The 72,089-nt window shown below is 39.2% G+C and overlaps 1 protein-coding gene and 1 long non-coding RNA gene across 3 annotated transcripts in view; one reads left to right on the top strand and one right to left on the bottom strand.

Annotated features, from left to right (window-relative positions):
* Positions 1 to 10,623, top strand: part of LOC125485478 — a 13,534-nt gene extending 2,911 nt beyond the window's left edge. The window contains exons 2-3 of one of the 2 annotated variants that reach the window (XR_007264200.1): positions 3,384 to 3,545; positions 9,670 to 10,623. This is a non-coding gene — a long non-coding RNA (uncharacterized LOC125485478). Of the gene's footprint in view, positions 1 to 2,444; positions 3,546 to 9,669 lie in introns of those variants that run through there. The other variant, XR_007264199.1, reaches the window with a different exon arrangement.
* A 42,754-nt stretch (positions 10,624 to 53,377) lies between these two features.
* LOC109927437 (peptidase inhibitor 15-like) lies at positions 53,378 to 62,351 on the bottom strand. Its single transcript, XM_020527454.2, has 5 exons — positions 62,079 to 62,351; positions 57,125 to 57,243; positions 55,323 to 55,455; positions 54,321 to 54,436; positions 53,378 to 53,513 (listed from the first exon to the last, which is right to left on the bottom strand). The coding sequence occupies exons 1-5, from the start codon at positions 62,349 to 62,351 to the stop codon at positions 53,378 to 53,380; spliced, it is 777 nt and encodes a 258-aa protein (XP_020383043.2).
* Between the last annotated feature and the right edge of the window lie 9,738 nt (positions 62,352 to 72,089).

Raw genomic sequence — 72,089 nt, 5'->3', positions numbered from 1 at the left:
TAGTTAAGAACAGGTGAATTGTCTTTGTATTTTGGCCAACGTTTATTCCATGAACTAACATTACCGAAAAAGTTTATCTGGATATTTATCCCATTGCAATAAGCTCTGTGCAATTCTGCCACATTTTACAACACTTCTGCAAAAAAATGGCAACACTTCAAAAGTATTGAATTGGCTGTTAAGCTTCATAGGATGTCCTGATGTTGTGAAAGGTTAAGTTATTTCTTTTTATGTTAAACAGGTTACTAACTGTATTCAGAGCAAAGAAGAAATTTATAGCAAATTACAAACTTTCTAGAAACAGCAAAATACTTCTACTTTACCACTGAACTCTGAGCCTTGGCTTGTCATGTTTGGAGGGGTGTGCTGCTATTGTCTTTTGTTGACCTCAAAATGACACACATGCGTCTTACAGGAAGAAAACAAATATCCAAATTTCCAAACACTACTTTAAAGTCACTGCTACTTGTTATGTAAGGTAATGGTTCTAAAGGATAATGCTGAAGTCCATTGAGTCCACCCAATCTAACAATGTCACATTGTCTTTGTGCAGAGAATCAGGCAGTCTAGCACGAGGCCCTGATGAAGACAGATGTGCTGTCACTGGCTTCTGATAGTCTTTGTACCTATGCTTAACTAGTCATGTAACATACTGTAATCACAAAATTAACCATCTCCTCTTATGTAAGACAAGTGCCACTCTTTGTTAAGACTCCTCAACCAGTGATAATTAGATAGGCCCTTTGACTCAACATAATATCTCTGAACAAGTTGATTAGAAAAATATCAATAATGCAGAACTGAGGGCTCTTGTGGCACAGTGGTAGTGACCCTACTCTAGGCCAGAAGATCTGGATTCAATTCCGAGCTGTTCCAGATGTGTGTCATAATGTGTCCAAATGTTGATTAACACAATTGGAAAGGAGGATTGATGGCAGTACTATATCTCAATCGCCCAGAGCTCAATATGATGCTATTCGTAATTAATTTAAACCATGCCCTTACAAACAGTCTTTTCTATTGAGGGAAGATGCTCTCTCCAAATACTGCATCCATAATTTGAAAATTGAAATCACTGAGGTGGACAGCAACATAGGGCGGAATTATACCATTCCCTAGATTATTCATTCTCTGTCTCTGGTTAAAAAATCAGGAGAGTTTGTCAAGGAGAAACTTTCTGATCTGTAGCTAGTTAACAGCTAATCAGAGGCGAGTTGCTCTTCAGCACTTTGAGACAGTGATGGGTCCTAGAAACATATAAACATAGAAAATAGGTGCAGGAGTAGGTTATTCGGCCCTTTGAGCCTATACCACCATTCAATACGATCATGCCGTTTCAATATCCCATTCCTGCCCCCTCCCCATACCCATTGATCCCTTTAACCGCAAGGGCCGCATCCAGCTCCCTCCTGAATATATCTAATGAACTGGCCCTAACAGCTTCCTGTGGAAGAGAATTTCACAGGTTCACACTCTCTGACTGAAGAAATTCTTCTTCATCTCAGTGCTGAATGGCTTACCCCTTACTCTTGGACTGTGACCCCTTGTTCTGGACTTCCCCAACACTGGAAACATTCTTCCCACATCTAGCCTGTCCAGCCCCATCAGGATTTTATATGTTTTTATGAGATCCCCCTCTGACATCGGTGGGTGACAATACATCGATGGAACATTAATGCTGGCAAACATTCTGATCTATCTCAAATCAATTTTCAATAATCTGTCTTGGCCTCTGACACTTTAGTATGATTTCTTTCAACGTGAGCACTTCTGAGTGGATTAAAAACAAATTAGCAAATCTCCTGTAGTACTGTTCACAGTCAGCCAGAAGACATGCAGCCTCCAAAACACAAGTGATTGTACCATGTCATGTACAACCTTTCCCTTTATGTCAGCCTTTCATAAGTTTAAAGGATCGCACACTGTTCAGAACCTGAGTATCTTATCTTATTCTCCATATACTCCAGAGCAGTAACACTGCAGTACTGTCTCATTTGTCAACCTGAGCCGAGGTTGTATCTACAATTACCTTTGTTAGAAAAATCTAGATGAAAGTTTCCCCTAACTTTTCAGCAAGAGAAGGCACTCTTGGTGTCAACAAAACTCTCAGTACTTAGGGATCTGGAAAGGGAGAGTAATAGATCGAAATTTGAAGCTGTATGTGGGATAAGGGAAATGAGCAGACCATAAGGCACCCAGGTTGAGGGAGCCCATGCATAGGCCAAACTGTTGCTATCATCCTGTCACACAACTTTATTGCCTGATGGGAATGTTATATTTCCAAATTTGGTCCATTCAACAAATTAAATTGCCATTCACCAAAGAATATGTGCTCAGCTGCAGGAACAGTTAGCATTAGTCATCTACAGAACTAGAAATCAGCTCGGAGGCATTGTGATTTTCAAGAACTTGTACAAGGTTTCTTGAAGTACTCTGGAGTGTTTTTGAAGATGTGCTGAGTTCCTGAATTTGTTATGAATAAAGCAGTTAACTACATATCTCACAAACCAATCAGATTGAAATACTATTAAAGAGCATCACAGAGTTTGAACCAGGAAGTGTCAGTCTTTATTTGGTACCTTCATGATTGTATCAATACTGTTTCCTGCTCTTACCCTGAATTGGAAAACCTTATTAGCTTTGCTTCCAATTTCTATCCTTCCCTACCTTCACATGACCCACTTCTAATTCTTCCATACACTTCATTGACTTCTCTGTCTCCATTTCTGGAGATATGTTAACAAATACTCTTTATAATCACACTGATACCCCCAGCTGCCTTGACTATACATGTTCGCACTCAACCTCCTTTAGGGACTACATTGCACCCCTCAATTTCTTCTTCTCTGAGGCATTTGTTTTCGTGATGCAAAATTCACAATGGTACTTTGAATATGTCTTCATCTTTCCTTAATTGAAGTTTTCCCAAACTATGGTTGACTAGGTCCTCGATCATGTTTGTTTCATTTCTGGCACTTCTTCTTTCATGCCTTTACTTTCCTCCAAACATAGGGTTCCCATGTCATCATCTTCCACCTGACTGGCTTCTGTATTCAATGGACCATCCTCTGTCATTTTTGCCAACATTGGCATGCGCCACAACTGAACTAATTTTCCCTTGTCTGCCTGTGTCAGCATTCTGAGGAAACCATTTAGTCTAATTACCGTAGTCTACTTCCCAATTACCTCCAGCATCCAAGCTCCTTCCCACAGAACCATTCCATATAAGCACAGGAGATATAATTTCTGCTCTTTTACCTCCACTCTCTTCACTAGCCAAGGCCTCAAACACTCCTTCTACGTGAAGTAGTAATTTATTTGTACTTCTTTTCAGTTTATTATACAGTACGTGCTGCTTCCATTGTGTTGTTATCTACATTAAGGAGATCAACATGGAAGACCACATTATGGAATGCCACCATTCAGACCACAAGCAAGACCAAGATTCTCTGTACCTGCCATTTGACTTCTCCACCTTATTCTCAGGTTGACCTCTCCATACTTAACTTGCTGTAGTGTTCCAGTGAAGCTCAACAGAGCTCAAGGTAAAACATATGAACTTGCAATTCAGCACTTTCAGCATTTTTCGACTCAATGTTGTGTTCAACAATTTTGGATCATAATCTGTACCCACAATTTGTTTCCTATCCTTTATTTATTTTGATCTACCTTTTTTTTGGATTTAGAACAGCAGCAGTTCAGCATCCTATAATTCACACATCCGCTCAACAGATTGTTTTGTTTCTTTGCTTATGTCATTATCACTCCTTTTGGCCCTGCACTATCAACTCTTTTGTCATTTAATCTCCCTTCCTTTTGATCCTCTTCCACCCACCACTATTTAACCTGCTTAAAACGTTTCTAATAGTTCCCCTTTTTTTTGAAAGTTCACATCATTCCTAGAGAATAAACTCTTCGTCTCTCTAGAGAGACGCTGCATGCCCTGCTGAGTATGTCCAGTCATTTCCTGTTTTTTATTTTATTTTAATTTAAATTAGAAAAATGTCACATCAGGTAAAGAATGTAAAATAAGGGGAGGGAGGAACAGATTAGATGGTAAAATAGAGATGAAAGAGAGAGAAAGAAAAGAAATCAACAATTAAGGTCCGAGCAAGTGAGACTTCACACTTACAAGTTCCTTTTCAATGCTAATGAGACTGCTTAACAGTAATTAAGATTTATCATGCTATTGAAAACTATTTGTCCTGGAGTGGACAAGATTTGTCTTTTTTATGACAAAGTGGGTCTAAGTATAGAATTTGTCATGCCAAATGCAATGTTTGAAAATTGAGTAAGGGTGCTAGCTAGTATTTTGCAAAATTAATGGAAGACTGCATCCTGGAAAGCAACCATTAGTTTTACCACTTTTCTATGTAACTATGTCTATCAGAAATTGTCATCTAATATAGACATAAATAATGGAAAGTATCATTAGCCTCACTGTGTTTCTTGGATAAATCCAGGTCCTGTTGCTTTAATAGATTATGTGGAGAGCAAGGCAGAGATTTAGAGTATATGTATATTGACTTAAATTGACATACATGTAATGTCTGTATGTATCTATATACGTGAAAACTATATTCAACTCAATCATGGGAGGGCAGGCATCCAAAGGCAGCTCCTAGTTATTTTCTAATTAAGTCAATTGCAAATGGCTAGTTTATTATTCTAATTCCGATTCTAAATGGTGAAGCAAGTAAAATCTCATGCTGGAGTTGCATCTTACAACAATTAAACAAAAAATTGTTTTTTTTCTTTTAAATTAGTAAAATATTTTGCTTTGTGTTAATCTTAACTTAATTATTGACCTATTTAACTTTTGGTTGTATATAGGAAGACTGATGGATTTAATGCAGTCTTTGTTTTAATAAAGATAAACTTCCCGCATGTGAAGGGAATTGAGAGACTGCTGTCTGCTCTGTTTCTTGAAAACATGGCTCACTCCTGCTACACCTTACTGTGTCTCACAGCCATAGGGTTTCATAGTTCATCGAATTGATTACTCAGCATCCTCAGGTAAGGCAAGGGGTGGTGGGGTCTGCCTCCTATCAACACCTCCTGGTGCTCACACATGGTGACCACGGTGAGTTACTGCTCTCCTGACCTAGAACGTCTAACAGTGAAGTGCTACCTTACTACCTGCCACGGGAACTTACTTCAGCTGTCCTGACAGGTGGAAGTGAAGAATGCACTAGATGAAGTATACAATGCCACAAACAGTCTTGAGACAGAATACCCCGAGGCCTTGCTCATTGTAGCTGGTGACTTCAACCATGCTAACCTCAAGAATGTGCTACCAAAATACCATCAACACATCTCCTGTCCCACCAGAGGTCCAAACATCCTTGACCATTGGTGCACAACCCTCATAGATGCCTACCCCTTCATCCCACCGTCAGACCACAGAACTGTGCTCCTCCTCCTGGCTTACAAGCAGAAATTGAAGCTTGAGGACCCAGTACAGAAAGTAATGCAGTGTTGGTCTGAGGCAACAGAAGGGCTTCTATGGGATTGCTTAGTCGGTAGACTGATTCATATTCAAGAACTCAGCGGCCAACCTAGATGAGTATGCCATTACTGTTACAGACTTCATTAGTAAGTGTGTAGAAGACTGCGTGCTAAAGAAGTAATCCAAATGATCCCCAACCAGAAATCAGGAGTGAACCAGGAAATCCACTCCCTGCTGAAGTCCAGCTCTGAGGCTTTCAAGTCAGGCAACCCTGACCTATACAGGAAATTCAGGTATGATCTTTACAAGGCCATCAGAGACACCAAGAGAAAATACTAAGTGCAGCTTGAGATCCAGATTAACCACATGGACACCCATCATTTGTGCAAGGCTTACATAACATAACATTCTACGCTTGCATTGAACAGAAGGTTAGCAGAATGATGTCACCAGTTCCAACAGCCTCTGGTGTACCTCTACCCATAGTCATTGCCTCAGACGTTAGATTGGCCTTCTTGAGAATGAACTCACTGAAAGTGATTGGCCTGGTTGGGATACCCAGCTGTGCACTCAGATCCAACTGTGCAGACCAGTTGGCGATAGTATTCGCTGACATCTTTAACCTTTCCTCGCTATGATCTGATCTGAAGCCCCCACCTGCTTCAAGAAGACCACTATCATTCCAGTGCCAATGAAAAAGCATACAGCCTGTCTCAATGACTACTGCTCAGTTGATCTGACCTCCATGATTTACGGAGAGTTTTGAGAGGTTAGTCGTGGCTCACATCGACTCCAGCCTACCAAATTGTCTTGATCTTTTGTAATTCGCCTACTGTCACAACAGATCCAGGGGAGGCGCTATCTCCCCTGGCCCTACACTCATCCCTGGAATATTTGGATAACAAGGATACCTATGTCAGGCAGAGATATCAAGGAGTAGAGCTGGATGAACACAGCAGGCCAAGCAGCATCAGAGGAGCAGGAAAGCTGACAGGCTCCTACTTAGGGACTACAGCTCCACCTTCAAGACCATAATTCCAAACAAACTCATTTCCAAACTCTGAGGTCTCGGCTCCCCCCGTAACTGGGTTCTCGACTTTCTGACCCATAGATCACAATTATTAACAATAGGCAACAACACCTTCTCCATGATAATTCTCAACACGAGTGCCCCACAAGGCTGAGTACTCAGCCCCCAATTATACTGCTTATTCACTCGCGCATGCGGCCACATTCTGCCCAACTCCATTTACAAGTTTGCTGATGACACCACTGTTGTAGGTTGGATCTCAAACAACAATGAAACAGAGTACAGAAAAGAGATTGAGTGCTTGGCAGCATAGTGCAAAGACAACAATCTCTCCATCAACATCAGCAAAACGAAGGAACTGGTCATTGACTTAGGGTCACAGAGATGTACAGCGTGGAAACAGAACTATGAATGGGAGTGGAGGGCACACCCTCTGTCTGCATCAATGGTGCTGAGGTTGAGATGGTCGAGATGGTCGAGACCATCAAAGTCCTGGGAGTGATGATCACCAACAATCTGACCTGGTCCACACACGTCAATGTGATGGACAAGAAAGCACAACAATGTCTGTACTTCCTCAGGAGCTAAGGAAATTCAACATGTCCACAAAGAGTCTTACCAATTTTTATGGATGTACCATAGAAAGCATCCTATCTGGGTGCATCACAGTGTGGTGTGGCAACTCCCTTTCCCAAGACTGCAAGAAACTACAGGGGGTTATGAATGCAGCCCAGTCCATCACTCAAAACAGCCTTCTATCCATTGACTCCATCTATACTTCCTGCTGCCTCGGGAAAGCAACCAACATAATCAAAGACCCCTCCCACCCTGGTTACACTCTCTTCCACCCTTTTCCTACGGACAGAAGATATAAAAGTTTGCATACACATGCAAACAGATGCAAGACAGCTTCTTCCCCACTGTTATTAGACTTTTGAACGGACCTCTCAAATGTTAATGTTGATCTCTCTCTCTCTCTATCTCTGTATCTTCTCTGTGGGTGTAACACTGTTCTGCTACCCTGATGCATTTTGTATGGCACGATCTGCCTGTATAGCATGCAAAACAACACTTTTCACTGTAAATCAGTACATGTGACAACAATAAATCAAACTCAAAGTAAAGTCGCACTGCTGTCTGTAAATTCATTATGATTATTATCAGTCTTACTGCTGTTACTCATACTGAGGGTGGTTCTTTCCATATGCTTATTTTTTTCAGTCTGTGTGTAATGTGTAAGTTGCGTAGGTGTAAAAGGTATACAATGAAATGTATTATACTTTTACTGTAGTTAACCACTCCTCCAAAAATAAATAAATATAAGACATGTAGAACTTAACTGTGGTTCACACTCAATCAAATTGAAGTCAAGCCAGAGTCCATATTTTTATGTTCTAAATTTGCACTTTGCCAGCCTGCCCTGCAGTATCTGTCAGGTTAATTCATTTAAAAAATGAGTACAGGATCCTCTAAATGTAAATACATTAAACATACCCTGCCCCTTATCCAGTCAAGTAAAACATGTTTCACAATTAATCTAAACAGCCTGTCTGTCTGTCTCTGACCCAAGTCAGGCAGAACCTCATTCTGAATTAAATCTAAGCATTGACCTCACTGCAGTCAGGCAAAACCCCACAACTTTTTGCAGTAAATCAGAATAATTGGTAACTTTACCTCGCTCAGGAAATATGCATTGGGCTAAACTTTCACTGCGAGTTTAATACGAGTTATGTACATTTATTTGTGTATTGGCTTGTTTTCCAGTCAGCAGGCACAAGCTGTGCCCAGTTTTACATCCTGTACTGTGCCCATAAGATTAAGCAGCATGAATTTGAATTCAGTGGGTTTAACCTCTGTTTCTTTTTAATAGCTATTGAGAACGTGAAGGCTCTGTTTAGAATAACAGGTCTAAGCAATGTCTGTCAGGTTGTTTAATTTAAGAATAACCATCTCTGCAATGTTGAACAAATAGCTTTATGAAGGAAGTAAAACTTGGACAACAACTCTTGATTAAATTTCACATTGATGACTGCAATCATGTCCATACTACAAATTAACTAGTTTACAGTTTTGAAAAGATAAACTTTTCTTAAGACCTTTTTCTAAAATTAAAGAAAGCAGCCAACCTAAATAGAGTCAGCTTTGGCAACCTGCTGATTTTACAGTTTAAACTGTCAAAAACAATCAGGGAGTTTCTACATTCAATATTGCTATAGTTTAAGGGCCAAAGGTAGCATTCATACCATTGAAACTAAATCACTAGGTTAATGATAGTATTGTTTAATGTTGATTGAGCCTTTCATTTTGTTAATCACTAAGTCCACCAAGTTAGTAACCCCAAGGGGACTAGCATCTGAAATAAATATTCAGAACATCCACTAAAATAGCCGAAAAACGAAGAAGTTGAATACATATTCAACTTAAAGATACATTCTCAATTTTATTTTAAAAGAACTAATAAAGTGAGATATCCACTTTAAACTGCATGTAGTTATAAATTAGAACCTCCTATGGATGAATTCTACCATGTGTTTGAAGTTACAAGGACCTACATTCTAAGGGAAACCAACCCTTTATGATTGAATTATTGGTCCCTTGTGATTGCTTCGATAAATCTTTAATGGAGTTTCTGGGGTCAGTGATTTTCTGTGTAAATCTCCACTTACTCTTTACACCTCAGTTGATTTTGCATAATAGTAATACTGGAAAATGGAATGCTTTTTTACATGGCTTATCCAGCTCAGCATCAAGTGTTGCCAGATAAAATGCAGAATAAGCATTCTGGGATGTCTCAAGGATCTAGATAGTTTTGTGCAAAGAACTGGACTGAGTCTGTGCAAATTAATTTGTGCACGTTCTTTACAACTGGAGAGGAAAATGAACTGTTATACTATCAACCCAGACTGTGATTAAGCCTGGAAACTCAGAGCTGAATAACTGCTGCATCATGGTTGCCAACCTACCAAGATTGAGCTGAAGGCTCCTGGACTTGAAACAAAACCTCTAGGGTACTGTTGGAAACCATAACAATCTGAACATTGAATAAGAACACATAATGTTAATTATTTCCTTGGAATACTTCTGCTTATTTGCTGTAAAAAAAAAAAAAAATTTTGAAGATGGGAAAACAGCTGCTGACGAGCAGTCAAGAATTATTCAATTAATTAATAATGTATCTTTTTGCTTTCAGGTTGGCGTAGGGAGGCAGTATGTGGTGCCATAAGAATGGGTATCTAGGATCACCAATGGAAATATTCTGGGTCAGGGTAAATAGAGCAGGAGACCAAGTGATGCACCTCCAAGAATACGATCAACTGGAGTTGGAAATCCTATTCCACCTATTGTTCCTCGGCTTTAAATGTGTGAGATAAATGGACTAGAATTTCTTTCTGATCATATCATAAAGGGACTGGAAATAGAATTGTCAATTTTGATGGAAGGAGATTTGGCATTTTATATAACCAAAATGGAAGGGATCTTGTCTGGATTCAATCACTTAGTGTTAAACAAAAGATTTAATACTGTAATAATATTGAAACTGTATTCTTTATGAACAAATATGGTTTTGTTCATACCAAGTCTCTCCTCCCACAAAAGACTGATGTTAATTATATCATAACAGATTGTCTAATATTGAAACCTCATCAACATACATTTATATCCAAAAGTAAAATTTTGTGTGTACAACTTTACTGCTTTTGCCTCTAATTTTTAAAATGGATTTAAGTAAGTTAATGTTCCCATTTCAACAACTGAAGTATGTTTATGGCTGTGTGCTAAACCGTTTTGATGTACATTTGTTTGCTTTTGTGTGTTGCTTCTGTTGACATTAGGCTACCATTAAGCACATATGGTTTGTATAGAATGGTTACATCCTTCCTAAAACTTCACCTTTCAAGGATATTGCTGAGAAATCCGCTGTGAATGAGCCCAAGGGTGTACTTTGTGGCCAAGGATAAATCTTCTTGTCAAGAAGCACTGACTCTACAAGATATATTAATTGATGTTTTCCATTGTTCTGCTTGTTTCCTCCTTTATTGTGGTAGTTTTGTCAGTAGCTTTTTTTTTCCAGAATGGAAGAAAATGATACCATATGGCTTTATTTGCTTTTCCAGTGCAATAAAGTAACTGATCTAATGGCTAACTGCAGTAAACAATATTGCTTGTGGTTCTGTTTCTGCATCTGCACCAAAATGAAGATCATTAAACCAGTTGCAGTTTTCCTTACCTATAATCAGTTTGCCACCCTGCTCATTTTCTACTTCTTACAGCTACTCAGGATTGTAATTAAGACATGTTGCATACTGTCCCACTCCAAATCAGCATCTAGAGTCATTGAATCATACATCATGGAAACAGACCCTTCGGTCCAACTCTTAAAAAACGTGCAGATCCTCTCTTTCCTCCTTTAATCTCTAGGCTTTAAACTCTTAACTTTCTGTATATACGTTACCTTATTTATACTTTTTTTTGGCCTTGGTGTTGTTCTCGCCTTGAATCTTCACCATAGTGTCAAAATAAAACTCTCGTTAGAGAAATAATTTTAACTAGCTGCATTTGCCTGAGCAGATTAATGTTCTACAATGTTTCTATTACTCAGGATTCTGACTGGCGTAATCATTGAAAAATTTAGCTACTTTCTGAACAGGTCAGGCTTATCTCTAACTGACAGCTATGAGGTCCTCAAATTTCATTGGTTGGGAAGGTCAGAGGAAATGGTGTGTAAGGACCTATAAGTGGGTGGCAAAGCCAGGGCACAAATGCTGACTTTTAAAAGAAAACTTATACGTTTCTACCCAAAATTTGGCCAGATTGACTCGCCTGCTGATGGGCAGGAGTGAAAACTTGGTGCCGGAGTCCATAGTCCAGCAGAATGGGAGGTAAGGATCAGCAGAAATGAGGGATCCAGAGAGATGAGAAGCCTATGAGAATGATCAAGAGGGTAGGGAAAGTAAGGTCACAGCCAGGACTCGTGTAGCCTGACACAAGGGCGATTTAGTTTCCTACCTGTGGGTGCCCTGAATACCCTCTACAAAGAACAAGTTAATATTGTGTTCATCAAGAAGGTATTGGAGTAGTTATGTGACTCCAGTTACTTTAAACACCCCTTTTGGCAGCAGGAGGCAGTTAAAATTAGGATGGTAAATGTCTGGCTTAGACCACTACTGGATATAGGTAAAAAAGAAAAAAGAAAAGCCTGGCTGTTAACATGGGTGAATTGCTTAGGTGGGCATGGGGTGGACAAACTTTCAGGTGGGAATTCCAAAAGTGTGAGTTTTAACTCCACAGCATTTGTCTTTTCAGAATTCCTTCTCTGAAATTAACCTGATCACCAGGCCCGGTTTTCAGTAATTGTGTGGGGAAGATTCTACAGCAAATTGCAGAACCAACTAAAACTGGGATTTACCAATTCATAATGATTTTTTAAAAATTCATTTGTGGGATGTGGGAGGGTAAGAGTGGGGGTTGTAATCCCAGAGTGGATGGGTGTCAGATCCTGAATCCCATAGTGGGGTGGTCTAATCCCCAAGCCAAGTGTAGCAAATTTCCCTAATGACATCAGGTCTATGACGCCAGGGACATTCATTTGCATGAGGGGTGTCTGATTCAGGGAATGTGGGAAGTGCTGCAGAGTGCAGGCCTGCTCTTCCTAGCCCAGAAGCAGTGTCGTGATGATATTTGCCTTCCTCTAGAAGTTGCCTTTACCTTTGTTCAGTTGCAAAATCTCCTGAAGTCTGGGAAAACTGACCAGTCACATAAACCCGACAAAGGAAGTTAAATCAGATGCTAAAAGTCTTACTAATATACTTCAAATTCCAACCAGATTCCTGGAAGCGTTATTACCCATTGCTATTTTTCTCACCTCTGTAAATCCTAAAGTCAATGTGTTTGCATCACAGCACCAGGAACCTGTGTTCAATTCCAGTCTTGGGTGACTATCCATGTGGTGTTTGGACATTCTCCCTCTGTCTGGGTTCCTGCTCAGTGCTCTGGTTTCCTTCCACAGTCCAAAGATGTGCAGGTAAGGTGGATTGACGATGCTAAAATTTCTGTCGTGTCCAGGGAAGTGTAGGCTAAGGGGAGTTAACCATGGTAAATGCGGGGTTACAGGGATATAGTAGGGGACTTGGTCAGGGTGGGATGCTATTCGGAGGGTTGGAGCAGACTCAATGGGCCAAATGACCTCATTCCACACTGTAGGGATTCTATGATTCTAAGAAAAGCTTCTTGTTGTGGAAACTTTCCTGAATGTGTTCTTCCAACATAACTTGCACTTATAACTTTTGAACTGATACATCCCCATCAAAGGTTTGAAACAAACATCATCTGAAATAATTCCTATGAAGAATCATGTCTTGCAAATCAAGCTAATGGCTTGCCTGAGCTTAGGAACTAAATAGCATAGATTTTGACTTCAGTAGAAATCAAAGATTTGAAAGATGTAAACAGGGAATCAATATTGCCCATTTTTAGTCCAATGCACAAGGACAAAATCTACTCCCTATCTTAACTATTATGTGCAGATTTTAATGCCATCTCCTGATTGCAGGAGGTATTTAATTGGGCAGGAGTGCAGCCGGTGAGCTGCCTTTGCCTCCGTTAGGTTTTAGGTGGTACTGCCTTCCTGTCTCATCACCAACTTAAATCCTTCAGTGGACAATTAATGCACAGCTAAGGGCCTCATGCTTTGTTCCTGGCATTCACTGTGACAGTTGGAGCAGCCAACTGCTTGCTGGCACCCAGGGAGTGTCCTTCATTTAAAGTATCACCGCTGCCAGTCAACTTCTCCTATTCCCCATCCTGTAATTCCTCTTCCGCCATTACTTGCCAGTGGCCTGGGTGTCTCAGCCATCTGTGGTCACGGTTGGTGGTTTTCCAGCATCAGCCACTGTCTCCCTGGTCGACTGACAAGTCAGTGCCTAATATTCACTTAATGTGCAGATCTTCCTCGAAAGAGGTTACATGAGGCTCTCGCCCCCTCTGCAGCTGTCATCCTTATTGCCGATATAGTCCTATATGTAGGTAATCACGCACAGGAACTACAAACCTGTTTATTATGAGCACTGAATCTTCACTATGCAACAATATCCAAGGTTCATAACATTATTATAATCTTGTTTTCTGACATCAACGTTGGTTCCTTCTCTACAATTTTTACTATTCTGTATCACTGATAAGGAGGATGCATTGCAGGTTTTGTTAAGTCTGCTGATTATTTCACTGCCTTTGACACTGAGTCAGTATCTATTTGAGTCAAACCTAAGAGTTGTTGCTTGACTAGCTGAATGAAAATCCAATTCAGTTGTTAAACCTAAAGGATCATGCCCCAAAGTGGACCTTTAATCCAGCCACAAGCAGTTTATATGCACGTAGTTAATTAGTGCATTACTAAAATTCAATGTTCTGAAGCTCAGAATCCTAAATACACATGTTACAATCCACTTATGAAAATATCATTTCAAACAAACTTCCTTTCTAATTTATGAATTTGTGACACGGCTTTCATTTAGTTGTTAAACTCATGACATTTTCCCTATAAAACTGTTCAATAAAGATTTGTCATGAGTTGAAAATGAATACATAAAGTACAGCTGAGATTTAAAGGACGACTTCAATTAAGCAATAAAAGGGCCAATAAAATCCATTTTTACAAGTTTTGAAAGCATTGATCATTTCTATTTTAATGAAGATTCAGTAATTGTGAGCTGAACATTTGCCATTGATATAGCTGCAGTTAATTGGGGCACGGCAGGGCAATGGTAGGACATGAGTTTGATCCCGATATTCATTTGGAGGAGAGTTGCATTTTTAGGGAGACAGGGTATTGAATACTTTCGCTCTATGCTGTTAAGATTTAACCCCAGTGCACAACTTGTCTCCTACACAGATTTCCTGCCCAGAAGGCAATGCTAATGGCAAGTCTGGCTTTTAATAAAGCTAGGAGAACTCTGAAGATGGCCGCATGTCTGATCTTGGGATCCATGTACATGATCGTGAAAGGTTGACGCTCTGGCAGATAGTACTCTTGCTCCTCCTGACCCACAACAGTGCTGGTGCAGTTATCTTCCTTTCAACTCTGTCCTTGCTCCCCATTCATCTATTATGTTCCCCTGCACCTCAAAACCACTGTTGGCCATTGGCCATTGTTAGTTCGGAGGCTGTGAGCCTCATTGAAATATTTAAATTGTCTCCATCTCCAGGGTTTGGGGCTAGATTTGGAACCTTTAAATTATGATGCCAATCCATTTATATCTAATTGGCACCTGTGGTCTGAATTTCCAACTTCTGTTAGTGAAGAATTGAACTGAGGCCAAAAGAGGAAACATTTGTGAAGGACTTATCACTTGATTGCATTTCCCAGTGACCAATGGAGAAGGGTACTGACAATGGCCTTGTGAAAACTAGGATGTGGCTTTAGAAGGATTGGATGTGGATTCCTATTGAAGTAGTATTTACATGGTTTTTGATTGTAGAAACAGATGAAGGAGTCTGCTAGGTGCTGATTATCTTCTAGAGGAATGTTTGCAATCTCATGGAGAAATACTCCACTGTGCACATGCTTTTTGAATCCCATACAAACTGAAATCCATCATTGCATCTTGCTAAAATGTATATCTGTTTTTCTCAATTCTTAAATGGTGGATTGAGCCCCCATGACCAGCAGCTTGCGTTCTTTCATGTTGAAATTGTAATGTCCAGGTCTAATGAATATTTTATTCAGTTAAATAGAAAGAATGACTTGCATTTGTATAGCCAATGAGCTAATTTTGCAGGGCAATCACTGTCATAATATAAGGAAAGGTAAGGTAAAGTCACCATAGTCTTATCAGACCGTAGGGCTTCTCTCTTATTAGAAAGAGATGACTAGTGGTGGTTTGACCTGGAGGTCACTATACCTCAGCTGAGAGGAGAGGTTAAGAAGCAAAATCTTTCATGGTACGCTCAGCCAGTGCAGGAATTGAATTTATGCTGTTGGCATTACTCTGCATTACAAACCTGCTGTCCAGACAACTGAACTAACCAACACTCAGGGACACAGCACACTGATATAAAACTCCCGTGAGCATCAGTAAGATAACCACATTTGTAATGTTGATTGAGGTATGAATATTGGCCAGGATACCATGGAGAACCCATCCTCCCACCCCCAGTTCTATCCCCTTGTTTGATATTGGTCCAAGGATCTTTTCCTACTACCTGAGAGGGCAGATAGCACCTCTGACAGTACAGTACTTTGTCAGTACTTCACATAAGTGTCAGCCTATATTATTTGTGTTCAGTTCTTTGGAATTGCCTGAACCCACAGCCTTCTGATTTTGAGGCAGGAGTGCTATCAATGAAATCAGGGCCGACATATACAAACCAAAATTTCTCAGTAATGCACCAGGTTTATTTTTCAAAAAATTTGCAGTACCAGTAAACATCATCGCAATTAATACTCCTGACTTAATATCATTAAGCATATTAATGTTGTTAATTATCAATGGCATAGTCGAGTTGTCGCATCTCTGACAGTTGCAACACTGCAGAAGCATGATAAAGCAAATAAAGTACCAACAAATGAAAACAGTTAATGTTAAACACAGGTATGGTCCTCATTTGAAAGTGTGCCTGTTTTGGGTGGGTGAACAGCTTGAATTAGAAACCATAGTTGATACAGTGTGGAGCTAGAGGAACACAGCAGGTCAGGCTGCATCAGAAGAGCAGGAAAGTCGATGTTTCGGGCCAGGACCCTTCATCAGGACTTAGAAACCCACCTGTTACCTAGAGGTAATGTCTGGGGTATTTTAGTCGATGGGTTTCATTTAATTCACACTGTCTAATTTCCAGTTTGTTCTGGGTGGAATGTTGGCAATAGCAGGAAAGCATGGGGTCTCTAGGCCACCTGCCAAGACCAGGTAAATGGCCTCACTGACTGCTGTGATCATCCTGAAGGGGTCACACAATCGTAAAGGCAGACTGAACATGGCACAAGGCGATGGGGTTGGATATGAAGTTGTGAGCGCAGGGCAAGGGTATTACTCCCCTGCTGTGCCCATAAGAAACATGGAAAAGAAATGCAAAACATTTTCTTTTTTTGTGCTTGTTCTGGCTCCAATCCCATCTTAGCAGGGTCGGTCTGGCAGGAAACATACTGCAATAATCCAGGCTACTGGATGCCAGTGAAATCAACAGGATCTGCCATAAAATGGTATCTTCTTGCTATGGACTTATGAACCTACTGCCTGGACAATTGATCAGGTTAAAATTTCAATTGGACAGTTCCTTGCAGCCCCTGGTAAACAAGTAACTTAAATGCTTCTAACTGCCCAAAAAGCCTAGTTTTCTTGCCTGGCTGGTGGGATTACATTCATCCCCATCATATCATTGTGTAGTTACACTACAGAGGGGGTTTATTTTTCTCATCGTCATTGTTCTGCTTCCCTGGAAAAGCACCTGAGCTAGTCCAATCATCCACCCTTTCCAGATAGCTCTGTAAATCTTTTCTCATAAGGTGTTTATTCAATTCTGTTAACTAGAATTGTATTTTAAATAATAAACAATACTATCAGGAAACAGTGCAAAGCACTTAATCAATCGAGGGGTTCACATGACCATCGGTATTGATTCAAATGAGATGATTTTGTACCTACCCGTTGAGAATCCCTTGTAAAAATATTGCATTATCTTTTCCTCACAACTTAGATGCTGCTGCTATTGACAGGCAGCATTGAACAACAGTGTGCTATTCTGTACATAACTTCCATGTTGTTAATTGTAGTTTAATGAATTTTCTATATATTAAAACAAATTTCAACAAAATATCGATTGATTTAAAAGTAATTTGATTTTGTGAAAGACGGATTTTTAAATGGCTAGTTATTTATTGCATCTACGAAGAGATGTCAATGGTAATGTTGTACCAACAAACTCTCATAATTTCATGCTGTTCCGATATATCCATTCATCAGTCATTCTTTCAAACTCAAATATAGTTCAAGTGTAAAAGAATTGTCTGATGGATGATACAAAGTATTGAAATAACTAAGAAAATGTTAATCTTACCTGACAGAAGTAGGTATGAGAAGAGTGTGTTTTACTTTGCAAAGTCACAGTAATGCACATATAATAAAACTCTGACTGAAATGAACACAAAGACTCCTGTTGCCATGGAAGACTTTGCCACATTAAATTTACAACAGGGCTAAAACACCAGCTGATCAAATGGCTCTTAACAATAAGCGACTATGTAACAGCTTCAATCATTGAAATCAATATTAGATAGCCCATGCTGAGAGGGGAGAAAAACAAAGACATGTTCCAGAGCTTACTGAAGATTTTTCATCCATGTTCTTCATTCATATCTAGCCAGAAGTAAAAGATAAAATTAAACTCACCGTATGGAATCTCCATATTTGTATTTGAGTGGGTGCTTACGTTAACCATCCTTTTCTTTGCTGGACTCTGAGTTTCAAAACTGTGGCCACAAGAAGTTTTGAGGAGTAAAAGGAAAGTTAACAAAGACTATTTCACGTGATTTTTGGTGTTACGAGTGATTGTGTGTGTATTATGTTATCATATTGATTCTTCTAATCAAGCCTAATGTGGGTGGGGATGTTAAACAGTAACCAGGCTGTTTTGGAAGAGAATCTATAAGGGAGCAGTTACTATGGCAATCATGAGGTAAGACAACCTAAAACAAAGCTTGTATTAAACCTTTTATTATTGTGGCTTATAAATTTCATCCTGGCATTCATTTTTCAGATCTTTTTCTGTATATCTTTTTAGTGTAGTTGTGCAGAGACAATCTTCTTAGTAATAAAGCCTTTCAACAGTGCAAAAGACCCACAGTTCACAATAACTTTTGGATTTTCTTAAAAGAAATTTGCTGTCATTAGTGAGGTATTCTGTTTATTTTATCAACAAGAGTAATCTCTGGATTCTTAGGCAACCTTTCAATTAATTTTAAACTGTTGCTGCAGCTGGGATCTGTCAAGTAATTCACATACCTGATTATTAACAATTAGTAAATAAAGCTTAAAATTGATCATTTTCTGATTGGCCAATAGATATGAAACGCTGATAGAACCTCACATTATATGAAAATAATTGGAAGGATACAACCAGGTGGTTGTATTTTAAGTGACTGATATAGGGATATCAAAATGAATTGACCAGTACGTTCCATTCAGGAATTTTTAAAAATCAGGAATTGATCAAAGTAATATGCAATCTCCTCTGGCAATGAACCTGTAGATCACCCAACTACTAGTTGTAATTATTAACAATTCAAATCTGCATGTTACATCTGTTTTCCTTCTATCATGCAAACTTATAAATTATACCATCCTCCACATCTTTGAGGTACTTCATGGCCAATTAAGTTTAGTCACTGTTATCACTGCAGGCAAACACAGCAGCCAATTTGTACACAGCAAGATTGACAAAGAAACGTAAGATAAATGGTCATTTAATTTTTTTTGGTGTTATTTGAACAATAAACAGTTGGCAGAACAGTGGCAGATCTTCAGTTTTTATGTCAAATAGCACCATGGGATAGTTTGCATTCATCTGAATAAGTACTCTGTGGTTTTGTTCAATGTCTCACTGAAATAATATAAAACTGTCTCTGTTCAGCACTAAAGTATCGATTGAGATTATGTGCTGAAGTCCCTGGAATGGAGTTGAACGCCCAACCTCCTGACTCAGGCATGAGTCCTACTGAGTCAACTGTAATTCAGTAGTGTGATAACCAGCTACTTATACAGAATAACACATTTCACTAGGGGACCAAATGGAGGAAGGAGCTGAAGAAAATGGTATCTGGAAGCCCTAGGTTTCTTTCTAAGATTGGCAATTTTCATGAGGGTGGGTGGGAGTAGACCCTGGATCCTATCTACTCCTATTCAGAAGGCAACAAACAGCAGTGTGGGCTGATTAAGGGCCCATCTTTGGTAAATATTTTTAATTTTGGAGCGTCAGCCAACATGTTGCTGTGCAATGGTTTTATATCAACAATATGGAGGCATGAATCACAGTTTGGAAGTTGGAAGAGTTTTAAAAGTAAGTAAAATGGTTTTGCCTCCTACAAAGTTCATTACATAACATATTGCCATAGCATAAGTTCATTAAGATGTCATGGCAATGTTGAGTTTGGAAGATGTAACATTCCATGAATCAATGTGTTTGCCAAATTGTTAATTCTGGCAACTGACAACTGTCAGTTAAAAGATCAACATTCTAAATGTAGAAAAATTTTCAGATCAATTTAAACATTTTGTGAAAATAATAAAACATAGAGTACATCTTACAGTATTGAAAGTATCGCATAGCATGATAACAATTGTTTAAGCTTTTCCTGTTATTTTTATGTATTGACTTATTGTCTCGACATTTGTTGCAAGAGCATTTCTGAAGTCAGTTTGTTTACTTGGTAAATTATGAGAGTTTTTGCAGGTAAATGGTCTAATCACTTTGTAAATGCTTGACTTTGTTCACAGCTGGTTTGAAGAGTCAATATGATTACTTGGGAGATTTATGGGCTATTCAATGGCTTCTAATTGTTACAATAGACTTTGGAATTCTGTTCATAAAATGGAAAATGGGTAACCATTTGAAGGGATGCATGTGAAGATGAGGGTATAATGTGTTGTTGGCTTTTGGGGGTGACAGTGAAAGGATCGTGTGAAAAGGTGGCTTGAGATGATCAGAAGTTTCACTGGCCACTCAACTGGTCATTAAGGGCCCATCTAGCCCAAAGGAAGACAGACAGCTTGATGTGTACTGTGGGTGATGACTGGCTCCACATCCACTGCCATCTTAACCCATTCTTGGTCAGAGGATGATTACGGACTGTGAAATTCTGACAAGGCATGTGTGTGAGAATACAAAAGATATCAATTCAAACATGGCTGAGTACACAAGTGAGAAAGCCACCCAATGAAACCCAAGATCAGTACAATGAAAGTAATTTTACCACTAGATACAACATTGAGCAAGCACATAAAATGTTTAAATGTGCTTTTGGTACCTGGACTGACCTGAACAAGACCTTCAGTATGTATCAGTTAGACTCTCCAGAATGATCATTATATGGCGCCCTCTGGAAAACATTGTTCAGCAGTCAGGTGCTGAAGGAGGAACAAGGCGCTGGGCACAATGAAGGGTCTAGGCCCGAAACGTCAGCCTCTCAGCTCCTATGATGCTGCTTGGCCTGCTGTGTTCATCCAGCCCTGCACCTTGTTGTCTCGGATTCTCCAGCATCTGCAGTTCCTATTATCTCTATTTCCATTAATACAGGTCTTCCCATTCATCAACAAATATTCAATCCCTCCCTCAAATTCTCCTTTCTTCCAGAAGGAAAGAACAAACAAGGGTGAAGAAGGGGTTATTTTTCACTAGATAAGTATAGTGTATTTGTTGAGGATGATTATCAGAGGTAGGAATCAAATTTCAATGGGATTAAGATGGTATTGATTGGATAGATGTGGATGTGAGGAAATGCTTAGAAAAAACATGGCCTCAAGACAAATGGATATGAAAAATGATGTGCTGGAGTAGATATGACAAGCCAGAGTGAGCATGGGTATTTTCGTAACTGGTTGTTGATGAACGTACAATTGCACCCAACTTTCTGAACCTGATTAGGTTATTAAAGTGTTTCATGTGTTCATGCAATGACTAAAGCAACAATAGGCTGACTCTTACTTTTTTTTTGCAAAGTTCCAGTTACGTCCATTTTTTTTGAAGGGTTTCTCACCATGAGGCTTAGTGTGATCACTCACTGTATCTTACAGAACTTGCCTCATTAATTATGTACCCCACCCCATGTCCAATTCCAGCCCCACCTTACTACACGTCATTCCCAAAACAACTCACCACCCAGCAAATATCCGCAGAAAGAGCTACATTCCTTGTGCCCACACCATCTTCCAAAGGCCACTGTGCAAGTGGACAAGTGTTGGCAATGCAGCATTGCCCCTCACTGGCTGTGTAAAGCACAGAAATCAAAAGGCCACAGTGCTCAAAGCACCTAGCCAACACAGCTGACACATCGTCATGCCTATAACCTCATTCTTTTGTCCTAATCACTGTTTAACCAATAGACCACACAGATTACCAGTCCATAATTACATTCTGTCTGGGCATCCTGTCCAAGTAACTACTACTCTAACCCAATGCTCCCTTGGATATCCACATCTTATCAATGTCCAGTAGGGAACATCGCAAACAGGGAAGCAATCAGACAATTCCAAAGATGAGATTTTATTGTAGGTGGCGAAGCAGAGACAAAAGAAAAAAAAATCAAATGAAGGCTGCAGTTTGCTCCCACAATGCAAATCAAATGCTGGCATCATGACCAATTACTATTTTGCCTTTCACAATGATCTGGCGCATCCAGCAATGAGGTCCTGTCTGGCTTATTTGGGTCAATACAGCTGAGCTTTGTCAAGCACAAGAAGATTGTCAGTGTCATTGACCTCCTCCTCTGAAGACTGTTCCTGTTCTGCCAGTTCCTCAGCATCTATCACATTGCCTTGTGTAGCTTGCAAAAGTTGTGCAGAGCAGAACTCATCAGGATGATGTAGCACATGCTGTCTGGACTGTACTGGATGTTGTCCACCAGACCAGTCCAAAAATTAGCTTATTGCACTATTAAGTATTTTGATAGAGTAACAGTTAAGCTAATTTTTAATTTTATTTTGTCTGTACTTTAACTACAGTGTAAGAATAAAGTATGTTTTGCTTCAAACCTGGTAGTTTGACCAATTGAATTGCGTCCTTACACTTGCCTTTAAAAGTGACTAAATGTTGAGGTCTAGGCTATCTTCTTAATTTATTTTGAGGGGGCTTGGTCTGGTCCATAACAATCTTGATGATGCATTTCCTTCACTTCCAATGCACAGTGGCAGCAGTGTGCCATCCACGTGCTGTATAATAGGAACTCAGCCAAGCTCCTTCAACAGCTCCTTCCAGATCTGCAACCTCTACCAGCTAGAAGGGCAAAAGCAGCAGATGCATGGGAATACCATCTCCTGAAAGATTCCCTCCAAACCCCATACCATCCTGACATGAAATTATGACACCGTTCCTATACTGTCTCTGGCTCAAATAGCAGAATTCCCTTCATAACTGCATGTGGACTGTGGTTAAAGAAGGTCACCCACCACCACCTTCTCCAGGTCAATAAGGGATGGGTAATAAAAGCTGTCCAGCTTTCAATGACCACATCCTAAGAAGGAATGTAAAAAAGATACTCACTGATGACTAATCAATGTCCATTCCATTCACAATTCCTCAGGTAATGAAGTAATTCATACTTGCACGTCTAGACGACAGCCTGCCTAATAAATGGCAACTATTATTTATGATACGTTAGTGCAAAGTAAGTTACATGTCCAATAAGAGAAGGTTTAACCAGCTCCCTTTGACATTTGGCAGCATTACCATTACTGAATCCCTCGCATTGATAGCCTATGGATCACCCATCGATCAAAAGCTCAATTGGACTATCCACATAAATTTTGTGACAACAAAAGCTGAGGAGAGATTGGATATTCTGTGTTGAATAACTTACCTGACTCCTCAAAGACTTTCCAACACATGATGTCACTGGCCTATATAAGTGTAGCTCCAACTGCACTTAAGAAGGTTTACACCATTCCTAGACAAAATAATTTTCTTTATTGGCACCTCAACGATCATTTTAAACTTCCACTTTCTCCACAAGTGGTACACCGTGGTTGCAGTGTATAATGTCTAAAAGATCCAGTGCAGCAACTCACCAAGGCATCTTCGACAAGACATCTCAAATCCTTGATCTCTAGAAGGCACACGAACACAAGGGGAGCAGGAGCATGGCAATCGGCAACTTCCCCTTCAAGATCACACACAGCGCTCACTTGGAAATATATAACTACTCCTACATCATTGCTGGATTCAAAAACTGTAATTCTCTCCCTAACTGCACTGGGTGAATACCTTCATTACATGATGTGTGACAGTTCAAGAAGGCACCTACCCGCCTCTCAAGGACAAATAGGAATGGGCAACTAAGTTTGGGGGCAGTAAGGGTCATATCCCAAGAATGAACAAGGAAAGCCTTTGACAATCCTGACTCCACAATGTGAATTCTCCTTTCTCCTTGACTTGGCTGCATAAATACTCAAGTTGACATTGTATTTTCTGGTCCACAATATGTCCATTGTGAATTATCAATGACAATACCTAAGGCAAAATATAATGGGGGGATTGCATTAAAATACTACAGACATATGTGCTGAAATTCAATGCAAAATCTATGCAACGTCAAACCAAGCATAAATGTCTTTATTTTAATAGTGGGACCAAATAGCTTGACAGCATGGTTGGAGGGAAAGTAAAATCAGATTTTAAGTGATTTGCACAATGACTATCAGCACAGAAGAGAATTGGCAAGGGTTCTGGATGAAGGCTGGTTGCTTGTCTTCTTGTCCAGAGAATGATGTGTAAGATCAAAAGGCTTTAAGAAACGAGAAGAAATCATTTGAAAATTCTTAGGCTGGGCCATAAGATGAAACACTTAACTGTTTTGTGTACTTAAGATTCAACCTACAAGTAAATAAAAAGAAAGAAAATATATTAATATGAAATAAAAGTTTCAGGAATTAGCTAATATTTAGTTATGTTGATTGGGATTAGCTTAAGAAATTGTTCAAAATATCTTTTGAAATAGGGAGATGCTTCGAAAAGTAAGTATACAAAAAATGTAGATTTAGTTTTTAAAAGAGCTTAAGTGAAGTCACTTACTATAGCCTGCTGAAAGGCGAAATGCATTTTCCATGTCTTTAAATCTGTCCAAACCACACCACATGTTGTTTAGGGAGCAACAGAAACAAACACCAGTCATGACTCATGTGATGCAAATTAAATTTCCTCCAGACAAAAAATAATTACCTGAAAATGATCAGTGTATTCAGACGTTGCTGCAAGTCATGAACGACAGCATTTTTCTTTAATGATTCAATCCCTTGTTGTGCATTTCTAGTTGATTTACAGTAAACTGCCATGTAAAGAATTAAGTGCTCTGCTTTGGTGCTAAACAACCTCCCCAACAGCTCTAGAATCACACAATATTTCATGCTATGTGTTATCAAATTCAAGGATTTCACATTAATATTTTTGGCTGATGTGTGGTCAGAATTTTAATTAGAAAGCTAGAAAATGGGTCAATACATCATATGCCTCATTTTGCAATTAGAAATGTTAACAGCTACTATACCTCTACTTGATGCATTCACAGACTGCAGTGCATAAGGAGCTTGTCACTGGTTTTAATTGCCAATTGCAAGTACCTCTCTGTTTTCCATCACAGAGGTAGGTCCAAGGAGTGCAGCACTCTGGTAATTTATTATGAACTGGACCAGAATCTCAGAATTGTTATGGTGCAGAAGGAGATCATTTGATCCATCATGTCTGCACCAGTTCTCAGAGTGTTTTGACTTAAATTTTGAATTTTAATTTTAAATTTTGTCTGGAGCATGAATTAAATCTTACACCGATCCAGATTATAGTATAACGTAGATATACATCTGACCACCAGCTTGAGATGCCTTAGAGATGACAATAGGCCTGAATTCCATTTAATGTGGGATGGAATCTTAGAGGGTTTGAAACAATGTGGGCTATGGCTGGATTGGTGAGAGAATCATACAAGAAATCCAATGAAGGCTGTCTTGATGTCAGGAGCAACTTGCTGCATTTCTTATGATTTGCTGAGCGGTGAGGCACAATCCTTCCTCTGCAATAAATTACTAGTTAAGGGGAATTATAGCTTATTAATTTTTTTATTAATGCCATGACTCACTTCATTGCTATTCAGCTTCCTATTTTACACCGAACAATCTTAATGTTAAGTATTCTCGTGATGGAAGTCAGGGCAGGTACCTGGCTCATTGCTGCCTGTGACTGCTCTCCACATTGCTCAGCATAAACTGTATCTCATCAGGGCATGATCCACTTCTTTGTCCACAGACGTTGGTATGTCTCACAATTATCATGATACCTCTCCAGTCCATTTGCAGGCTTCTTAGGAAGCACAGATTTGCATTTAAAGTGCACTGGCAAGTAGCATTGAAAGGCTGCTGCAAGAACGCTTTACATGCTGGGATGGGCAACCAGCTACCAGATTGGACCAGGCTGCATCTTAGGGCTGCTCACAGAATCCCTACAGTGTGAAAAGAGGCCATTCGGTTCATCGAGTCTGCCTTGACCTTCTGAACAGCATCTCACCCAGACTCCGCCCCCACCCCTACCCTATCCCCAATACCCTGCATTTGATTTATTATTGTCACATGTACCTAAGTACAGTGAAAATTTTTATTTTGCGTGCAGTACAGGCAAATCATACCATACAAAAATCATAGGGTGACTGAACAGAATGAGTAATACAAAGTTGCAGCTGCAAAGAAGGTAAACATTATCAGTAATTTTAATAGACTTAGAATTGACATTTAAAAGTACAGAACGATTGTAAGGATAAAATCTGTTATAGAAAGCTCACCAAGATTTGTCCTGTGTTAGTGCCATCTTGAATGCATTTACCATGGCTAACCCACCTAGCCTGTACATCCTTGGATATTACAAACAAATTAGAATGGCCAAACCACCTAATCTGCACATTTATGGATGTGAGAGGAAACTGGAGCAAACCCAGAAAGACACAGGGAGACAATGCAAACGACACACAGTTACCCTGACTGGAATCAAATCCAGTTCCCTGGCACTGTGAGGCAACAGTGCACGCTATTGAACCACTGAGCCACTGTGCCACCCACAGTGTCTATCTGGATGCTTTTAGGGAAGTCACACTACCAGGCAGATTGATTTAAGCAAGTAAGTTAGACCATTATTAAGATTGGAAAATTCTGACAGCAGCCAACCAGGAAGTTTAAATCACTAATTATCCGTCACTTTTAACATTTTCAGCAGGCAAAAAATAAATAAATATGATTAGATCAAGATAGAAGCTGAAATATGATAAACAAATGTAAAAACAAAATTATTGTTCTAAAAGTGCATATTTTTGTCAAACTGTTTTAAGTATAATCGGAGGGAACAAACATTTAAATGTCACCTGGAGATCTCAATCAGAGACTTCAAAACGCTATTAAGATTCATGCAATTACTCAGGTGCAGATGTGCACACACATTGCAATCTAGTTGCCATGAGAGTAAAACTTCAGTGGTAGAAAATCAAAAAGGAAAATCAATAACTAAGTGAGCTGGACAAAAGATGCAGTGCTCAAAGGGGATCAAGTTTTCTGAAGAGTTAGAGAAAAAGTTAGAAAAGTACAGCAGCTGAAAAAGGAATTGTTAATGCCAATGGGGTAGATTGAAAAATGCCATCTTAGAACATTCCAAAGAAAATATTGGTACAGTTAAAGGGCGGAAGCAAAGAGAAAACTATGGGTCTCAGAAGAAATACTGAAGAAAACTGATGACAGAAGAAAATGGAAGGACAAAAACAACTGATGAGTATGTTGTGGTTGGTTGGCTCATTGAGCTGGTTCATTGTTCCGCAGATGTTTCATTACCCTGCCGGATGACATCATCACTGCAGCCTCCGATGAAGCACTGTTGTGTCTTCCTGCCTGTTATTTAAACTCTAGTATCCATTGAGCTGATTACCTCACTTCCGGTTTTTCTTTTGCAATGAGTGTATGTGGGGTCTAGCTCTATGCGTTTATTGATGGCCTTCTTAGTGGAGTACCAGGCTTCTAGGAATTCCCGTGCTTGTCTCTGACTTGCCTGTCCCAGGATCCTGTGTTGTCCCAATTGAATTGATGGTTCTCCTTATCCATGTGGATGGAGATGTGTGAGTATTGGTCATATACATCTATGATGATGTTAAAGATTCCAATAAATAGAATGGAAGTCAAAGTAAGCCATTACATCAGCTGTGATCAAATTCCGGCATTAGAAATCACTACTTGGGAAATGCTTTCAATAAGGGAACTGGCTTAGGTTTTAACATGTTGCTTCTTTTCCTCCCTTGCCCCTTTTTATATAGTGTCCTCCCTCTTCTCCTGAGAGCTTTGACTGCATGCTTCAGTACACTTCTACAGGCGCTGATTATCCTCAGAATTTTGTCAACTGATTCAGACAGTGATTATTGATTAGGTATTCATCACAGGTAGAAATGCTCTTCCCTTGATCACATCTCACCTCTCGTCTGTGAGTGGCAAACTAGGCTTCTGATCAGGTGTAATGAGCAAAGCCAGTCTGCCTCTCCCTTCTCAGGAAAACAGAGAGCAAAGATAGTGACCCATAGCCACACCATCTGTTGTGAAATAACACAGCACAAATCAAACATGAAGCATTTTCTATCCTTATTACTCAATTACTAACAATCTTAACCAGATGTTGTGCACTCTGGATGTATAAATTATTTTCAGATTTATGAACAAAAGTGCAAAATAATGTAAACCTGCGGCATTAGATAAAATGTAACAACGATCATGATATTTTGTGTTTCATTTCTGCAAATATTTCCTCTAATTTGTTATATTTGATAAGTGAATTTATGATTGAATTGATTAAGTTTTATAATTTCTTAGGAAGTGGAAAACATGCATTGTCATTCATTAGGAAATTGTGCCCTTCTTCCACTCAGTTTATTCTGGGTCAAGTAGCAATTCACCACCATTTCAAAGTCAGTTAGAGTTTTACGTTTGCGTGTATTGCTCACAACATTCAATTACTTTGAAGTATTGTGAAGTTCTAAAAACATGAAAGGTTTGGTTCACAAACAACAGAAACTTTGAAAAATTTGGTTCTTGGACTTAGCTCCTCTAAGTTAGGAGTCATTATCAAGAACACATTTATTTCTCATTTGGAGAAGCATGAGTTAGTATGATACATGCAGCCCACTTTTGTTAAAAGCATCAAGTAGGAGGATAAAAGTGTGCCAATCCTCCAAGAGTTTGCTGCAGCTATCAGTGTCATGGACAATGCTCCCACTAGAGTCAGGGCCGAATGTCAGTTATTGAGTACAATGGCTTTGGGTGATACATTAGCCACGGCTGAATAGCCAGAATTATGCAGAAGCAGCACATGGTAGATGTGAGACTGGCATCATTGAAAAGTTTGTGCAGTTGAGGTAGTGCACGTCATGTTAGGTATGAGTGAGTGCATTGAGCAATATAAGAAACTGATAGCTTAGTGGGTATAAGCTATCATATGAAGATGAATTAATGGACTTTAATCATAAATGTGTGGTCACTGACCTTCTTCTGACACTGTCACCTGGCCCTGGTCTTCAGCAGTGACTCCCTTTGCTACCTATTCCTAATCTCTTTGAGGGTTTCCTGCACCCTGCCAGAGTCTTTCATTCTTGCTACCACTGTCATCATTGTTCCTAGTGCAGCAATGAATCAGGGAGCCTTCTGTTTGGTCTGTGTTGCATTTCCTTTGTTCAGATTTTCAGCAATAGGAATTGTGAAAGCCTCCTGTAATCCAGTGCAACATCCCGTTAAGAGAGATGTACTGATGTTAAGGGCTGGATTCTTGTTGAAATATGTGCAGGGCTTGCTTTCTGTATGCAGTCAGTCAACAGCATGACTCACACTAGGAAATGAGCTAAAATCATTCTATTAATTAAGCAGCACTAAATTTACAGGGAATAAGGACAGGCTGGTCAAGAAGTGCAACCTTTGCACCATAAACAGGTTTTCACCAATTCCTAGCTCAGTGCCTTTAGGAGCAGAAGCAGAAATTTGACTGAAAATTGAAGTTCAAACTTAAAAAAAATGATTTTTATATATTATTGGTTGAATATTTAATTTTGAGAGCCAATGCTCAGATTTGGGTCTTATCAAATAAAGAGGTAGCTGAGGAACAATGCCTGAATGTTGTTTGGTGAATTGTTAACTGATGTACAATGAAACTTAATAGATTTACAGTTGTGAGAGAGTTATAGGTCAATACCTCACCAATGATAAATGTCACCATTTTAAATGATTATACAGCAAACAAAGTTAAGTGTCTGACTTGTTTAAAGTGTCACTGCATGACTAGCAATTGATATCAGGCTTATGGACGCAACCACGAGTTAAAGAGTCGAATATGTATGGAATATTGTATGGGAAAAGTGGCCAAGAATAGTGTAAAGAGTTCAAAAAGTCTAAGGAGATTATTAATCTGAGGAAAATAACATTTGTTGCTTAATAGAGTGAATATGATTCATCTTGTCATTGGATCCGGGCTAACATTCATTTACAAATTCATTATGTAAAAATGACATTTGATATTTTCTTGTGAGCTCTTTGGAGGGAGAAATTCACATGCTTCCAAGATTATACATTGGACTGCATGCAATTATGTCCTTTTCATTAACAGGCTATTGAAAAGGCTCTTAATTCACAAACTCATGGAAGCTGGTGCAAACTTCCATTCTATTTGATTCTATGTACTTCTTAAAGAACGCTCACAGGATGTTCACACTTTAGAAAATGTTGAAATTCTGGTTCAGGGCTGCATTGACTGTGGAGAATTGTATTAGGTATCTACTACTACTACAAACATACATGAGTGTATATATTTGAATGTTTGCTTTCACGGCAATACTAAGTTGCTGAGTTTCCCGTTGTGCTTCCATGGGTATAGCAGAGCAACCTGAGTGGGCAGGTGTCCAAATACAGTAGAGAATATACTCCATGAGATTCAAGATCTTTTCAGGTTCTGCATGATAACCATGGCTAATCTACCCAGCCTACATGTTCTTGGATCCTATGGGACATTGTAGCATGGCCAATCCACCTAACCTGCACAAGTCTAGACTTTGGACATATCCAGGGATGGTGATGGCGGAGTCTGGGACATTACCTGTAAGGTATGGTTTCATGAGTATGACTATGTCAGGCTGTTGTTTGACTAGTCTGAGAGACAGCTCTCTTAATTTTGACACTAGCCCCCAGATGTTAGTAAGGAGGAATTTTCAGGGTCGACAGAGCTGTTTCTGCCATTGTCTTTCCCAATGCCTAGTTCAATGCCAGGTGATCTGTCCAGTTTCATTTCTTTATTGAGACTTCGTAGCAATTGATACAAGTGAGTGGCTTGCTAGGTCATTTCAGACTGCAGTTGCGAGTCAAGCACATTGTTATGAGTCTGGAGTCACATGTAAGCCAGACCAGGTGAGGATGGCAGATTTCCTTCCCTGAAGGGCATTCGTGAACCAGATGGATTTCTCCAACAATCAACAATGGTTTCATGATCATCAGCAGATTCTTAAATACATATATATTTTATTGAATTCAAATTCCACCATCTGCCATGGTTGGATTCAAACATGGGTTTCCAGAATAATAGCTGAGTTTCGGGATTAATAGTCTGAACACCACTAAGCCTTCATCTCCCCAATATTCTTTCAAATCAAGAAAATGCAAATACAAGTAACTTATCAATAATTAACCATGCAACAACATTCAACTTTGCCAATTTTTATCCTAGAAAAATGTAACTTGTCAAATCAGTTTCACAGATCAGCAAATTGTCAGATATGGAAAACACAAGAACGAAGATTTTACACACCGTCTGGATTGTTCAACAAAACATATGCAGAACAGATTAGCTCACCTTTTTATTACACAGGAAGAACATCAGACCATGTGTTAAATATGCACCAGATCAATAAGAATAAAATTATATTTGACAACTTCCTAAAATCTTTTGATCAATTTTTCATTCAAGTATAATAAGATACTGCACACTTCAATAGCAAACATCAACTCCCAAGAGAGTCTGTAGATAGCCCTTACAAGTCATTAATGAAATTATCTGAATCATGCAGCAATAGAAGTGTACAACAAAAGAGCTCATTTGCGACAGAATTGCCATTGGCATTAGAAAAATCAGTTACCGAACTTTTTCAATTAAACATGGATCTAATTCTAGAATGAGCATTCTAAAAAACAGTGGTCATAGAGTCTAGAAAATTGTTCACAAGTTACATTTAATACAGAACATTCTACAGTGTGTGTTACTACTTAAAGGACAATAAACCACCTTAGCAGGGGAGACAGACATTTTGTCTGAACAATGTACCATGTGCGACAGCATCAGCATAAAATCCTGAGAAATCTAATAAGCAGTATCTTATCACAACTATGGTTCCAAACTCCAACATCAGTGCAAATTCAACTGTCCAGCCTTTTGCCAACAACATACATAGTGCAGTAAAAGAGGTGACTTCCCAAAGATGTGTGATAACTTGAAGAACGTCCTAAGCCAAAAATCAAAATGTGCATTCATACCTTGGAACAGATCCTTTAAGAACAGATCAATATTGTAAAGGAATAATCTTCTTCATACGAAGAACAGCTACTTAGGAAAACACCTATCTTATCATTCTATAGGCCAAAGTAAACAGTCATCTGCTAGATTTGACAGAGATCATCAATGAAAATGATTATCCATCCCAATTTTAGTGTCAGTTATCTCAGATGATATTCCATAGTTAATGGAGATGAACATTTTACCAACTGATTTAAAGCTGTGTGCTGCTAGAGGTAACATGTCTGCACTGGTTATACTGGCATTTGAAGATTACAAATATGATAAGAAGGTATACATTGTCAATAACCAGCACTTTTCCCGATTGATGAAGAAGTCCTGCATCACCATCAATCATTGCTCTGAATAAAGGAACTCATGCACATTGCAAAAAGCATGTTACACCACTGGTTTTCCGAATTGCTTTTTGGACTGGGAAAGTTGACAGAAAAAGTAAAGAAACAATGGTCAATGTGAGTAATATCTCCCTCATTGACAATTGAATGGTGTTCAGTTATGGCCCCAGTTCCCAAGCCCAACGTTTTCAAACAAATTTGTGTGGGTCCCACACAGCACAATACAGCAATTGCAAGAGAAACTCATCCCATGTCTATGGCTGATGAAAACTGGGCTAAGCTTCCTGTAATAAATGTGATTTACTATTGTGATTTATGGGATTTAACAACAGCTTCTTCCCTGCTGTCATCAGACTTATGAATGGATCTCTCATATATTAGAGTTGATCTTTCTCTGCACCTTCTCTGTAGCTGTAATACTATATTCTGCATTCTGTTCTATTACCCTGATGTACTTATGTAGGTATGATTTGTCTGGTTAGCATGCAAAACAATACTTTTCACCATATCTTGGTACGTGACAATAATAAATCCAATCAAATCTAATCAAATCAGTAGAATATTTATAAAGCTAGATAACCAGTAAAGAAATTTAGTGGGTGTCTTGACTCTGCACTACTATTGTTACCCCTTTTGGTCAATAGTGTTTCAATCGACTGCCCTTTGGTATCACTTCCGCCACAGAGATTTTCCAAGTACTATGACCAACATTCCACAGGGACGACTTGGCACAATTTACTACATTGATGATATCCTGATCCTTGCTGAAATGACTCAGTTCCACAATAGAAGAGTTTCATAATGTCCTGGATCATTTATAAGCAATAAGTCTCATATTGAATGGCAAGTCTAGAGATTCCAGTCATCTTCTCAGTCATATCATCGGCAAAAATGGGCCGCAAGCTGAGATCCATAAAACCAAGGTAGCTAAAGACTTTCTGATTCCAGGCTGGGTTCTGGGTATAATCAATCAATTAGGTAAGTGTCTTTTACCATAACTTGGCTCTTTGAAAGAACCCCTGAGAAATCTCTTGAAGAAGTCACAAGCATGGTATTGGGATACACAGCAATAGACGATATTTCAAAATATTAAAGACATGTTGATCATTACTGAGTTCTTAGCCCATTTCCATCCATCTTATCCTAAGATTATTGCTGTGGATGCCTCAGCTATGGGTATTAGGATGGTTCTTTTCAGGAACAGCAAGCCCAATGTTGAAAACCCATGTATTATACTTCAAGGGCATTGTTGGACACAGAAATCTAGCACATCACCATCAAAAAAGACGCTTCAACTGCTGTATGGGCCTGTGAAAAATCTGATTACACTCTAGGCCTCAAAGTCGTTATTGAGACCAATTATAAACATTTGTTCTCTTTGACGGATGAGAAAAAGTTAGTAAAAATGTCTCCTGTTATACAGTACTTTTACATCAGACTTGTGAGGTTCTCATAACTGGTTGGCAGACAGGAAGCAAACAGTTGGAATAAATGGGTCCTTTTCAGAGTGGCAGGCAGTGAGGAGTGGGGTAGTGCAGGGTTCAGTGCTGGGACCCCAGCTGTTCACAATATACATTAACGATTTAGACAAATGAATTGAATGCAATATTTCCAAGTTTGCAGATGACACTAAGCTGGATAGCAATGTGTGCCGTAAGGAGGAGACTAAGAGGCTGCAGGGTGACTTAGACAGGCTGACTGAGTGGGCAAATATTTGGCAAATGCAATATAATGTGGATAAATGTGAAATTATCCACTTTGGTGGCAAAAACAGGAAGGCAGATTATTACCTGAATGATGGCAGTTTAGGAAAAGGTGAGGTGCAACGAGACCTGGGTGTCATGGTGGAACAGTTGCTGAAGGTTGGCATGCAGGTGCAGCAGGCAGTGAGGAAAGCTAATGGCATGTTCTACTTCATAGCAAGAGGATTTGAGTGCGGGAGTAGGAGTCTTGCTGAAGGTATACTTGGCTTTGGTGAGGCCACACCTTGAGTATTGTGTGCAGTTTTGGTCTCCTAGTCTGAGGATGGACATTCTTGCTATTGACGGAGTCCAGCAAATCTTCACCAGGCTGATTCCTGGAATGGCAGGACTGAAATATGAGGAAAGACTGCATCGAGTGGGCTTGTACTCACTGGAATTTAGAAGAATGAGGGGGGATCTCATAGAAACATATAAAAACCTGTCGGCACTGGACAAGCTAGATACAGAAGAATGTTCCTGATGTTGGAGAAGTCCAAAACTAGGGATCACCATCTAAGAATAAGGAGTAAGCCATTCAGGACTGAGATGAAGAAGAATTTCTTCAATCAGAGAGTTGTGAACTTGTGGAATTCTCTATCACAGAAGGCTGTTGGGGCCAGATTGTTAGATATATCCAAGAGAGAGATGGACATGGCCGTTGCAGCTAAAGGGATCAAGGGGTTTGGGAAGAAAGCGGGAGTGGGATTCTGAAATTGCATGATGAGCTATGATCATATTGAATGGTGGTACAGACTCGAAAGGCCCAATGGCCTATTCTTGCACCCTGTTTTTATGTTTCTATGTTTTATACAGAATGTCCAAGGCAAGTATTGCATGTTGACCCGTGCTTTTCCTGAACTACAGTTGGTTTACTCACACTGAAAACTGAAGCTTTTGAGACTGAGGCGTTCTCTTGTACTCAGGAAACTACATTATCTTGGCAAGCCTAGAGAAACAAGTTTAACATCATCAAGAAGGAGCAAAAGACAGATCTGAAGTGCATTATTCTTCCCGAGTACTGCACCCAAGAATGGCCTGGGTCTCAGTTTGTGGGTTGTGCCTTGAAGGCTTACTTCAAGCACAGGAAATGCTTTTCTAATGTCAAGCATTTCCTAATTTTTGATGACTGACTGGTAATTCCCTATTCTTCACAAAACAACCTGTTTCTGAGGATTCACCAAAGGCACTGAGGAAAACCAAGTGCAGAATGAGAGCTCATAGAGTTGATTGGTGGCCGAGTTTCAAAACAATTAGAGGAACTTCACGCCAGTTACAATGCATGTGCTATACACAGCCATGAATGACAGGAGCCTCTCTTCCCAATAGAATTTCCTGATGGACCCTGAGCCCATTTGGGAACAGATGTACTCATGTACAATTTTCATTCTTATTTCATTGTGGTTGATTACTACTCAAGATGATTTGTGGTTGAAAAACTGACATTAGTAACTACTGAAATGGTTGCAAGAGCCCTAAAGGTACTCACAGTATTTTAGATGTCATTGTTTCTGACAAAGACCCACAGTTTACTAATGAAATGTTCAAAGTATTTGCAATGACATGGGACATTCAACATGTCACAGGTTCACCTAAGTACCCACAGACTAATGGGGAGGCAGAATTAACATTCAGACCTTGAAAAATGTGCTGAAGAATACTCCAGATTTGCTTAAAGCTGTGGACAGTTACTGCTCCACCCTGCTCTCCTCAGGGCTCCATCCATCAGAACTGCCGATGAGATACAGATTAAAACCTTAACATCCTATATTGCCTAGTAACTTGTTTCCAGAGGATAACAGTAGGGCAATTCAGATCTCTTCCCAGAAGGAATGCAAAATTAAAGGAGTGCAGAACTAAGATAAACATTATTGCAACAAAGTATTGCCTGTCTAGGCATGGACAACTGGTCCAGACAAAGGACTTCACAGCAAGGATGCTGTTAGAGAGCAAATATAATGGAAGAATCAGTCGTACCTTTGGGGCACAACTGAACATTGTATCCATCATCATGTCGTCACCTCTTCTCATTTTGCCAAATAAACCTAGCACAGGAATCACCTGCTTAACTGGAACAAAATCAGACAGTACCGACAGTATGCCACAAAGTATTAGTACCTCTGATTGATTCCTTGGTTCATACTGCTCATTCAGAGCCTGTGTCAGGCTTCAAAAATGATTGAATCTCCATCCAGCAGAGAATAAGCAAATCATCAATTTTACCTCAAGAGTTTCTATTCCTCGTCATAGCTTTTTCTTACCCAACTATTGACACAGCTGAATCAAGTCAAACACCCAGGTAGAGATAAGAATGATAAGGAAAATGTGCATAGTAAATGCTGTAGGAATAAGAATTCTGGGTGTGAAAATACTATGGCCTTAAGAGGTGTCTTTCATAATTTTTTGTTGAAGAGAGGTGTCTTCAAAGCCAATAAAGCTTGTGAGACCTTGGATACAATAGAAACAGCAAGAATGAGTAGAGTCAGGGTCTCACAGAACCAGGGTTTTAGACAACTTTGCAATTGTTGAGATTTTTTAGCTGTTTGCAGAAGCTGCTGTACCTCTCTCTCTCTAACAGAGTTTTCTCTTGCTGTTCTTTTCTCCTGGATGGGAGAAACATCACGTGTGAGACAATTTCCATTTTACTGAATTTGCTTTTGCTGAAGGTGTGTTTATGGAATGTTACTATTTTGGAACAGTTGCTGTTTAGTAGTTAAATAATCTATTATTCTGTTATGTTTTCCAATAGAGTTAAAGTTATACTAAAGTCTTCTTTCATTTATTTGTCTTTTAACTGTAGTGTGCAAATAACGTGTGTATTGCTTAAAGCCTAGTAGGGTACCAATCAAATCACATCTGGAACACAGTGCCTTATTCTTGCCTGTAAATAAGATAAAAGTTAGGCTCTAGGCTATCTCCTTGATATATCTTGAGAGGGTTTGGTCTGGTCCATAACATGGATAACTTAACTGAGTATGGATATAATTGTGAATCAATAATGGGAAAGAAAAGGTTGGGAAGGTGTGTTGTGTAAGGGCCTCTGGACCCTGAAACAGCCTTGCTGTGATATTAAGGAACTGCATATCGCTGAGTGTAAACAGGACAATGTAGGTGGAGGTAGAATGATTCGGCCTAGAAAGATTAAGACAGCACATAGAAATGAAGAGACAAAGAATACAGATTAGTGTTACTTAATGTAACTTCAAGTCATAGTACAGTATATCTATGATTATCAAGCACAGAAGTATTTAGTAATAATTAATGTACAGATAGTATTAATTTGAAGCATAAACCTGAAGACAGTTCTAATTTTGCCTTGTCCTTGACCTGTTTCTCTTGAACTAAAACTCATAGATGTGGTACCAAACTGTGCAAGCAAAGATCCAACAAGCTACACACATCCTGACTTGGAATTATATTGCATTTCCTTCACTATCACTAGGTCCAAACCCTGAACTCTCTCCTTAAAGCACTATGGATGTATCTACATGGATTACAGCAATTCAAGAAGTCAGCTCCACACCATGCTTCAAGGGGCAAGTAGAATGGGCAATAAATACTGGCTCAGCCAGCGTTGCTCATATCCCATGGATGAATAAAAAAATCTGACTACTCCTTTTGGTAATTTCTCTAAAACTCTCTGCAGAGCAGTCTTTGACGGGTGATAAGGGCATCTTAGCCTGTGTGGAGAGCTAGCTGCCCAGGCAGTCACCAATGAATTGTTTCCAGTTAACTTGGCCACTGTTATTTGTCGGGCCTTAATAGAGTATTAATTTATTTACTGGGTATCCTATAGCATGCAGTGTGGTAGATGTTGTATCTACTCACCACCTCTGAAAAAGTTACTCAGGTGTGTTATGGAGCTGGGGAGCTCTGTGTCGCTGTTTTTCGTGCCTGTCCATCAAAGCTCTAATAGGGCCTAAAAATCAGGGCCCTTAGTTTTGATGCAGAAACTACTTCAACTCGAAATATTTGTGAGCAATATACATTTTCTTGAAAATGTTTAACATGCATTTCTCCTCAGTGAAACTAAATGGCTGACAAACCGAATCAATAAGCACATTACCTCAGCAGGCTCTGATTTATGAGGGTGTGAGCAATAGCATTGGCAAACAGTTTTTATTGCAGCTCCTGGATCATGTTGTCACGCAAAGCTTTAATTTATTGTTGCCAATCCACAATTCAGAACTGAAGGTAGGGAAACTGACCGAGAAATAGAATTACCTTTAAAATACAAAAGTTGTCTCATTACATTTGCAAAGGGAAAGCCTCCGTCTCCAAACCTCTCAAAGGAATGTCACTAAAGCAACAAATATATTTGTGTCAGAGTCTACCATTTATGGAAGTGTTATAATGTCACAGCATTAAAGATTTATAACGTATAATGAATTTTTGAGGGAAGATTAGTCACTCTAAACACAATAGGTGAAGTGCTGTTGTGTGGTTAAAAGTATGTGGAAAAGTCAAGAGTTTCTATCTTGGACAAAATGGGCAATTTAGGTGCAAATTGCAGTCAAACTCCTGTTAGTTTTGATATATGACTATTTTCCCTCATATTTCTGTTCAAATTTATTAGTATATCACTGAATACAAAATCTGCCGCGAACAAGTGTAATTGGGCAATGTATTAGAATGTAGTGTTATCAAAAAGCAATTATTCTTTATGTTTAAGTAATATGTTGCAGCTTTATTAATGGTCAAAATGGTTTTATCACAATTTATAAACATGTTGACAATGCTTTGCCCACCAACTGTGAGCAACCTGACTTTAAACAACTAAAGTAGTCTTTAAAAACTGTAGAGAGTCATTTGCTCTTTGCATTGATATACAATAGACAAGTTCTTGTTTTTTTTTAATATATACAGTCATGTTTAAAGGCTTTTACAACGTGCCTATTCATGTCTTTGGTCTAAAATGTATGTTATAAACAATATAATTTGAGGCCTTCTCAAAGACTAGCAAACCACTTCAGTTAAATGAAATCCAAACTCAGCTCATTCATCTTCGAAGCAGGTTTCAATGAGGCTCTCTCTACCTTCTGGTACTCAACAATGCATTGACCTGTCATGCTGTCAATATCCTGATTGTCATTCTCATCTACATCCTCAGAAAGTTGCTGTTGATCCCTTGTTTCTTATGTATTCAAGACATTCCCCTCTTGTTAGTATTGAACGGCACAGTATTCCACAATGATGCAGCATAGCATTTCTGGGCGATAGTACAAGCCCCATTGGAGAGGCTTCAGAATCAAAACCTCACGTTAAGGAGGTCTATGGTCTGTTTCAATCAGCTGGAATTATATGAAGCATTGTATCTTCAGTCTGCATTAGTCTGAGTGTTTAGTGAAGGTGCCATGAATGGTGTTTGAAGGGTGTAGTCTTTGACTCCCATTAGCCATCCCTGTATGGTCTGAAGAACTTAGAAAGAGACAAGAAAATGTGAATTCTGCAGTTTATAAGTCAAGGCCACTCCCAGGATATCTGGTGCAGACCTTTACTATTTGACACTGGTGATCATGTATAATTTGATGGAATGGAAGTCTTTTCTGTTGATGAATTCTGCGGTTAAGGGATCAGGTGCTGTCAAAACAATGTGGGTGCAGTCTATGTGCCCTGCATCTGATAGAAACCAACAAATATGGAGAACCCCACTGCCCAGGCTGCTTGACTGTCATCATCATGGGAGGAAGATATGAACAGCTGCAATCTGGAGAAAATTGTATCAGTGACATCCCAGATACATTATGGGTCAAGGATTGGGAATCACCGCACAGGTTCCCAGTTGCTCCTTAAAATGAGCTGCTTCTGTGAAAATTCAAGGCAGCTGTGAGCGTGATAGCGAGCAGGATTGGCTTGCTGCCCAGTCCTTCTGAGTGCCAGTCCTCCTCCAGCATATGACACAGTTCAGTAATGATGGCCTTGGACATCCCTAATTGGTTCTTACACAGTTTTTCAGAGTTGAAGGAAATGACATTGACGCCTGTAGGGATTGATAAGGGTAGGGCGGTGGATGTGATCTATATGGACTTCTTTAAGGCATTCGACAATGTTCCTCATCGTAGACTGGTTAGCAAGATTAGTTCACATAGAACACAGGGAGAACTAGCCATATGGAGACAGAACTGGCTCAAAGGTAGAAGACAGAGGGTGGTGGTGGAGGGTTGCTTTTCAAACAGGAGGCCTGTGATCAGCGGTGTGCCACAGGGTCGGTGCTAGGTCCATTGCTTTTCATCATTTATATAAATGATTTAGATCTGAATGCAGGAGGTGTGGTTAGTAAGATTGCAGATGGCAAAATTGTAGGTGTAGTGGACAGCAAAGAAGGTTACTTCAGAGTACAATGGGCAGAAGAGTGGCAGATGGAGGTTATTTTAGATAAATGTGAGGTGTTGTATTTTGGAAAGGAAAATCAGGGCTGGATATATACACTTAATGGTAAAGTCCTGGGAATTGTTGCTGCACAAAAAGACCTTGAAATGCAGGTTCATAGTTCCTTGAAAGTGGAATCCCATAAAAACAGGATAGTGAAGAAGGTGTTTGGTGTGCATGCTTTTATTGGTCAGTGCATTGAGCGTAGGAGTTAGGAGGTCATGCTGTGGCTGTACAGTACATTTGTTAGACCACTTTTGGAATATTGCTTTCAATTCTGGTCTCCCTGTTACAGGAAGGTTGTTGTGAAATTTGAAAGTGTTCAGAAAAGATTTACAACGTTGTTGCCAGGGTTGGAGGGTTTGAGCTAAAGGGACAGGCTGAATAGGCTGGGGCTATTTTCCCTAGAGCATCGGAAGCTGAGGGGTGAACTTATAGAGGTTTATAAAATCATGAGGGGAATGGATAGCGTAAATAGACAAAGTTTTTCCGCAGGGTAGGGGAGTCCAAGGTGAGAGGGGAAAGATTCAAAAATGACCTAAAGGGCAACTTTTTTCACACAGAAGGTGATGTGTGTATGGAATGAGCTGCCAGAGGAAGTGGTGGAGGCTGGTACAATTACAGCATTTAAAAGGCATCTAGATGGTATATAAATAGGAAGGGTTGAGAGGGATATGGGCTAAATGCTGGCAAATGGGACTAGATTAATTTAGGATATCTGGTTGGCCTGGACGAGTTGAACCGAAAGGTCTGTTTCTGTGCTGTACAACTCTAAGACTCCATGACTCTATGACACAGGTTCTCATCGTTCCACTCCACTTCCTCTGTGGCTCCTCACCTGCTACTTCTCCCTCTGGAGACTGTGAGGCAGCTGCTGGATATTATTGTTCTTGCTGGGCTTGCTGACCAAGTTGTAATTGCTACCTCCTTCAAAGCTGTCTTCAAATGTGAAGCAAGGTCACAAGGACTCCAGGCACAATGATATTCATGTCAAATTCATGAGCTGGTAAGCTGTGGGGCAAGCCAGAAAGATAACAGAATTTTATTGCAGGAACGCCTGAGCCCTTACATCCATCATAATGAAGTCTTATGTTATGCCTAATCACAGTGTGGCATGGAAGCTTCCCAAGGCTATCATGGTCATGTCGCCATTAGGAGTTCTTAAGAAGGTTTGTAGCTTGGGTTGCGGATGAGGTTGCAGACATGCTCGCTGAATTTGTGTCCCTGGCATGTCCGTGTGTAGTGAGACAAACAGTAATACGCCAGGGAATTCCTGAAGGCCTGGTATTCCAAGCAGAACTCCATCAACAAACACATTGAATTAGACCCTGTGGACAAACCACTGAGAAACAGAACCGGAAGTGGTACCAAACACCCCAACAACTGAGGCATATAAATAACAAGCGGGACAGAAACCAACGCTTCACCAGAGGTGCACTGATGTGTTACCTAACAGAGTGACGAAACGTTTGCACCCAAACCTACCGGCTCGGTACCCTGACCCCACTAATGACGGTACCACTTTGACTTTCAGACACGGTCGTTTACTTGAAGTATGTGTTGTGTATGCTACTGGCAGATGCTACAGGCCTAACATTGACGTAACCCAGTGCCATGCAGTGATTGTTCAACACTCCTCCACTGTGACAAGCTGGGTTTGTCTCTGCACTAAGATATTTCTGCCACAGAGGGTGGTAATCTTAATTTAGCACTGAAGAGCATGGGCACTAAAAAGCAATGTAAAATACAAAAACTGCTAGCCTCTAAGTAAGCACAACTGAGTGCTAAGAAAGCAAGCTCAAAGCTGCAAAATGCAAACTATGCAGATGCATTAGATACATGTACGCACAAAGCAACTTGGAAGAAGTACGCAAGTCATTGGTGTCCCTCAGGCACCAAGACTTGACAGCCTGAGTGATGTGTGAATTGGTCTGAGAGTTGATGTGATTGAGGCTAGTGGTTTGGCGATATCCAGTTGAGTAGATGAAGGATTGGCGAGGATGTGACCATGGAGCATGCAGGGTGGTTGTTGTGAAGAAGCAATGAGGATGGCCAGGACAAGCAGCTGCTGCCAGGTAACCTCTTGGGTTTACATGTTGGGAATGTGCATCATCTAATATCCCAGTCAGAGAGAAGAGAAGTGGAGGTGAGCATAAATAAAGTGAGATGCTGTTTTAATGAAATGATGCAAATGCATGGAAACAAGATAGTCAACACTCAATGGTATGGTTCTGAATTGGCCATTTATGGCTTGAGGGATAAACCAAGAAATATTTTCTTGGGATTGAGAATTGTAAATTTTCATTCACACCATTTCTTTCTACTTTTCTCATCATTACTCATGTCAAACCAGGGAGAGGAAATTCCGCCCATTATGTTTTTAACTTGCACACAGAAACTCGATTTACACTGAACATTAATCTGCACATAAAATTCCCTGATCTTTTCTGCCTGCTCAACAGACTTTGAGCAAAACTATGTTGAAAAATTGTTGTGACAGAGTGAGAATTCAAGCCCAAAGTATTTAACAAAATAATTGAAGAAAATAGTAGACACTGATCATTTTCAATTTCAAACATTACATTACTTATGGCTATTATATATTTGCTTGTACTGTAGAAATGAGCATCTGCAACCTTTGCTTCAGGTTTTGCCTTTGTGTCAAAGAGCCACTTTCCACGCTGTATAAATTCTCTAACTCTGTGAGTTTATGTGTAGTTGTGCTTACTGATATATGTTGTGTCCTATTTCCTTTTCTTATCTCTGTATATTTGTACTCAAAGCTTCGCTATGTGAAGATTCCTCTTCTAACCTAACCTAAACAACACACATTATGGCAATATCTCAGCTGTTGTTTGTGAGGATGAGGTTAAGTGACCCAGCATTCATTGAGAAAGTTGATCTCTTCTTGACGTGTCAGAAGTATGTTCACATCTGAAATGAAACAGAGAAAAGAGAGTTAGCCTTTTATATACAGGGAGAGCAAAGCAAGGGAAATGGCTGGTGCAAGCACCAACAGTTTGTATATTTGTTTATTTAAGACAATGTAAACATAACAAGAGAAAGGAAGGAGATAATTTGAAGAAATTCTTCATGACGTCTTCACCAGTTTTGATTATTGTTCCAGCCATGGGTCTTGCTTGTTTGTGATACCAATATATTTTCTTTGGGCTTTGGGCAGTGTGACTCTCCCAGCTGGTTCAGCTTCATATGCTGAGGGCTTCCTGTCTAACATTGTGCAAAATTTTCTCTTGCTAGAATGAAAGAAGTGTTGTTTGGTCATTCAGAACTTGAGTATTGCTGAGAAAAGGCATGCTGTTATTGAGGTGCTCATTGTCATCGATTGAAGGTGAGTTGAGGTGTGTGTCCCTGATGGAGATGCATGTGTTCAAAAATGAAACTGATTCAGTCAGTCCAAGAATGAGACAGACACCTCAATACCTCACAGATAACTTTATGATGCTACATTTCTCTAGCTTCCACCTGAAACATATTAAAACAGACATCCCCTTCGGACAAACCCTATGCATACACAGAATCTGTTCGGATGAGGAGGAACGAGATAGACACCTGAAGGTGCTGAAGGACGCCCTCATTGGAACAGGATATGATGATCAACTCATTGATCATCAGTTCCAACATGCCACAGTGAAAAACTGTCATGATCTCCTCAGAAGACAGACACGGAATACGTCCGATAGGGTACCCTTCGTCATCCAGTACTTCCCGGGAGTGCAGAAATGACGCCATGTTCCTTGCAGCCTTCAACACGTTATCGATGATGATGAGCACCTCACCAAGATCTTCCTCACCCCTCCACTTCTCACCTTCAAACAACTGGCAAACCTTAAACAGACCATTGTTCGCAGCAAACTACCCAGCCTTCAGGACAACATCAACCACAACACCACACAACCCTGTCATGGCAACCTCTGCAAGACATGTCAGATTTTCAACATGGATGCTACCATCACATGTGGGAACACTATCCACCACGTGCATGGCAAATGCTCATGTGAGTTGGTCAACAATGTCTATCTCATACGCTGCAGGAAAGGATGCCCCAAGGCATGGTACATTGGCGAAATCATACAGACACTACGACAACAGATGAATGGACACAGCACAACAATCGCCAGACAGGAATGTTCCCTCTGAGCAGGGAACACTTCAGGGGTCAAGGGCATTCGGCCTTGGATCTTCGGGTAAAGGTCCTCGAAAGTGGACTTTGGGATACTAAACAACGCAGAATCACTGAGCAGAGGCTGATAGCAAAGTCCAGTACCCAGGAGAACAGCCTCAATGAGGATCTTGGGTTCATGTTGTACTACTGGTGACCCCAACACACTGTACACTCTCTCACACACACACTCACTCACACAAACACACTCACACACACAAACACACGTACACTGTCACACAGATCCTCTCTTATCCACACACTATCTTTCAAGCACACACACACACACACACACACACACACGTGAATCTATGGAGTGAATTTGTATTTGCAGATACATTTTAATTTGTTCAAAAAGCACACAATTTATAGATAGTAAGTGAATGTGGCATTTTATAAATTCCTACTTTAGAAATAAAACCAGTCTGATTCCAAACCAAAACACAAACAGATTCTAAACAAGGCCTCACACCTAACATGCATTGTCTGACCTAAAATGTCACCTCTTCTTTACACTGATAAAACCTTTCGTTCTTTCAGGACCATGACTTGAAAGGAATTTGGGAATTAACATACACATATTAATCAGTGCAAACCTTCTAACTGATTAAAGATTTATTAGCATCTTAGGTTTGTTTAATACATCTTCATCAATGGTGTGCGCCACGATCTTTTACTTATAAATTCTGTGTCTGATACCAACTCTCTCACTAACACCTGAAGAAGTACCGAGGCTCCAAAAGCTTGTGTTTTCAAATAAACCTGTTGGACTATAACCTGGTGTCATGTGATTTCTGACCTTGTCCACCCCAGTCCAACACTGGCACCTCCACATCATACTGAAAATGTGTTAGAGACAATCTTGTGAAGGATTTTGAAAATGTGCTAATCACGGTCATATCAGCATAAAGTGCATCAGATATGAGGTATGTTGTGTTCACCTCTTTCTTGAACTTAAAGCAATCATATATTATTATGATATGAATCCTTTTGAGGGTTCATGATTCTAAGTTACTACGATTTACATACAATAGGAACTGGGAGGCTACATTAACACATCTGACCTGCTATATTCTGCCGGCAGGTTCACAGCTTTATCCATGACATCCTGTCTCATGATAGATGGGGATGAGCAGCAGTTTAAGGTATGCTCTCTTAAAAGGTGCAGGGAGGTGAGCATTGCAATAACAATGAGTGTGAGTTTGGGGAGAAGGATGTAGAGTGAAATATGCTGCAGTTTGTTGGAAGGTGACGTGAAGCTTGGGAGGGATTTGCTGATGTGCAAGGATATGGGGGAGAAAAGCAAGAGATTTGGATTAAGATGCTTTTTTAATGAGCTGATTTTGTGTGAGTAGTGAAGGTGAACACAGTGAAGATGAAACAATTCTTACTCTGACAACTGTTGTTGAATGCTGTTGTTGTCATTGAATAACTTATGACAATGTGGCCATTCCCTTGTAGCTAAGTTTCGGTAATGACCTTCTTAGCAATCTGTTCCCAATGACAGCAGAGCAGTTGCCTGAAAGACTGCCCTTTTCATAGAGTGTTGTTCTCTCCAGTACATAGCCTGAATCCTAGCCTCCAAGACAGTATTCAAGAATGTGGCAAACGCATTTACATTCTTGCAGTTATTCATCTCCTTACAAGCATTCCCAATCATCTGCAACCAAGGAACAGAAATCCTGACACCTAGTCTCCCAAACATGAATGTAGCAATGAATAGCATGGGTACAGATGGCTGCATGCCTGGCCTGTGAATGTTACATGCTTCCTGGAACAATACTGACAAACAGCTGCAGCGCTCCAACAGGATTAAACTTAATTTCTACAGAAGTACACTGCTGATCACAGAAAAAATCAAATTGCAAATATTATTTTCAATTTTTGGTGAGTGACAAACACTCATTTCACCAGTTAACAATGAATTACTATTTTTGAGTGTGTCTTGGACTTAGGTCTTACACTGATGGGAAAATGCTGCTGTATTTTAACAGTTATTCCTCAATTTGCAGGTGGAAGAATAAAGATAGTTGATGGTTCCTTTCATCCTAAATTAAGATTATTTAGTGCTTTACTCGTACTACTGCAAACAGGCAAGTGAGCAATGATTCCCTGATATTTTTCATGGAGTTTGTATCACATTAGTATTTGTGCTGATCTTTGTTGGTACAGATTATGAGATAAATTAATTGAGGAAAGCCTCTAAAACCACAATTTTTATAATGATTTCATTTACCAATAGTGAGTGAATTGTTCAGGATTTGCTTAGGATGTTTTGAGGAGTTTCTGCAATGGTTATAATCTTTGTACCTGTTAGGTAGAGTCATAGAGTCATAAAGCTTAATCATATTAATTAATTAATTACTTTCCTGAGGAGAGTATCAAATTAGCTCATAAGGTAAATGCAGTGAAACATACAATGAAAGTACTTTATTATTTTTCTACTCTATCTGTATGATGGGGTCACATAGATATTACAAGAACTAAAACATAACAGTTGCATTAGGCAATACTGTGTTAATTTGCTTTGCATTTCAATTCATACCTTTTCTCAATCACATTGTTTTTTAGTAAACTATCTCTGACAGTTTTCCTTTATAATTTTCTTCTTGTCTCCAGTAAAAGAACATAAGATCCGATAGCAGAGCGTACATGTAAAGGAAATACTTCTGAAGAAGTCAATGTTGATATTGCATTAAGCTTTGCTCGTTTAGATGGTGTCACACACTCATTGAGTAGAGGTCTTTAAGATCCGTATGAGTTTTTGAGAGATGCAGATGTGTTCAATTTAGCTCCTTCTAGTCCCAAGTACTTATGCCTAGCAATTCAATGTAAATTGTACCTATGGCTATCAGGCAATAAACTCCCTGGTTATGTAAAACAAGACTGTCTGTTGTTTTGAGTCACTAGCAGTCTACCCTCTACCATTGATAATTATACAGACTCTGGACTGAGTATAGAGAAAGGATTGGTGACAGAAAATTACACAAACCGAAATATGAAGAGCTGTCTTGGAAAATGAAATTGTCAGGCCATGGAAAAAACAAAGGGATAATGACATAAAACACATCATCGTTTACCTTTCTTAATGCCCATATCATTGAGAGATGTTCTGAGGGTTTACACATAGGTTACCTGCTAATCCTTTGAACCAAAGATTTAATACTGGGAAAAAAATTGAGGAAACAATAAAGAAAACACAATTAATATCAGGATATAAAAACAACACAAGCACATACTTGCAATTTATTTTTGATTTGGTAATGAAAGCAATTATGAAAGCAAAAGTTCAAGACGTATCGTTATGTATGCTTTCCACATATTACTGTACATAGGGTTTACAGTTACATATACAAAACAATATTGTCTTTTTAGAATAAACACCATTCTCTAACTTCTACTTCAGAACTTCAGGTTCTCCTGCACTCCTCTTGGATCCTACTGCTGGAGGAAGGATATTCCTATGATTCATTGCCTCAACTGCACCACTCATAGATCCATAAAAAGCATCCAGGGGGAAAGCAATGACATAGTGATGTCAGAAGTCCAAGCTAACACTCTGGGGACATGGTTCAATCCTATCAAAACAGCTGACAGGATTTAAATCCAACAAATAAATCTGAAATTAAAAGTTGGCTTATGTTGACCATGAAACTATTGTCAACTGTTGTTAAAGCCTATCTGGTTCACTGGATTTTGTGCTTTAGAAGGAAATGTACCATCTTTATCTGGTCTGACCTACATGTGACTCCAGATTCATGATAATGAGATTTATTCTTAAATGCCCTTTGAAATGGCCCAGCAAGCCTCTCGGATGTATCAAACCACTACAAAACTTTTTAAAAGGAATGAAACAGCACTGTGGGTGTACCTCCTCCAGCTGAGTTTCATGGGCTGCAGCACTCATTATACCTTCTCTAGAGCAGCTAGGGATGAGCAATAAATGTTAGCCTAGCTAGTGATGGCACCATCCTGTGAATGCATTAAAAAAGATTTGCCAGGTTTGACAATGCTGGTTGATATATGAAGCTACATAGATACTGTATAAAAATAACTACATACAATTTTTAAAAAACAGGCTTTGCTAGATTGCTACACACATTCCACATTTAATTGAGCATATCCATGTTATGAAATAACTCACTATATATGCAGCAATCCATGACTACAGGCTGTTAACATGAAACCAATATCTACCCTTCTTTAGCAAAATGTTATCAATTACACAGAATATGTAACTACACATTTATTTGTCTAAACAGGCAACTAGGTATGTAAAACAGGCATTATTTTACATGACAAATTATGGCTCATTCTCAATACAGATACAAATGTTGAAATTTTAGCCAGCTTAAGTCCATTTAAAGATTATTGTAAAGTTATTTGATTTGCTTTTCTAACATGTAAACAGATTAAAAGCATTGACGGTTTGCATGCACCATTAAGCTTTGGATAAATGATTCTGAATTTAATTATCTGTCATGGTTTAAGTCAATATATTTTTAGTCATCATTTTAAATATAAAATATGATTTAAAGACTGCCAGCGCTGTCCAATATAAAATGCAATAACAATTAAATAAGTGATTTAAATGCACAGATGTTTATAGATTTCTATTTGTAAAATTGGCAAATGAATGGGAGTACTACAAAAACCAACTGGGATGAAAATTATTTAATTAGGCAGACCAAGTAATTGAATACCAGTCGATGTGTTTTTGATGCTATATTTCTTCATTTTTAGTGATGTTGAAATCATCAATGTTGCTGCTGTATTGAATATGCTACTTTGGCAGTGTTGATGGAGGTTGCATTTGCCTGAACCCAATTTGAATTGACTACAGTCACACTAACATACTACCTGAATAATACAATCCACAACTGTATTTATCCCTGAAACCTGTTTCCATGCATTCCTGCCCATTCTAATATCTACTTCCACTCATTCCAGTGGAAAATTAGGCAGGCACACTGCTAAGCTCCTGTTTGATAATTTCACCCACTTTTGTTTTCGCAATGAACACTGATCGTGCACAATATTCAAAAGAGTGGCTGAGAACTTCTCTGTCTTTTACCAATTCTGGATTGGTCTTAACACAGTGAAGAACTCTTCAGAAATCCCGGAGCAATTCTCACCCTTATTTCTCTGGCTTTCTTGTTGGGCAGCTCCTCACCTTTATTCAATACAATCCACAATTACCCACTAAGTTCACATTTTTCTTGGCAGATTTGATTTCTTTTCAGCATAAAATAAACTAGAAGGACAAACTTTCTCTTCGTTTTCTAATTTTCATCCATTATCTCTATTTCTTTTGCTGTTCTTCATATGTGGCTATAAATCATATGTTTAAAGAAATAAAAAGACATACACTTATACAATGTCGTTCACCACTGGACATTTCAAAGTGCTTTATAACCAATGAAGTGCTACTTGAATGTAGCCACTGCTGTAATGTGAGCACATATAGGCCATTCGACCATTAGGCAGCTCTTGACAAATACTCCTAATCTGTGCATACCCAACAATTGTTCATAACCACTTGCCATTTGCATCACTAAATATCATTGATAAGTGGAAGCCTAAGTCAATATTTTCCAATCCAAGTATATTGTCGTGACTTTTGACACGTGTTTGCTCCAGCTGAAATTGACTAATTGCTTAAAAAGACAAGGGAATAAAGCTCAAGTTTCCACCATTGGGTGGATTCACTTACTGAGTTATCAAGACAGTCCTGACAAATTGTTGTGACCAGTTTGAATCATATCTGTTAAATTCTCAATTTTTTTCTGTCTTTTTTATATATTTATGTTTTTTTAAGTGAGTTCTGCTCTCACCATAAGGGGATTTACCTGATTGATATTACTGTGTACGCAGTGTGCAGACCTAAAGTAACATGCCACGTGAGTGTAAATAAGCAAAAGCACAAATCCTTTACTTCCAAAAATGCCAGACATAGTGTTCTAATTAACCCGCCTGTAAGCAAGACCTATTACCACTAGGTGGCTCAGAAAGCAAACATGAGATAAAACTGAAACGGCTGCAGCACATTTGTAAAAAGCAATGTTAGGTTATTGACAGAGGTATAAACCTTAGTTCAGAACTGAAAGAAGGTAGTAAATGAACCTTTTAATAGAATTGAATAGAACAGGGGTCAACACACATTGCACTTCTTCCTCCCACTGCCTCCTTACAATTTTATTTTGTCCAATCCCTTCGAGCGTTTTATTTACGCCAAAAGATCATAAGGAAACAGCAGCTGGCTTAAGTCATTCAGTCCATTAAGATGGCGTTTAAACTCAGAAAGATCTTATTATCCAGTCTCCATTTTGGATGAAGGGCCCATATTGGAAATATGACATTCTCTTATTTCCTTGCAGATGCTGGTAAATCTACTTGGGGAGAATCTTATGGGAGCAATAGGGGTCACAGCCGTTTGATGCTGCAGGACACCCGGGTTGCCATCCTTGGGGAAGTTCTGTCAAGCAGGCAATCAGCCAGTCAAAGGTAAGCCTTCCATGGGATCAGGTACTCAGGAGATGGGAAACCCTGCCACTCTGAGCTACCAGCTAATTTGAGCCCAGTGCTACAGCGAAGTGGCACACTGTCATGGAAAATATGTCCACAGCAGACCCAGGATCGTGAAGCAATCCAGTTAACTGGTAAGTGAGGACAAGCAAGGTTTCACTGGGTGGGTTTCATAAAGAGGAGGGGTGTAGGGGATCAGAAGCAAGGGGTGGGGATGGATTTTAACAGGCACCCCTTTCCCAATGCTGGGTCCCCTCATCAGAGACTGTGTGTATGAATGAAGGACTTCCCTAACTGACCTCAAGCAACCCCACATTAGTTTACTTGTTGAATTCCTCAATGGTTTAATATTGGTGGCAGCTGGAGAGGTATTTAAGTGAACTGTAATTTTTCATTTAAGTGCCTCAGTTGGTTGCAGGGCAGGAAAGACATCCACAAGCCTTTCCACCATGGACTTAATCTGAGTGGAAGCAGGATAGCGGCAAATGCTCTCCATCCATCACTATTCCACTCAAATGTACGCTGTCCCTATCACCAAAATTGGCATGGGGCTGGTGGAGTGGGTGGGATGACATACCACCCAATGTGTGTATCTTTCTGGCTTTTTTGTTTGCATTTCATCTTTCTAGAATTTGCAGTTTCTGTTTTCTTTGTGAAGAGTTTTTGATTTGCGAGATAGACTTACCTTTATAGTGGCAATTCAGGATATGATCATGAGAATAAACTCCACAGACAATGCACTTAAACATAAATGATGATGATGATGAGTGGTGGGATAGAGGGGTTAGTGGAGTGGGGTGGGGGGCGAGTTGATAATGATTCAAGTAATGATAGAAACTCCCTGACAAACTCTCAAACTGACTTTAAGCTCAACTAAGCATAAGATCCTGAGGTAGAAGATGTTTCTAAGAAAGGGGCACCTCAAATTGTCACTGCCCAGTTAAAGATTACAGATAAGCAGTGGATTAAAAATGATTCTATTGACATAGCTACAACTATTTAATCTATCTCACCCTAAATTATTTTGTTGTGTCATCATAATATGTACATCAATGAGGAAATTAATAATCTAAAGACCACTATTGTACATTTTGAAACCAGGTGGTGCATTGCTAGCTGAGCAAGATCCAGCTCACTGTTTTGACATGGGGTACCAAGTGAGTATACCTAGTTCCACTACTTGATCTCATGAATAATTCATAATTGTAAAGCCAAACATTCTTGATGACAGAGATAGTAGGAACTGCAGATGCTGGAGAATCTGAGATAACAAGGTGTAGAGCTGGATGAACACAGCAGGCCAAGCAGCATCATAGGAGCAGAGTAAATCTTTAAATTATTATAATTTAAGCGTGCTTTATTCAGTTGTAAAGGACAGCGTCCAATTGACACATGTAGCAGCTGTACAAATGTCCAAACTGCAGGTCTTGAAATGCACTTAATCTCAGTACAGCCACAGTACTACTGAAATTGTGTGCAATAGATAGCATGTTTTCATTTCCATTGCTGATACTTTTTATTTGGAGAAATGTATTTTAATTATTGGTTTTCTACTTAACTGGGAGTCTATGAATACCTTTGGTAAAAAACGGAAAGTAAAATAGAAAGTAGCTTAGTCAAGGTTCAATTGCTCCAGTTTAGCAAAGATCATCTTGAGATATCATCAGTGTTGTGATATGTCCAATAGAGGGCAATCTTGATTTGCACTTTTCATTTTGTTGTGCTTTCGGGACTTGTATTTAAGTAAATTGTTCATGGTCTTTGTAGCTGAAGGATTAGTTTAGATTTGATATATTCTATTAAGTTTAACATATTCTATTAGGTTTAACATACTGAAATTTTCATGACTGCAATGCAATATTTTATGTAGCTGGAGATTATTCCCTTTAAACCTCTTTCCTGTAAGCTGTAACTGAACAAATTATATATTCGTATGCAAGAAAGAGTTGAGTGGCTACCCCTCCATGAGGAGGCAAAAATTTCCACTCATGTTTTAACACACACATAATTGTAAATATACTTAACAGTCCTCTGTTAACTATGCCTTCCAGACCTTTTTGCTTACATTGGAACTGACTGAGTCATTGCCACTATTGCTCGTTGCCTGGGATATGGGAACACAGAAACAATTCAGATTTATGATGTGTTTCTTTTGAAATAAACTTGTGTAAAATCAAAACTGCTTTTCCAAAAGTCTGAAAATCTTTCCTGATTTGTCAGAGGTAATGATCTCGTTCTTAAGAAAATACATTATCTTTGAAGCGTTACATTAATATTTTGAATAAGCATGTCCCATGTACTTTTTGAGGCAATAGTTAGAGCTTTTTTTTCCTGATTATCATTTTCATCAAACCAGTGGTTTATACATTAGTTGCAAGTAGGAAACCAGATACTCGTATTAATTTTTTACCACTGTCAACAAATTGTACAGAACATAAATTACTTGAATGGGAACAACCTATTTGACATGATTCCTGGAATACAAAGATTGTTACTACAGGAGCCTCCGTAGCTGGGTGGGCAAGCTGAACACGGTTTCCCAGTTTTATATGGAGCTTCTCCAATCCAGTTTCCCCTGTATTAGAAAAATATAAAACATGTATCATTTTAATATGCTTTTTTTTTACAATGTTATAAACCTTGCAAGGATCACTGCTCACTTTTATGCACCATTCCTTCTATGAGGATAATGACTCAGTTTTGCAGTAGTAATGCCAGGGAAACTGTTTGTGTTCATCATGATTATTATGCTGAAGTTGACAGCAACTTCTTGAATCTACATATGGAAACATGGAAACAAGCTGTCAGTTGTTCTATGTTTGTCTACAGGGTTTCTCCAGGCTCCTAGATGAGCTAATGCATATCTGAGCTGCTAATGTCCATGCTGTGTGACTGTCATGTGTCCACTTCTTAAGAAGCCATGTAACTATTAAAGCATTTTTTTTATAAGTTCCTGAGTAGAAAAGATTCAACAGTTTATTTCCACCTTTTATAATTTACCATTTCATTTTAAATACCAGCTTGCAGAAGATCAGTTAATGTAAAACTGTAAATCTCTACATCAATACAATTTAGTTTAGTGATCTGGATCAACTTATAAATGTAGTATATTTTTCATTGTGCGATATTACTGTCATATAATGTCCCTAAGAATTATTGAAATTATGTGATTGCTGTTAATATAGACATCTGCTGCAAACTCAAAATTTTACATTACCAATAAAACACATATTTTGCATGATATAACTGTTCATTTTTAAAAATTGTCATTTAAGTAGGGATGACATTTTAAATTTCCTTGTGTTAAGTTTATTTTTGCTGTGGTAAAACATTCATGCATATGCTTATAATGAAGATAGTTTAAATTAAAACTAATACGTACTTTATTGAATAGTTGCACACTAAGAATGTAGTGCGGGGCCATAAAGAACCCCAGACTTTCATGTTATTGCAGGTGTGGACAGCACATCCTATTCTGTTTGATGTTGCCCAGACCATCTGAAAAGTAAGGAATAATCCTAAAATAAATTAACTTTAAAATCTCTGTACTGAACATAGTAACTAAGGTACATCATTAACACTTCAAGCATGAGACATTAAAAATACATATATTTCATTAATAAAACACATTTTAAAAATTCTGGAGCTGAAATATAAAAAGCATTGCTTGTAATTATTGCCTGATCAAATATCTCATTCCTTCTTTTTGAAAGGTTGGCCCAACTTGACCACACTGTTGACATTCTTCAATGCTTACAGCACCATTTATATTTCATCAGGAGAGATAGAGTGGCAGATTTCAGTTTGAGGATCACATATCCTTGAAAAATATGAAAGGATTCTCAATGTTATGAACATTGCCACTGAAAGCAATAGAACAGAATTTCACTGTAACCATTTGATATATTCATAACAGTGAATACTAGAAATACACAGCAGGCATTCAATGTCCGTGGAGACAAAAAGGCATGTTAACATTTCAAATGTAAAACTTTCAACAGAGCTAGGAACTGTAAGATAAATCAGATCCTTAATACAATTGAACAAAGCAGAAGCAAAAGATGAATTTGGAATGTTGCATCTCATCAGTTCATGGGCTGAAAATTCAGCAAAACCTTCCTTTCAAATAGTTGCAAAGAGATGAAAACTGGTTTATCTCTTTGTCCTGCCAAACATTTCCAGTAATTGCTATTTATTTTTTTAACTTTTCAGCACATTAAAATCTATTGTAGTTGTTTGATACCACAGTTAAATATTTATGTTAACATTGTGACTCACTAATGAGTATGTATTCCATGATCCATTTCCCATTGTAACACTAAATGCTGTAATTCATTGCAAAATCATTAGTATCTTGTATTTAATTAAATTATTTGTTTAATACCTGAGTATAGTGGGAGCAAACTGCTCCACTGCATTTATTGGGGCATCGTAGAATGCATTCTCTTGGATAAGGAAAGGAGTAATAGCGCCCTTCTTCATACCATGATCTTACAAGATCTAAAATTGACCGATAGCTGGGAAAAAAACCAAAAAACATTTTGTTTTGATATGATACCTGAACATAGGTGAAAAGTTTGCCACCTTAAACCTATCAGGACGATCACATGAATGCCAAATTTCAAATGATTGCAACAATTTGTACTGTAGGAGAAAAGGATTTCAATTGGAAGGTACCTTGGCTAAGACAATGCAATGGAGAAAGCAACAGGGAATTATTGGCTCTTCAGGCTCTTGGGTAAGCTTATGCTTAAAGATTTCCTTTCACATTAATCATCCACTTAAAGTCCCTTCTGATATGGAACAGTGCATGGGTTAGTTCATGTATTTGTTGAGAAATCCACTAAAGGGTTCTCTGCTATTGTAAGCATACGTTCAAAGGTCAATATTCACTTTGGTATTCATATAGCTTCAATATAAAGGTGGCCTTATCATCAATCTTATAATTAGGGTTGCAGCCATTTGATCACCTTGCTAACGTGACCCAGGAATAGAGTACAACAGTTATCCTATGGGACAAGGGCTATCCTAATCAGATCATTGTTTTCACTATGCAAATGTTTAAATGGGTCTAGGGCCACCCCTTTTGGATCTGAAAAGTGCCCTTTCTATAAGAAAGTACTGTGGAAAGGTAAACTCTTACTCAAACATTTGAACAATGGATTTAATAAACCAAATAATGTTGCCACTCTTTATATCAGTTACTGAGGTTTCTTTTTATAATATTTTAAATTCAGTGAATATAACCTGTGCATGTAATATTTCAGAATATTTCTCATGAGCGTAGTGATATTTTACCTACTTCTGAACCACACTGAAGAAGTTGATTTCAGTAATTTCTGCTATCCTGACTCATCTGTAATCCACACTGGGTGTAAACTGAAACAGGAGTCCATTTCTCCCATGACCTTTTTATCCTTAATCTCAACAAATATTTAGAAATAGATGCTACAATCTATATCTGCTGGAAAACTAGGAGCAAGGAAAAAAAATCTCCTGACAGTGGCCAGGATTCTGTAAGACCCATGAGGATCTTGTCCACCAGTGAAAGAATTGTCGCGGTGTCTTGTTAATTCAATGGGGAAAGGTCCAACAGAATCAAGTGCACTTTGGGCACTTAAGTGGGCATGATCAGACCTTCCCAGCACTTGAGGTTCCTGACTATGGAAGTCCCAGTGGGAACAGCGGCAACTGGTAGCAATGCAATCACCTGAGACTGCAAATCCAGGATTGCAGGATCCAGATAAAAGGCGAAGGCAGGATGAGGATCACTGGGTGGGCATGGTGGGAGTGGGTAATGGGGGATTCAGAAGCATACACAAAGCTATTTATTTCTTTCTACCCCATGACACTCGCCTAATCATGTTCACAGATAAAGAATGGTCATTCGTGTGAGAAATTGGAGAAGTGTATTATGGTATAAAGAGCCTTAGCTGAGTTAACTCAAAAGCAATTAATTTAAAGAAATATTTAATTGCTCCAGACTTTCAGTTGATCACAACATATTATGTGAGAAGTCTCACATTTGAAAAACAATTCCAGCCATGACACACATTATACATTCTATCCATTCCAGAAAAATCCGACAGGCTGTTTTATACAGCCAGCCAGCCTGTAACTGCTAGTCTTCTGCACACCAAAACCATCCACTTATCCTTAAATATGGAATGAGCCTCATTTACTCACCGGCCTGATTGAATAGACATATTTTGACCAACATATCTCATCAAGCTTGGTGGTCCATGGTCCCATATACAATATGCTGCCCATGCTTCAGCAGATTTTGCTAGTCTGTCATCCCAGAGCTGTGAGAGAAGCAAATTGAAATGGTAAATTTCACTTAATATACGGAATTCAGAATATATCCTGCCTGATCTAAAGAATAGCAGAACCAATAGACTGATGGAGTATATATGTATTTGATATTCCGAATTGTTTTCAGGAGTTCAGGATTGAGAAGAAGAATCCATGGTATGAAATTGCTAAGCTTCCCTTGTGGGGGCTCGAGGAGTACTCTTTCTCCTTTCTACTCCTCTCTACTGTCTTCAAAAGTTGAGAATGCTATAGCAACTTCCAACTTGGGCTGGTGAGATAAAATTGCATTTGGGTCCTTCTGATATCAGTGTATGATATTGTCTCTCAGGGTTTTCAGGCTGTGATGGCTGTTGTGAAACCATCCAGCCCACTGATCAGATCTATGGCCTGTGAAATAGGGATGGCTAGAGTTGACCAACCTAATACTGCTGTTTCTTAACAAAAACTGAAAGAACAGCAGATGCTGGAAATCAGAAACAAAAACAGAAATTGCTGGGAAAACTCAGCAGGTCTGGCAGCATCTGTGGAGAGAAGCCAGAGTTAACGCTTCAGGTCATTTCTCTCCACAGATGCCCAGATCTGCTGAGCTTTTCTAACAATTTCTGTTTTTGGTTACTACTATTTCGCAGTGATCCCCTCAAAATACCACAGCAATGAGATGTGACATGAGATTTTCCAAAGCAAGCTCCAGAAATATAACCAGCAAAAACTCTAACAGGAACAAACTATCATTAGACCATGGCAACTACCTCCCACAGTATTAGCCTTCAGGTTGCATCTATGGAAACATTGCCTAATTTATAGAATAGAATCCCTACAGTGTGGAAACAGGCCCTTAGGCCCAACAAGTCCACACTGACCCTCTGAGCACCCACCCAAACCCATCCCCCTATAACCCACCTAATCTACACAGCCCTGAACACTACAAGCAATTCAGCATGGCCAATCCACCTAGCCTGCACATCTTTGACCTATGGGAGGAAATCCACACAGACACGGGGAGAATGTACAAACTCCACAAAGACAGTCGCCCGAGGGTAGAATTGAACCCGAGTCCCTGGCGCTGTGAGGCAGCAGTGCTAACCACTGAGCCACCGTGCCACCCACAAATTGAATTGAAAGATAATTGAAAGATGTTATCAGTGGCATAAGCGATCTGACAAGTGCATGAGCATACACAGGTCTGGTTGATTTTGCAAGTATTATTCCTGGCAGTTAGAAATGTGCCACCTCTATAAATATTGGATGTGCCTCTTGGAACTGCTAGAACTTCCAGCAGTCATTACCAATTACCATTTTCATAATAAACTTTAAAAGAATTTTGAAACTGTAATTTAGACCATATGTAAGAAATTGTCCAAAAACATTGAATAATTAAAACTGCAAACAATTCATTCATGTTGGACACTTAATTTGCTCTTGTTGTTTTATTTATGAACTCCCATTCTTCTTTACAGAACCTCCAGATGACAACGTAATTTTAAGTGACTTTTAAAAATTCAGGCTGTTAGAAAGCAAATATCACTTTAACAATAAATGATAATATTCTGCCAAAATATTTATGCAGAATAGAAACAATCACAATAATCATACTTACTTACCCTTCCGGCAAGATTGCGATGGAATAGGGCTTCTGAGCACAGGGATCATCCGTTCCATCTGCATTTCTTTTAGTTTCTTTACTTTATTTTCTCTCTTCTCTCATTTATTTTTCTTTTCTGTTTTATTTTGTTTACCGCTTGGTGTGTGACCTTGGTATCGGCTCTGCCCTCTGCAACGGGATCCTCAGCTTTCTGACCCACGGACTGCAAACAGTGAGGGTAGGTAACTGCACCTCCTCCACAATAACACTCAACACTGGAGCCCCCCAAGGATGCGTCCTCAGCCCCCTACTGTACTCCTCGTACACCTACGACTGTGTCACCAAATTCTGAATGAATGCCATCTACAATACAATGACGAATCAAAATACAGAAGGGAGATAGAGGGCTTGGTGACGTGGTGCAATGAAAAGAATCTTTCTCTCAACGTCGGCAAAACTAAAGAACTGATAATCGACTTCAGAAAGAAAGGAGGAGAACATGCCCCCATCTACATCAATGGAATTGACGTTGAGAGGGTGAAGAGCATCAAGTTCCTCCAAACGACGATAACCAACAACCTGTCCTGGACTTCCCACGTAGATGCGACAATCAAGAAGGCATAACAACGCCTCTTCTTCCTCAGGCAGCTCAGGAAATTTGGCATGTCCATAAGGTCCCTCACCAACTTCTACAGATGCACCGTTGAAAGCAAACTGTCCAGGTGTATAATGGCCTTGTACGGCAACTGCTCCACCCGGGACCATAAGAAACTACAGAAGGTGGTGTGCACAGCCCAGACCATCATGGAAGTCAACCTTCCATCCATGGACTCTATTTACACAGCCCACTGCCACAGAAAGTCAGTCAACATCATTAAAGACCCATCGTACCCTGATAACGTTCTCCTACAACATCTTCCGTCAGGCAGAATACAGAAACCTGAACACATACACCAGCAGGTTCAGGAACAGCTTCTTTCTGACCATTATCAGACTGTTGAACGGACTCTAGCCTCAAATAATGTAACCTGCAATGTAACCTGTAGGCCTCTATGTCTTTTTGATCTGTACATCCTCTGCTTGCTGTGATCTGCCTGTACCACTCATAAACAAAACTTTCACTGTATTTCGGTACACATGACAATAAAATCAAAATCAAAAAGAGCTCGGTTGCAGCGACGGCGAGCAGGCCCAGCAGACCAACTCATGGCTGCTGCTGCAGAGGTGAGTTTGGGTTCACAACTGTATCTGCGTCCGGCACAGATCCATGCAGATGGCAGCAGAGGTGAGTTTGGGCCCAGTATGAGACCTGGCAGCATTAGCAGCAGCTGCATTGATGAGGTGGACCTTAAGTAGATTCATGGTGGTGGCACAGTTGTGTTTGGGCCGGGGCAGTAGCCAGTGGCATCAGTGACGTCTGTATTGGTGAGGTTCAGCAAGGACCCGTAGTGGTGAGACTGTTGGTGGAGGTGAGATGGTGCCAAAGATTGGTGACTTTCGCTCCAGCATTGGTGGCACGATGAAGGAGACTCATGTCTGGCCACCAGGCCCATGACTGACCACTTAACAAGAAGGACTGTAAAGTTGGACACTTTCTTTAATTCTTCATTTTTCTGCCTTTACATTTTATTGGTTTATTTTTCTGTGTTTTAAGATGACACCTGAGAGTGGTGACGCTATGCAACACTTTTCACTGTGTTTTGTAACAAGATACACGTGACAATAGATAAATCAAACCAAATTTAGCATCAGTAAATTAATTAGATATTCTTTTAATCTTAGTAATGCACAGAAGATGGTTCACACATTACCACATGGACACAGAAAGGATTGCAGATGCTGGAAGCTGGAATCAAATGTGGAGCTGGAAAAGCACAGCACGTCATACAGCATCTGATGAGCAGGGAAATTAACGTTTCAGACCGAAACCCTTCATCAGAATATATTGATGTTGAATCTCACAGCAATGTATACAATGTTTGATGAGATCAGTTTCTCACTGCTGCTTTGTCTTGAAAGATGGTAATGGACTGATAATTAATGCATAATACTATTGTTAATTTAAACATGCAATAATGAAGTTTGAACAAACGCAGAATTTGCTGGAAAAGCTCAGCCGGTCTGGCAACGTCTGTGAAGAAAAAAATCAGAGTTAACGTTTCAGGTCCAGTGATCCTTCCTCAGAATGAAGTGTGAAGTTTACTTTGAAAGCACCAACTAACATTCAGTGTGAAATTTTATTCTTTCAACCTTTGTTATCACTGATATAAATAAAATGCAATTTCTAAACATTTTTATTACTCTTAATCTTTACCTTTCATGGTCTGGTTTGGAATGGTGTACACTATTTTACCTTACATTTCATTGTTCAGACTTAGCGCTACTCAATAACAAATCTTCAGTTTGGCTGGTTAAGAGGGTGCATAATTTATTTGCTCTGTTCATGCAAGTTCCAGGTGCACAGTTTCCAGCCTCTGCTTGCAGTTAAACGTTCATGAAAAAAAAATACGCAGAAGGCCAATCTAAGTTTTCGTTGGCCGCAGTAAAAGCTGGGCCATGGTTGATTCCATAACCATGGTTGGAATAACGAATACAATAACCGGCACAGAGAGTGTTCAGACTTGCTGTTGGGTTGCTGCTGACTCAATACAAACTGTCTAGCGCCGCTGGAACAAATACCTCCCTCCAGCCCCTGTGCTAACCCTACTGCCGCTGGAGTGAGTCCTGTCTATATAAAGATGTCCTGAGAGTGACGCCAAACTGACAATGAACGAGTCACAAATTAAACTGTTTGGATCCCTCCAGGGACTGACTCTCTCCCCAACATTCCATTTTCAAAATATTTAGGCAGTGGGAAATTCCGGCTCCTTAAACATTTCTATTAAGTTTGTCACGTGTTTGCAAACTTTCCAAAGCGGGGCACTTAAAATCTTTGAACTGTTAGGGGACTGCTTTCTCTCCCCTGTTCTGGAGAAGCAGATTAAACGGTGAATCCGGATTAGGGATTCGCAATTCCAGTTTAGAGTTGCAGTTTGGAACTAAAACAACTCGGGTGCGTGGATGCACTTGGCTCAGTGAGCTTGGAGAAGCACAGGGGTCAAAACAGAACCTGCTTCTGCTGTGACAGCACTCTAAAGTATAGACCCAACAGGTCAGGACGGGGGTTACCTCAATCCCATTCAGATTCATTTCCTTCCATGATCTCCCATCAGTGAAGCAAAATTGACTCAGAATGCCACTCACCATATACTCCATGTTAGCGGCAGGAGGGAAGACCTGCGAGCGAACCCTGTTGTGATAATCCAGAATCACGTTGCGGTCTCTCGGAGAGATCTGCCGCTTGCGTCTACTGCGGGGAGTCCCGGGGGCCGAGAAAAACGTTCTCCCCTCAGGGTTGACCTCGGCTGTTGGGTTCACCGTCAGGTCGGTGACATTAGACAGCACAAACGCACCAGACTTCTGAATGACCCATAATAGCAAGGGTGTCAAACACAGGTGGATGTGTAAAAGGCTCATGTTGAATTCCCAACCAGCTTAATGTCTGAATCAAATATAAATATTAAAAAACTATGAGATTAATTTTAATCTTCATTTAAGGGTGTGCTTATTTGATAAATCTATAATTCAAACAAGTTACATCTTAACTTTTTGCAAAATCAAGAAAGCAAGATTAATTTTGTATTAGCAATGAAATATCTTGACTGCATTTAATTGACATACCAACTCAGTGCCACATACCTGAGTCTGTTAACCAAGGACAGCAAAGTGTGGTAAGGAAGTCGAATCCAATCGGTTTCAGCACACTTCTGCTGTGATCTGACACAGGGAACTGTAAAAAGTTCCCCGGGGGAAACGTCAAAGTGTTTGAAGACCTGTGATAGGCTATGGGAGTATTTAGAATTTCCTGTCCATAGCGCAACACCAGTTTCTTACAATTCATACGAATGCTAATGTATTGAATATTCACAGTGCAGAGGATATCAGGCATAAAAAAACTACTACCTCTATTGATTTATGCTATTATCCAAAATGATGAGATTAGGTTTAATCTACAATTAATTTCATTGAGACATTGGGCCTGAACTCAGAAGTATACTTGTATGTTTATGTATGTCAATATTTCTAAAGATAAAGTAAGCTGAGCATAAGTAATATTCTTTGTGCTTGGATTTGGCCATTAGGAGGTTATCGCATGTGGATTTGTGCATCTTGCTTAGTTTCCTTTCTAACATATTGAAATTAATTGTCTGGCTTTTACATCATCCAATGGGAACGTTCACACAAAGAGGATAGTGTTCCTTTAGCAGTACAGTATACTGGATAAATGCTCCTGGTCCTGCACACTGGTGAAATGAGGAGCAAAGAACAGTGCAGCACAAGTATAGGCTGTTTGGCCCAGTAAGACTGCATGATGCTTTTCTAAATTAAAAATTTTGACATTACACAGTCTGCATCCTTCTTATCCCTACATATTAATATATTTGTCAAGATGCCTCTTCAACATTGCTCTTGTATCCACCTCCAACACCTCCTATGACAATGCATTCTATGCACATATCAGCCTCTTTGTAAAAATCTTGCCTCAAATCTCCTTTAAACTTACCCCCTTTAACCTTAAACCTTTGTAGCCTAGTAATTGATATTTCTCCACGAGGAAAAAGCTCTGACTATCCATTATATCCATGTCTCTCAAATTTTTGCAAACTTCTACCAAGTAACCCCTCACCCTTTGACTATCAAATGAAAACAAACCAAGTTTGGCCAATCTCTCCTCATAGCTAATATCCTCCAAACCAGGCAGCTTCTGGTAAATTGTTCCTGTACTCTCTCTAAGGCCTCCATTTCCTGCTGGTGGTGTGGCAACCAGAACAGTGCACAATATTCCAAATGTGGCCTAATCAAGATTCTAAACAGCTGTTAATGACTTGCCAAACTTTATACTCTATATCCTGACTGATGAAGGCAGCATGCCATATGCCTTCTTGACCACCTTATCCACGTGTGTTGCTCCTTTCAGGGGAATATAGATCCCTCTATATGTTGATGCTACCAAGGCTTCTGCCATTTACTGTATATTTCCCTCCTATATTAGATCTTCAAAACTCCATCAGCTCCCATTTATCTGGATTAAACTCCACATGCCATTTCTCCACACAAGTCTCCAGTCTATCTATATCCTGTCATATCCTCTGGCAATCCTCCTTAATATCTGCAACGCCGCTAATCTTTGTGTCATCTGCAAACTTACTAATCAGGTCACCTACATTCTCTTCCAAATCATTAATATATATTACAAATACTAGGGGTCTCAGCAGTGACTCCTGCAGAAGACACTGGTCACAGATCTGCAGTCAGAAAAATATCCTTCCACCAATTCTCTCTGTCTTCTATAAATATGCCCATTTTATAACCACTTTACCAGTTCACTATGGGTTCCATGTGACTTCACCTACTGTATCAGCCTGCCATGAGAAGCTCATCAAAGGCTTGCTAAAGTCCACATAGACAACGTATACCACCCTGCCTTCATCAATCATCTTTGTCACTTCCTCAAAAAACACAATCAAGTTCGTGAGACATGACCTTCCCCGCACAAAGCCATGATGCATTTGGCTAATAAGTCCATATTTTTCCAAATGTGAGTAAAACCTATCCATAAGAACCCTCTCCAATAATTTCCTTAGCATTGACGTAGGGCCCACTGACCCATAATTTCCCAGATAATCATCATTGTCCTTCTTAAACAAAGAAACATTGTCAGCTGTTCTCCGGTCCTCTGGGATCTCTCCTGTAACATAACAGGATATAAAGATTTCATAAAAGGATCCAGCAATTTCCTCACTTGCCTCCTTCAGCATTCTAGGATAGATCCCATCAGGTCCTGGGGGCTTGTCTGCCTTAATGCTTGTGAAAACACCCAACATCTTTTTTATATTCACATTACCTAAGATACCAACATACCCATCCCGAGACTCACCATCCACTATGTCTTTCTCCTTAGTGAATACTAATGCAACTCTTTCATTAACGACCTCACCTACTTCCTCCAGCTCCACGCATAAATTCCGTCCTTCATTCTTGAGTGGACCTACTCTTTCTCTACTTACTCTCTTGCTTCTTATATTCATGTAAAACGCCTTGGGACTTGCCTTAATTCTGTTTGCCAAAGATATTTCATGGCCCCTTTAAGCCCTCCTAATTCCTTGTTTGAGTTCTTTCCTGCTATCTTTGTATTCTTCAAGGGCTCTGCCTGTGTTCAGTTTCCTAAACCATTCGAATGCCTCCTTTTTCTTTTGACTAAGCTCTCAATTTCTCTTGTCATCCATCGTTCCTGAATCTTGCCATTCTTATCCTTCATTTTCACAGGAACATGCTGGTCCTGAAATCTAATCAAATGGCTTTTAAAAGATTCCAGGTTTTCAGACTGAGAGAGTAGTGTCTGGACAGAGATAAAGTACGTTTTAACAGATGTGAATTTACATTCAAACAGCTGCATCTCCTCAACTACATTCCCCATTTCCTGTCTAATAATGTGGTAGTTAGCCTTCCCCCAATTTAATATTTTCACCTGAGGACTACTCTTCTCCTTATCCATAAGTAATGTAAAACTTACAGAATTATGATCACTGTTCCTGAAATACTCTCCCACTGAAACTTTCATCACCTGGCTGGTCTCATTCCCCAATATCATGCCCCTTCCCAAGTTGAACTATTTATATGTTGCTTCAAAATACCATCCTGGACACACTCAACACATACCTCCCATCAAAGCCCCAGCACCAATTGAGTCCCAGTCAATATAGGGGAAGTTTAAATCACCCACCACAAAAAACCCTCTTGTTTTTACAGTTTTCTATATATTGTCCACATAACTGTTCCTTTATCACCTGCTGTCGATCAACGTGATTACATCTTTCCTATTGCTGAGCTCTACCCAAAATCCCTTGTTGGATGAACTCTCCAAAGTGTTCTCCCTCATTATAGCTATGATATTGTCTCTTATCAGTAACGCAACTCCCCCACCTCTTCTACATACCTCTCTACCTCATCTGAAACATCTAAATCCCAGAATGTTACGCTGCCAGTTTTGTCCCTCTCTCGGCTAAGACTCTGTAATAGCTACAACATCATAGTTTTATGTATTAACCAAGCTTACCTGTCATACTCCTCACATTAAAACAATTACAACTTACATAGCTGGTCCTGCCGTGTTCAGTAACCTCTCCCTCTTCCTCTTAGTCTTACTGGAAGTGTCCCTGATTTCCCACATATTGCAGAATGAGCATTTCATGGGGCCAATTTCTCCTGTCATTGTGAACCTTATTGACTAAATCAACCTTATCAGCTACAGACAATAATCCAGGTACTGATTACATGACGTTACCCACTAGTCACCAAACTCAGGTCTCTTACTCCCATTCTCAATTCCTATCAGACTGCAGCTGTAAAACGTACTTTATCTCTGAGAAAGTGTCACCGGACCCAAAACATTAACTCTGTTTTCTCCTTCACAGATGCTGCCAGACCTGCTGAGTGTTTCCAACAACTTTATTTTTGTACTTTATCTCCGTCCAGACACTACTGTCTCAGTCTGCAAACCTGGTTCTTGAGCAGCCAAGCCAATGTCACTTTTTGAGTCAAGACATCACCTCTAGAGCGTCGCTCCTAGATTCACCTTCAGGTTCGCTCTGACTGATGCCACTCCTCAGGTATTTATCCTGCTGCCACTGTTCACCCCCAGGTTTGCTCACTGACCCCGTTCCTCAGTTATTTACCTTGTTTCTGCTGTTTTTGCTGTTCATCCCCAGGTTCACTCTCCTTCATTCTGTTGCTGCTTCTGTCACTGCTTAGACTTACCTCAGTCTAGGCCATGCCTGTGTGTTGTCTGATTGCAGGAAAATCAATGTAAGTTCCAACATGTACATCCATTCTTCATGCCATGAATTTCCTATTTTTGTTGTGTTTGGTAATTTGATATATATCTGTGCTTTGCCAGGAAAATGAAAACTTCAGCGGCCTGAGATGGAAGTGTGCAATTCCTGAGGTGGAAGAGACTGGTGACCTTTGAATCTAGATTTCTTCAAGACAGGTTGATTACAGCTGGAGATGATGCCCACTTTAGTTTCCATGCAGCCTGAAACTGAAGGAAGACACTTAGCTAACCCACGCTAAGTATTGCAGGACTTAGCAAAAGAACAAATTGTCCCCAAAAAACAGCTAGACCTTTTATTACACTATTCTGAAATTTGTCAGGGATTTAATGCTAGCCCAGCCAATGATGCACACATCCCCTGAACAGTTAGTGCGACCTCACAGTGTCAAGGACCTGGGTTCGATTCCAGCCTGGTTGACTGCCTGTGTGAAGTTTGCACCTCCTCCCTGTGTCTGTGTGAGTTTTCTCTGGATGCTTCGTTTCCCTCCCACAGTCCAAAAATATGCAGGTTGGTAAATTGGCCATGCTAAATTGCCCTGTAATGTCCAGGGATGTGCAGGCTAGGTGGGTTAGCGAAGGTAAATGTGGGGTTACAGGGATAGAGTAAGCCACTAAGTCTGGGTGGGAAATTCTTCAGAGGGCTGATGCAGACTCAGTGGGCTGAATAGCCTCTTTTGGCACTGTAATTTATGATTCTATTCTAATTATATGATTTTGTCCATTGTAAGGAAACATATTTCTTTTCCCATTTTGGTCTGAACTGGAGTGGACTTCAGACACTGCTACATTGCAGGAGAGTTTTGCAACTTGAAAAATTGTGTGAAGCACAAATGCAGCTATATGAAACAATGTTGCTTTTGGAGAAGTGGGAATGTCACATTATAGAGTGACACCATCACCAGGAGATTTTGAATTAAAAGAAAACTGCCTGACAATAGACCTTGGATTAATTGAGGTGAAGTTTATTACAGATTGGTGGGAGCAGTACAGCCAGAACTATCCATGAAGCTAGCAAGCAGAATACATTATTCTTTCTTCCCTCTGTGCAAATAAGAAGGGAGGAAAAAGAACAAGAAACTTAAAAGCAATAATTCTAAAACGAGAAAAGACCAAAGTCCATCCACTCATCTATAGAAATGGAAAACAACCATTGCTCTACAGCCAACAGTGTGACATTATTGCTAAAATCTAAATAACTATGAGAGACAACTTAACTCATCTAGTTGTTTGGACTTTTGGATCCTTGGAATTTTGTTTTTCTCTGCCTATACATTCCACCCATAATGATTTGTGTCAAACCATTTGTTTTTTGTCTGTCTTACTCATGAATGACGTGTAGTGTTTTAAAGTGGTTTAGTTTAAGTTGCACTGCAGTAGATTAATAATCCTCTTTTTTTCTCTGCCATTTGTTAAAGAATAAGCATGTTTCTAGTAAATCTTTCTATTTATGATGAAACATGATGCAATTGCTTTTGGCTTGTCCAGGACTCCATAAGGCAATTGATCATGTAGGTGTTTAAATGGAATGTTTACATATTTTTAACAACTTTTGGAACAATGGGGCTCAGCTCTTGACATTCTCTTCTCAGTATAAGTCTGAACGCATGCAAAGTGGATACTGCTTTATACCACCAGTAAACATCTACTGTCAGATTTTATAAGTGTTTCAATGGAGTTTCACTGTAGCCAGGAATACATGTGGTGAATTCACAAGTGTACTGCTCATGATTTTCTGGTCAATGATTTGAATATCCTAGGCATAGTTTGTGAAATGTGCTTCCAGAGTGCAGGAAAGCAGCAACATTGATCTTGCAGTGTAAATGCACTGTAAGATGTTTGATAAAGTTTCTGCATTGGGTGCAAAGATGATCCAGGTGCATACTTACCCCCTACAATTAATTTTAAACGGTATGTTTCTCTTGAGTTTGCACTCAAGTACACAAACATAATACAGAGCCTGAACTAACAACAAACAAGCAGAATTAAGAAACATTTTAAAAGGTAATTTATTTCTTTAAAAACTAAGTTTTAAAAATCCTTGAGTGGTTGCCTGGTCCAGTTTGATGACTAAAAGCTGGAAATGGGCTTATCAAAAAGAAAAATAATTTTTAAATACTACGACATGTGAGTAACTCAATTTTACATTATTGAAAGCAATTTCTAAAACAGACCATTTGTTCACTATATTGTAGCAGTGTAGAAAACTTCTTAGTAAATTTAAAAGTAATTTAAAACATTCAATATGTGTCCATTAGTGTCCTTGCACTCAAAATAACTGGATTCATTTTTGCAATGGCCTCAAAGATCATAACATCTGTAATTAGTAAAAATTCCTATTGATGGTTATTCAGGATTTGTGAGCAGTTTTTGAACAAAGCACACTTCTAGAGCAGTGTATTTGTTTTAGGCTTGTGCAAGATTCTGGAAACTCAATTTGTATTAGATGTAGTTTGAGTTTAAAAATTCTTTAATTTTTTACATGGCTGATGTCAATTTTACATTAAAAAGGGCCAAAAGATCCATTGGAACTAAACAACTTGACGTATTTGGGTCCTCAGTTTTAATATGAAATATCCAAATAACTGGTTCAAAGATGTGGTTCATTTGTTGATACCACTAAGAGTAAGAGTTAAGTAAAAAAGCTAAGATGTACTGGTAAGTAGCCATTTGATGACATTAAATTTAATTCAGAATTGCAATAATCCTTTAAATGCTGCTGGGCTTAAGAAATTTGCCAACAGTATAGAACTTATTTAAACTTCTGTGTTTTATCTCACCAGTAATTCAACACAGACTGAGGATCAAGCCTGAGAAACTTCTCATCTGTATGACTGTAACTGGATATGTTGAAGTAGAACAAATAGTTTTCGAAGTTTTATGTAATCTGTGACATGGTCAAATCCTGCATTAGGGTTGCTATTGTTGCCATTAGATAGAATATATTGTTATTGCAGTTTATGCAGTTTATTTAAAATAACTTAAATATCGCTGTGACTTTATGTCAAAATAGCGCAAGGAAGGTTTTCTATGAAATCACAATGATATATCATGCTGGATAATTCAATCCACTGTACCAATTTATACAGTATATTTTCAAAAATATATGTTTATAGGCATATGCATACAGCATTGAACTAATGCTGGACATTATAAAAATGTATGGCAAGGTGAGAAATTGGAAACTAGATTGGGCTTGAGGAATTTACGTAAATGAACAAGTTTTCTTGGTAAACTCATAGTAATGAAATCTATGTAAATTATAACACGTACTTAACCTTCAAGACTGTTAAATAAACTAAAACTCAACACAGGAGATCAAAGGCTCAATAAATGCTGTAAGCATTCAAATACGCTCCAGGCTATATCATTGAAAGTACACCACTTCTATATTCAACTGAGTTGTAGATATAAAGGAGCATCCAAAGTGCTGTTTTAAAAATAGGTTAGACTGCAGAATATTTACATTAGCAGTCAGTATACAGTGTAAATCAATATTTAATGAGCATCTTTGGAATTAATTTTAACCAGTTCTTTAGATAGCTGATCTGTTTTCTTAATTTATGATAGGACCCGAGTTTAGATTGCCATCTTTGGCAAGCAGTCTTTAATGTCAAGGATGTAATGATCAATGTATATCTAACATAATACCCACTACATGGAGATGACAATGAGATATCTTGTTATGTGGATCCAGCTTTAATTCCAAAACAGGGTTGACAGATTTATTAGTTGGACCAATGGCTGTGGGAATATTTTGAGCTTCAAGCAGCTGAAATGATGGCCAACCAATCAAAATCCGCTTGAAGAAATGAGTCTTGGCTCCGATATCAGCAGCATGGCTGTTGACATGGACAGAATCAAGAAAACATGTTTAAAAATTTTAAAAAAGAGAATAAGAAAAACATAATACCAACATAACAGTATTTTACAACTGTGTAACATAATATAAAATTGACCTAATATAAAAGAACAAAAGCTAGGAAGACAGAAGCTGTAGAGATAAGGCATAAGCCTCAAGGTCAACCTTTTAGTAGTTGGCAGCAGAATGGGTTCAGCAATCAAGTTTGCAAAATGTGGTCCTGCCCCACTTTTAACAAGACCACCCTGATCAGCCCCAACCCTTAGCCCCTCTTTCATACCAGCTCATCATAGACCCCAATTCATCAGTGCTTCAAAAATATGTCTCTCTCCTCTTTAAATACTTTACATACTTTAAGTGATCTATGTTTTACAAACTGGAGTAGACAATCTCAGATATTTACTACCCTCTGGGACAAGGAATTCCTTCACATCTCAGTTTAAAATGAGTGTCTCCTCATTCTGTATCACTGTCTCCTAGTTTGAGTCCTTCCACTAATGGAAACATCTTTTCAACATTTATCTTGTCAAGCCTCCTTAGAATCTTATTGCTTCAACAAAATCACCCCTCTAATGAGTAAAGTTAAGTCACCATAGTCCCAGACAGCCATAGGGCTCCTGTCTTGTCAGTGGTAGTTTAACCTGAGAGTCACCATGCCTCAGGCGAGGGGAGATGTTGAGAAGGAGAGTTGTTCATTGTAACCTCAGCTGGCACAGGAATTGAACCCACACTGTGGGCATCATTCTGCATGGCAGACCGATCCTCTAGTCTACTGAATAAAGGTTAAGCCATTCCTGAGAAGTGAACTCCTTCATTGCAGGAATCAGCCAGTGAATCTCTTTGGAACTACAGGAGATTTTAAAACCTCAGGGGAAGTGCAGAATTTAGAACAGCATAACTTTTCCTGAACTGTAATTTAATCAAATTACATTTGTTAAGTTATACTGAAGTCTACAGAGAAATTTATACTTTCTGTTCATAATCTGTAGAAATTCTATCAACTCTGTAATCCAAGGAAGACAATGCATCATAATAACGTTCATGTCAATCATGATTATGTAACTGATCATGTGACTCTGGTATCAAGGAGGGAGAAGACACCAGTCTAGAATAAGCATTTGAAGAGAGAAGTGTTAGAAACTACACCACTGAGCTGGATTTGATTTCCTACTGGCTACAGATGCAGATAAAAGAGCATTATAGTACACAAGCAGCAAGCAGCCTAAGGAACAGTATATGTGTAGAACCCATAGCCAGAGAACTCTCGACATAATAAAGCAATGCATTTCATTCTTTCTGTGAAGGAATTCACATTCTTCTATCCAGAAACTGCTTTTTATATTTTATGGGTATAAAGACAACGTCACATCAGTAAAACTATAGAATGACCCCGACAAGCACAATTTACAATTAAAATACAATGTTATGTCACAAATTGCATTTAATTAATTGCATTTCCAAA

This window comes from Rhincodon typus, chromosome 19, assembly GCF_021869965.1.
Source record: "Rhincodon typus isolate 14 chromosome 19, sRhiTyp1.1, whole genome shotgun sequence".
NCBI lineage: Eukaryota > Metazoa > Chordata > Chondrichthyes > Orectolobiformes > Rhincodontidae > Rhincodon > Rhincodon typus.
The sequence above is the reverse complement of the archived record's forward strand: the minus strand, read 5'-3'. Positions and strand labels throughout refer to the sequence as shown.

Excerpts from the sequence above, each read along its gene's own strand:
- LOC109927437 (XM_020527454.2), bottom strand. The coding sequence starts at position 62,351 with ATGAGCCTTTTACACATCCACCTGTGTTTGACACCCTTGCTATTATGG. Across the intron at positions 57,244-62,078 it reads CCGCTAACATGGAGTATATG|CTCTGGGATGACAGACTAGC; the intron begins GTGAGTGGCATT and ends CTTCTCTCACAG. Across the intron at positions 53,514-54,320 it reads GTGTGCAACTATTCAATAAA|GGGAAACTGGATTGGAGAAG; the intron begins GTACGTATTAGT and ends TTTCTAATACAG.